General features: G+C 35.0%; 7 protein-coding genes across 7 annotated transcripts; all 7 read right to left on the bottom strand.

Moving 5' to 3' along the window:
* Window positions 1–1,943: 1,943 nt before the first annotated feature.
* LOC116145188 (probable DNA replication complex GINS protein PSF3) lies at window positions 1,944–5,147 on the bottom strand. Its single transcript, XM_031430617.1, has 7 exons — window positions 5,105–5,147; window positions 4,522–4,549; window positions 3,868–3,933; window positions 3,687–3,787; window positions 3,121–3,213; window positions 2,158–2,294; window positions 1,944–2,065 (listed from the first exon to the last, which is right to left on the bottom strand). Exons 1-7 carry the CDS (start codon window positions 5,119–5,121, stop codon window positions 1,944–1,946), a joined length of 564 nt encoding a protein of 187 aa, XP_031286477.1. The 5' UTR covers window positions 5,122–5,147.
* A 1,042-nt stretch (window positions 5,148–6,189) lies between these two features.
* On the bottom strand, window positions 6,190–7,130 carry LOC116145187 (probable LRR receptor-like serine/threonine-protein kinase At3g47570). Its single transcript, XM_031430616.1, has 3 exons — window positions 6,713–7,130; window positions 6,396–6,641; window positions 6,190–6,310 (listed from the first exon to the last, which is right to left on the bottom strand). The coding sequence occupies exons 1-3, from the start codon at window positions 7,128–7,130 to the stop codon at window positions 6,297–6,299; spliced, it is 678 nt and encodes a 225-aa protein (XP_031286476.1). The 3' UTR covers window positions 6,190–6,296.
* Window positions 7,131–7,282: 152 nt separating this feature from the next.
* Window positions 7,283–20,481, bottom strand: LOC116145186 (receptor kinase-like protein Xa21). Its single transcript, XM_031430615.1, is given in 12 exon segments — window positions 7,283–7,521; window positions 7,844–8,547; window positions 15,701–15,806; window positions 15,895–15,932; window positions 15,934–16,029; window positions 16,830–16,866; window positions 16,869–16,921; window positions 17,379–17,416; window positions 17,462–17,479; window positions 17,527–17,622; window positions 19,715–19,888; window positions 20,398–20,481. Coding segments are annotated over 12 exon segments (1,683 nt in total).
* Window positions 20,482–22,995: 2,514 nt separating this feature from the next.
* Window positions 22,996–25,548, bottom strand: LOC116145185 (probable LRR receptor-like serine/threonine-protein kinase At3g47570). Its single transcript, XM_031430614.1, has 2 exons — window positions 23,494–25,548; window positions 22,996–23,408 (listed from the first exon to the last, which is right to left on the bottom strand). The coding sequence occupies exons 1-2, from the start codon at window positions 25,283–25,285 to the stop codon at window positions 22,996–22,998; spliced, it is 2,205 nt and encodes a 734-aa protein (XP_031286474.1). The 5' UTR covers window positions 25,286–25,548.
* Window positions 25,549–27,609: 2,061 nt separating this feature from the next.
* Window positions 27,610–40,859, bottom strand: LOC116145184 (probable LRR receptor-like serine/threonine-protein kinase At3g47570). Its single transcript, XM_031430613.1, has 5 exons — window positions 40,709–40,859; window positions 39,876–40,409; window positions 38,187–39,371; window positions 37,715–38,101; window positions 27,610–27,722 (listed from the first exon to the last, which is right to left on the bottom strand). The coding sequence occupies exons 1-5, from the start codon at window positions 40,857–40,859 to the stop codon at window positions 27,610–27,612; spliced, it is 2,370 nt and encodes a 789-aa protein (XP_031286473.1).
* Window positions 40,860–50,848: 9,989 nt separating this feature from the next.
* On the bottom strand, window positions 50,849–51,867 carry LOC116145183 (receptor-like protein 9DC3). Its single transcript, XM_031430612.1, has 3 exons — window positions 51,835–51,867; window positions 50,937–51,732; window positions 50,849–50,853 (listed from the first exon to the last, which is right to left on the bottom strand). The coding sequence occupies exons 1-3, from the start codon at window positions 51,865–51,867 to the stop codon at window positions 50,849–50,851; spliced, it is 834 nt and encodes a 277-aa protein (XP_031286472.1).
* An 18-nt stretch (window positions 51,868–51,885) lies between these two features.
* Window positions 51,886–53,559, bottom strand: LOC116145182 (receptor-like protein 7). Its single transcript, XM_031430611.1, has 2 exons — window positions 52,667–53,559; window positions 51,886–52,618 (listed from the first exon to the last, which is right to left on the bottom strand). Exons 1-2 carry the CDS (start codon window positions 53,557–53,559, stop codon window positions 51,886–51,888), a joined length of 1,626 nt encoding a protein of 541 aa, XP_031286471.1.
* Between the last annotated feature and the right edge of the window lie 6,052 nt (window positions 53,560–59,611).

The following is a 59,611-nucleotide window of genomic DNA, read 5'->3' as shown; positions in this document are numbered from 1 at the left end:
GAGTGTTTATATGCACATGAGTTATTTGATGAAATGCCTAAGTGAAATCTGCCCTGTCACTGCCGTGACTTTCTAAGTAATTTTTGGGCATCTTATGGATTGAACTGGGCTGAGACCAAAACATAAAAGTTGTAGCCCTATTTCTAAGCTTTAAAATGAGACTGAAACCGTAGCAATACGAGGTGTATAACGCAAGTTATGGCCTTTTTAGTGTGACTTGTGCAGAATTACTGTTTTGAGGAAATCTTGTATTTGGCATTTCATTAGTGCATTAGTGAGCATGAGCTATCTATACACATTTGTTTACACACTTAAGAAGTAGCTTGAGACTTAGTAAAGAATTTGAGTATAAGCTACTTTAAGGGTAAAGAGAAAGAGAGATTGAGCATTAGAGAACAAAGAGAAAAGAGCATAGAGTAGGTTGTGCGATGGGGAACCCGTGAGTAATGGGTAGAGTATTCCCGCATGTATGCCGCATTGAGAGAGCGGCATGAGTATGAGATAGAGAAGTGGTGTAGCCCGTGAGAGTGCATGCGGATGAGGGCTATATCCGAGTACCCGAGAGAGAGATTATACACTCACATGGCCAAGGGTTCCGAATCCATGCATAACCGAGTCCGATCGGCTAGAATGAGTAGAGGTCACATAGAGTAGGAGCGAGTCCCGGCCGTGCCCCCAGTAAGATGGGGCTGTGACTTACTAAAGAGAGTTACTAGAAAAGAGTTCTAAGAGAAAGAGATAGAGAGAGAGAAGTACTAAAGAGAAATTGAATGAGAAGTTGTAAGGAAAGAATTAGAGAGAGAGAGTTACAGGGATAGATGAGTAGATGATTTATTTACTGAGCCTTATTTTAGTGCTCACCCCGTTATTTCCTATATTTTGCAGGATCTAGGTGAGGACACTGTCGGATGGATGTCGGCGCTCGAGGAGAAGCGGTTTCACTGTCCATTATGTTTTTGATGACTTTTGTACACATTATAATTTTGTGTAAAAATATATATGTTGGTAAAGAATATATATATATATATATTTAATAAAAAAAATTTGGGCCCAATTTCTTTATATTATTTTATATGTATTTTATTATGAGTATTTGAGTAGAAAGTGGCTATTACAGCTAAACTAGGCGTTTTGGTTTGAATTGTCTTTATCATTTTTATTGTAATTTTATTTTACTCCATCCAAGTGAAATAAGATCTGAAGAAACGTTAGAAATTCTTAAATCAAATATCCAAACTTAATAAAAAGTATCCAACAAACTTTCATCAAAGAGATTTAACTTTAAAATGAAAATGAAATAAATATAAGTTGATCAAAAGCACAATTCATCCTTGTAAGAATCAGAATCAGAATCAGATATGCCACGGAAGATTAAAAAGCATAATTCATCAGAATCAGCTACTCAGGCAATCAGCGTAAGATGAAAAAATATCTTCCGACCAAAATATATATAATCTCATCACTTAAACAATAACATAAACTGTTTAAGGTCATAGTCATCACATACAACTAATCAACTCTGCCAATCACCTAGCTGGAATATATTAGGCCCACTGACGTGAAGATCAATGCTCCACTCAAGCATCATTTTTAATTCCCAAATAAAAAAATAAATTCTAAATAACATATTTATTTAAAAAAAAAAAAAGTGTTATTTTGAAGCCTCGTAGACAAGGGCTTCAAAATTTTATAAATAACAGTATCTAGCTATTGACAAATTACTAAACCATCACAAACAGCAGTCGGCTTTCCTTCTTTCTTTACTACTTCTGCAAAATATAAACTAATATTATCAATGGACAAGGTCAAAGAAACCTATAAATTCTTAAAATCTAAACTCAAGTACTACTTTCTATGTTACATCACGCATGTATGAAACCTCCGGGCATCACACTTACACTTACAAAGTAGACTCGCATGGTGTACAACAGATTATAATTAGGTTAGGAAAAGCACCTACTCAATTGGTTTCCTCTTCCCCCAAGAACTGAGGCGCTCTGAAATCTGAGGCCACCTATCCGCCACTTTTTAAAGGTTGCCATGGAGTGTTGTGCGGCTTCATACACTACACAGGCAAAAGCATTTTGACATCATTGCTAATAAAGATGTGACATGAAAATGGAAGATATGTGGTTAAATGAGCAAAAATAATCTCACAGTTAGTGTCTTCTTTTGTTAAAACCATCAAGAATTTGGAAGCCACTGCATAAGCCATGGTGTGTGCCTTGGTAAAGTCTTTATACCTCATCCGAAATGTAGACAGGAGCATCTTTCCAATTGTTCGATCACCAATCCTATGCATGAAAACAAGAGCCAAGTAAATAAAAACTCAAGAGTGAATTTCATGTTGGGAAGTTGAAAAATGATTAGTGCAACTGCACAGTTCAAAGCAATAGCTAGCAACTAAAACTGCTTATGAATTGCTTAGTGTTAATTAATTACAGGTATACCGTCCATCCTACACAACTTTATATGTGTTAACTGTGCCCTTCCTGAATTAGATGTAATGAAAAAGCATCATTATGTTTAGAGATAAATGAACAAAGAAGTATCCACTAACCATATTACTAGGCTGATGCACTTGATACAAGCCACCAACATTTAGGATAATAAAAACATGAACATGTGATCCTGTTCATTTCTCTTTTCACTCTACTGTTTTCAACATTAACTTTCCGATGAATCCTATCTCTAACATACATATTGATCTTCTGAGACAAGGAACTGACCACATCCTTTATTCCATCCCAAGTCATGAAAATGCAAGTTTAGCTCTATACCTTCAATATGTTTCACAGTTTCAATAAGATACAGAAATTAGGAAAAACTAGAGACCAGTTCAAATTTTTTATGCAATAAATAACCAGATCAACTTTGTTCTAAAAAAGCGGTGAAACATAACATGGAAAATTTGTAATAACATCAAATCTTTAGCGCACTGCTTTCTTTTCCAAATTGACAAAGTGTCGTCTAATGACATTATGAAAACAACACCTATGAAGATAGCAATTTACTATATAAGGGACAAGAAGAATGGGAGAGATGCATTATAAAGAAAGCTATCAGAAGGCAAGAAAAACTGTACGCATGTGAAGAAGCTAGTGAGTAGCAGAAACTCACATTGGTGCTATCTTACAGCCAAATTTGTACAAATATGGACACCTAGATCTCAGATCCACATTTGCAGCATCAGTCTGGATTTCCCGCCTTGTTCTGGTATTCAATTAAAACAAAGAAGACTAGAAAAGTAAATAAATATTCACATCTTCAGATTCTCATTCACATAAATAAATATGTCATTCTTCATGCATTCATTTGAATGTAGGACAACTTTGCAAGAAATTGCGATCATAGTACTTGGTTAAAACCACCTAATTCCAGAGGGGGTTTGGTCACTCGAAAAAGCAAAAGGGGAGGGAAGGATCAAAGAAATACAATTAGAACAACAAACTCTTTCTAGACTTTTGACAAAATAATTTGACCTAGTTGGACTGGTGAACAAAAGTAACCCACATTTTAGAATACAAAATCTGATTACTTTTTAATGACCAAGGGCACATTCTACACCATTCACACATAAAGCAAAATCATGTTGAAAATTCTTCTTGCAAGTCAGTTTTTAATGATTTTCTTAGTGTTATTACCATCTTTAATTAGAAATAAGAATAACACTAGAAACGAATTACTTTTGGTTGAAACAAGCTGGAACAATTATTGATACAGCTTGCCTCAAACATAACTCCTGAGCAAGCCAAAATGGCTGCTCTACCTTCGCACCTTCTTCAACCTGAAAACAACCACCAAAAACAGAATATATTATGATACAGTCATTGAACATCAATTTCCACCAAACTCCAGTAAACTTGCACAGTCTCCAGCACTGGGATCAACTTTCACTCCATTAGCTGACTTATGGAACACAACAGGGACGAGCTGAAATCTAAGCAAAAGAAAAAAAGAAAAATCATTAAGCAATTTCAAAGTTGAATTGAAGACAACTGCCAGTATGAAGACCAAGACAATAATCTCTTCCTATACAAGAATATCATCAATGTCATAATAATTTATGAGATATTATGAGACATTAAGCAGTTTCTCTTGATTTTTCCTTCACAATTTATGAGACATTTAACAGCTGGGGAACAAAATATAAAAAATTAATTATAATAAATTCTGAATATAAATGAATTCCAGTGTAGAGAATGCAGGGGATCTGAACCATTTATGTCCATCAAAATGAACGAATCAGATTTCCCAATCGCAAGAATATAAACACATTGACTAAAACATCCAAACCAAGATTAAAAGAAGAAAATATCTAAGCTCTAAGCGAGAATTAGATCCAATTCCAACCTGAAACTCACAATTCCTCAGCAACAAGAAGAAATGTAAACTAAAATAAATTCAAAAAGATCTGAAACCCTAGAGTGAGCAAAATTTATAGCTAGAACAGACTGATATAGAAAATGAAATTCGGAAAAGTAAAAAGTTGACGACGAACTTTTAAGAAATTAAAATTACCTCAAATGTTCTCACAGAGCTTGCTTGTGTTTTGTTATACCTGGGAAAATAAAGGGCTGACGTGGGAAAGTCACGTTAAGGGTGACCTGCTCCCGTCAGGGCAACACGCACACGTCAGACCTGCAAAATAATATGGAGCTCACACGCGTCCATTCCTCTGCAGCAAGTCGTGCGAAGTCAGCTTGGAAAAAGGAAAATGGGACGTAAAGCCGGATTATATCCTGACAATCACACCAACCCATGGATTTAATGATGATTACACGCTTCAATTTGGTATAAAATGAAGAAGACCCCTCCATTAAGGGGATTCGGCCATTCTTTACAGAAAACAACTCTCTCTCTCTTGTAAAAGAAAACACTTACTTTTCATAACTCTTATGTACGTCAGTCCGCTTCGCGACCTGACCCACACTAATATCAATACAAATCAGTGGACGTAGGATTTGCTACCTTAGCATCCGAACCACTTTAAAAGTCTTCTTTGCATTTATTTCACTTCATATATCCATTATCACGTGTATTAATTCATCAAATAGTGATACCCATGTGACAATTGGTTGGTGCCGAAAACCAGCATCAACATGTTTGTTTGGCTCTCATTCTCTCAAATCTCAAGTGAATGGCGAGGGAAAATTTCAGATAAAATACAAAAAATCTTAATTTAGGGGCTTTTGTATAAATAAAAAAGAACAAGGGATCCATATACCGGTAGAAATCAATTCTCTTCGCTTCCGCCTTCTTTCTTTTCTCGTCCTTTCACCTCTCCGTAATTCTTTCCTCCCAAGTCTCAGATGTTTCAATGGAGTTATAATCTAACAAGCAACTTAAGAATTTTGTGATGTCTCCCGCACAATACGAAGTTTTTGACGTAAACTCTTCATCTTTGCGCAAAGTAACATAATTTCTCCGGCCTTTTCCTCATTATCATCTCCAATAGCAGGATTCAAAAACTGTAGACATCCCTGTTTGTTGTCATCTCTAGACTTCCGAGACCATACTTCAATTTGCAAGAATAACATTAGAAAATTCATGATCTTTTTGACAAGTAATTGAGTATTCAAATTAGATAGAAAACATTCTAATGTTCAAATGGTGACTGACAGATTGAAACTGTTTATTTCCTACGGATCTTTCTGCTAAACTGGGCCTTTTCGTGGGAATTGTTTATTGTAATTTTTAAGTCACTCCATCCGAATGAAATAAGATACGTAGAAATCTTGAAACTCTTAAATCCAACATTCAAACTCAATAAAAGTGTCCAAGAAACTTTCATCAAAGGGATTTAACTTTAAAATGAAAATAAAATACAAATAGGTTGATAAAATGTGGGTGGCCTGGCAGATAATCACAGAAACTCCATTCACTTTTCACCTCGCTCAAACTGATTGACCTCCTTGCCTGATGAGAACAGTTCTAGGCTGGAGAAGGATGTTCTTGACCTCTTGTAATTCATGAACAACATTGCTTATGTTCATTCGATCTTGTGGTATCTCCATTGAACATGCTACTCCGACCCTTACCATTGAGATGAGACATTCCTTTCTTTTAATGTTTCTTTCTTGTACCAGTATATGATTAGTAGCAGTAACCTCTTCAACCTCATTTAGAAGTACTGGATTGACAATGTCCAACACCCGGTCAGGCAAGGCCATTTTAGCAAAATTGTGAAGATTGAGGCCTTCCTCAAACATAAGGTCTGTGGGCCTTTTCCTTGTTACCATCTCTAACAACAAGATCCCATAACTGTAGACATCCCCATTTGTCGACACCTCACTTCAAAGACCATACTCTGCAATTCACAATAATATTATATTAGAAAGTATATAATCTTTTACACGTAATTAACTGTTCAAATTATCCAATCTTGTCGTTACCTGGGGCTGCATAGCCTATTGTTCCTCTTACGCCAACAAAGCTGCTTTGATTTGGATTTGAAACTTCTGGGAGAAACCTTGCTAGACCGAAATCTCCAACATGAGCTGTCATGTCATCATCTAGAAGAACATTGCTGGGCTTTAAATCACAATGGAGGATTGGCTCATGGCAACGATAATGGAGATAATCTATTGCAGATGCCACATCAATTGTAATGTTTATTCTCTTAAGAAGGGTAAGATTCTGAATTTCAGGTTGCTCATCTTCTGTTTCTAGAGCTGGGTGCAGCCACTTGTCAAGACTCCCATTTGGCATGTTTCTAGAGCTGGGTGCAGCCACTTGTCAAGACTCCCATTTGGCATGTACTCATAAACAATAGCTTTAAAGTCATTACCTTGAAAATCAATACTTGAGCAAGAAGTTATGACTTTTAAAAGATTCCTGTGACGGATATTTGTCAACGCTTTACACTCTGCCATGAAACTCTTGGAAGCTCCTCGACGTTGAAGATTTAGTACTTTGATTGCAACAATAGTTCCATCTTCATCAAGGATACCCTTGAACACAGAGCCGAAACTTCCCGCACCAATTAAGTTTGTTGAAGAAAACCCATCGGTCGCTCTGAATAGCCTTTCATACGATACATTCAAAAGTTCTTTTATCAACCTGGATCCAGATTCAGAAGGTTGTTTCACGCTTCTCTTTCTGAGCCAACCAAAAATGAATATTGACATCACGGTTAGTCCTGAAAGGCCACTTGCAATTGAGATCAATATTTTGGTTCGCGGAGAGATCCTTTCTTTCTTTGCATTCTTGCTAGTGCATTTGAGCAAATGTAATTCATCTATTCCTCCACAAAGTCTACCACTATTTCCGACAAGTGATATTAAACTTGCATTTGCAAAAACTCCTTTTGATGGCACTTCACCCTCAAAATTATTGAATCCAAAGGGAGAGTCTCTAAGAATTTTGGAATTTGACCAGACAAATTATTGAGAGAAAGATCAATGATTCGAATACCTCTTAGAGAACTCAATGATGTAGGTATAAATCCTTGGAAAGCATTGCCATCCATTGAAAGTGATTCTAGACTAAAACAAAGACTAAGTTGACTCGGAATTTCACCTGACAAATTATTATCAGACACCAAAATTGGATAGATGTTTCAGGTTATGGATGTTTGGAGGTATGTGTCCAATCAATTGGTTTTGGGATAGATCTAGTGAAATTTTATTTCAAAAACTTGCTTTGGTATGGTTCCACTAAGGTCATTTTGGGAAAGATCCAACTCTGTTAACTATTCCTAGACTAGAAGGGATGATTCCTGATAATTTGTTATCTAACAACCATAACTTAATGATTTTGGACAGGTTCCCAAAAGAAGAAGGAATTTCACTGGAGAGTTTGTTGCTGGACAGATCTAAAAATACAAGGTTCTGGAGCTTACCTAATTCTTCGGGAATTGTGCCTGAAAAGTTGTTAAAAGGCATACACAACAAAGTCGAGTTAAGAAGGCCACCTAGCCCTGATGGGATTGTTCCATACAATTTATTCCCACCAACGAATAAACGTTGCAGTTTAGTACTAGAAAGGTTACCTATTGAATGGGGCAAGGGTCCTTTGAATTGGTTTTCAGCTATGGAGAACGTCCTCAAATTGCTGCAGTTGGCCAAAGAGTCGATAAAACTCATCTCATCACCTTCCCCACTTCCTAAATTATTATTGTTCAAACTTAGCCATTGAAGGTGTTGCATGTCTCCAAAATCAACGGAAAATTTTCCTGAAAATTTATTTCTTTCCAGCTCAATATGTTGGAGTTCTGAAGCATTGGATAAAGATACCGGAATAGATCCACGAAATGAGTTGTTTGATATCTGAAAAAATTGGAGACGAGGAAGAGTAAGGCCCAAATTTGGTGGAAGACTTCCCTCAAGTTGATTCTGAGACAAAGAAAAATTAACAAGGGAGGAGAGATTGTATATAGAAGGAGGGACAACACCAAATAGGTTGTTTCCACCAATTAGAAGACTTGTTAAATTTTTTAGTTGACCCAATGTATTTGGAATATTTCCTTCAAAAGCATTTGAAGCCATAGATATCTTTTCCAGGGAGGTAAGATTCCCAAGAAATGGTGGGACACCTCCTGTCAAACTGTTAACATGCAGAGCTATGACTTTGAGGTTGAACAAGGAGACAAACTCTGGTGGAATTTCCCAACTAGCTTGTTATATCCTAAATGTAACAATGTAAGCCTGGAACAACGGGACAAGTTGGCTGGAATTTCTCTCACCAAGGAGTTATTTTGAAGTATTAAATCCTCTAATCTGAACAGGCGGCCAATTTGGAACTGACAAAAGTGGTAACTTGCATAAGCATGATGCAAAAAAGTAAAACAGAGCGAAAGCAAAGTGAGTGACTTATCATTGTGTTCATTTCTGAGAGTGAGATGTGAGCTTACTTCACCTTGTCGCTTTATATATGGTGAGTTTGTGAAACTCTAACGCCTATTCAGTGGCATTAATTATTAAAAATCTGGACTTAAAACAGGGAATTGACTAGTGTTACATAACTTTACTAAAATTTCCTTGCCGTGCATATAATGGTGAAGAAATTTGGTGTACTGGTCTATTTCGATATAATTTTGTCACCAAATGACAATGTCTTTTTCAGATTTTGTTTTCCTTCTTTGACAATTTTGAATGAGTTTTATGTCCTGTGTGATAGTTGTTGGAACCGAGTTTGATGTATCCAACACAAAAAGCTGGATATGTGAGCTAAGGTTCAATCTGATAATGTTATATGTTTGCGCACATTATATAATGGTGAAGAAATTTGACTATCGTTACATAATTATACTTTTTTATAATTTTTTAAATTCTTTCTTTCTTACAACGATCTCATGAAATATGATTTTTACTCTTAATATACCCAAGAAAGATCAAAGTCAGTTGAATTTTTGTTAACCTTTATTTATTTATTTTTTAAATGAGATGTGTGGGCCTCTTGCACTTGGTGTGCTACACACAAGAAATTAGTCATGCATATTTTTTCTTTCCTCAAGTTAACAATAATAATCAAATCTTAACTATGAAACAATATTTTCTACGTAGAGACGAGTGAGTTTTCTGTTTTTCTCTTACGTATATGAATGAAATATTTGTTATGTCCTTATATGGGTTAACGTCTATTAGAATCTATAGAGTCTATCTTAATTGATTAAACGATAATATCTTGTTAATACTATACCCAAACCTAAGGGGTAACTGCAATTAACGCATTTCATATTTCGCGGTCTTTTAAGGGGTTAGAATAATAATCCCTCCCACTTTTGACTTGATTGCAAGAGCAATGAAGTTATTATAATTTAAGTGCAGAAAATATGATTAGAAAATAGAAGATATGGTGATCTTGATGAATATCTACCAATCACTCAAATCAAATGGAATCAAAGTTGAAAGGTTGGCATTCATAACTCATAAACTAATAATATTAGTGTCAATAGGAATAAATTCAACATGGTTACATGTCTCATTGATTTTTAATCACATTTCACTTGAGAAATCGAAATTAGATATTTTTATGTATATAAAATTGAGAAATTAAAACAGAATACTCAATAAATAAGGATAAATGATATGAAATAAAATAATGATTTTGTTCAAATAAGAAATGGTGAGTGAATCGATTGGAAAATACAAAAATCAATCGGCCAAAACAACGACATATTGTTGTTGATTGGTGGACCAAACAGGGTAGAGGTGAGATGAATTTTGATCAGGAGGCTCATAGGAATGTTTTCGTGGTGATGGGGAGTGTTGTCATCACTAGAAATAGACCATATTTAGCCTGGGTTGTCAACGCCGGAAAGGGTGTTTTGGGTGATTTTGCAATATTTTAAATCTGTAGAGGCTTATATGTAATTTTTAAGGGTATTTTTGTTGAATTTCAAACCTTTGGACACCGGTTTGACCCACTAGTCAAACCAGTTCAACTGATCAACCTAAGACCCGGCCACTTTATTGGGTTTCATCCCAGGCTGGTTATTAAAACTAGTGTGTTCAAAACTGGTTAACCAATTTTGTGAACTAAATTGGTTTTTAGGTTCAAGAATTTTCCTAAACTAAAACTTAACCAATTTAGCCAAAAAACCGGTTTTAATTTAATATTTAATATATTTTTTTAATTTAATATTTTTATAATAAACCATATTTCTTATATTTTTATAATAAATCAATTAGTAAAACCGATTTCAGTTAACTGGTTTCCAACAATAAGTTTCCCCGTTGATCTGTGCGTAACGCGGTCGATCTGGCTGAAAAAGGCAGATCTAGCCGTCGACGCAGTAGATGGAGTTTTGCAGCCTCGACGGCCAGATCTAGACTTTTCCCGGCCAGATCCGTGGGTGATTTGCGGAAAGGCCAAATCTACTGCTAGATCTGGCCATCGTGGCCGCAAAACTCCATCTACGGCGTCGACGGCCAGATTTGGCCGTAATCTGTCCTTTTCTGGCCATATCAGCTGCGAATCGTCGGAAAAGGCCAGATCGGCGCGTTATGACACAGATCCGATGGGGTCTGTGTCTGTAACGCAATTTCCGACTAGATTCCGGCTGTGGTGGCCGGAATCTTGCCGCAGCTGGTGGGGGTGTTTTTTGTCATTTACAAACTTTTTATATAGGGAGTGTTTAGTTAATTAGCAAACCTGGGGGTTTTTTAGAAATTTTTAAAAAACTAAAATATCAAACTTCAAGGGCATTTTAGTCTTTTCACTGTTACAAACAGAAATCACTAACAGCACATGACGGAAGGTACCTATTTATCGTTTAAAAATCTTTTGGGTACCAACTGTTGTGTTTGGCAAACCTTGGGTATGCACAAGTCGTTTGGCCCACTTTCTTTCGACACAAATATATTTGATTTTTTTTTTTTTTTTTTTTTTTGTAACCTTACAATCTCAAATATTTCAAATAAGCCCCAAATGTGGTAGGTGACTCTAAGTGGTTTGAACCCAAGATTCATTTAGAAAACAACTTTCTTGACCACCAAACTAATCCTTTAAGGTTATAAATTGTTCTTCTTTACTTTTTATTTCTACTAAATCTTTGGCGACCTCATCGTTGCCTTTTTTTTTTTTTTTTTTTTTTTTGCCTTGGATAAATTTAAGTATCCATTTTTTTTTTTTTGGTAAAACTTAAATTATGCAATCATTTAGTTATTTTTTTTCTCTTTTTTTGTTTTGGGTGTTCTCCTGATGTATTAAAAAAAGAGAGTTTAACTGCCAAGTCTAATCAAGAGTTAAATTGAATCTCTTGAAGCAACCCTAAAACATGAACTATTAATGGAACCCATTGTGATTTTATTTATTGTTTGATTCCATCTTTCATTTAGGGTTTAAAAAAGAAGAGTTTTTTAATATATAGGTATACTAAAAGAATAAATGCCCTTATGGTAATCAACAATTTAAAGAATATATATATTTAAAAAAATTATTATTGGGACTTAGAAAGAAGATTGGTAAGGCTTAAAACACAACTCATGTAATACCAGAACTTTTATCCACGGCAAAAAGTTAAAAAATATGATAAGCATATATAGAAGCACAATTCAATAAAATCCACTTTAATGGAGAAACTATTACGTTTAACAAGATCATGTGTATTCTCAGCTTTTAGTTCAATCAAAGTGCAGTTTTGATGAGGATTTAATGCATAGCCCTTATGTAAAAGGAATAGGCTAAAAAATATAAATGAAAAAGCAAAACCTCCATGATCATTATAGCTCATTGTCAGAAGAAAGGTAGTTTCTTAAATATATTCATTCAATCTTGTGGTGACCCATTGAACATGCCACTCCAGTCCTTGCAATGGAAGACATCCCTTTCTGTTGTTGTTTACTGTTTCTTTCTTTCAGCCTATGGTTAGTAGCAATCGTCTCTTCATCAACATTTAAAAGTACTGGTCCACAATGTCATCAACCGTTAGACATGATTACCGTTGGCCTCAAATATAATACTGTGTGGTCTTTTCCTCGTTATCATCTACAATAACGGGATTCTAAGACTGTAGACATCCCTATTTGTTGACACCTCATGATGAGACCATACTCCAATTCACAAACAACATTAGAAAATACATGATCTTTTTGACAAGTAATTATTGTTCATATTAGATAGAAAGCATACTAATGTTCAATGGGACTGATTGATTACAACTGTTTATTCCTATAACTCTTTTGCTAATGTATATCCCACTTGAGGTACTTATTTACGATTTGCTGTATTAGTTAAAAGTTTACTGTTTCAGCTTCAATTGATTTTGTATGTTGAGTTGGTTGAATGGTTGCCTTGAAATTGGTTAAGTTTTGGTGAAGTTTGGAAATCCAATCTTCGCCGGGGCGAAGAAAGCTTCGCTGCGAGGAGAGCTGCACTCACGGGTAGTTTCTGCCCTGTTTCGCAGGGGCGACGGAAAGTGCTTCGCCACTGCGCACGAGCCTAAAAAAAAGTTTCATGAGTTTTCTAGAGAATTCTTCTTTTGGGCACAATGACCATTCTACCCCTAATTATAGGAAAAGTGGGGAGTAAAATGTAAGGAAATTTAGTAGAGATTGTGTTTGGATGGGGGTGTATTTGTAAAGAATCAAAGGATATAGAGGGAATTTTAGCAAAAGTGTAAGGGCAAAATGGGAAAGGATGTTTATAATATGAGCTAAAAAGAGTTAAAGTGTAAGAAACCCTTATCACATTCCACCGCCTCTCCCATTTGCCTACTTTCTTCCAATTTCTCCATCCAATCTTTCAAGATTTCTAAGGGAATTAAGAGAGCTTTTGAGTAGAGATTTCATCTAAGCACCTAAGGTAAGGATTCATGCTTTAGATGTGAGTTTTCTTATAGTTATAGTGAAGTCTTATTTGGTTGTTATTGTTCTTGTTGTTGTTTTGAGTTGTAGAGAGTAGACAAGACCACAAAGGAAAGGAAAAGTGCTAAAGAAGTCACCTTTTCACAAGTAAGTATATTCAACCAACTGTAGTTTTGATAAGTTTTTGAGTAAGATTTAGAGATTGTAGAGAGGTATGCTTGTACAAGTATGTTATGTTGTTGAGAATTGAGTTAAGATGAATATGTATTATGAGAAGTGTTTTTGATATGTGATGAGAAATGGAATTTGAGATGAATTTTGAGAGATGTTGTGTGAACCTATTTGGAAGTGCTTTCCTTGACAGAGATTATGAGTATTTGAGGGAGTTTTTCCCCATTTTGGATGATGAGAAATGGAATTTGAGATGAAGTTTGAGAGATGTTGTGTGAACCTATTTGAAAGTGCTTTTTTGACAGGGATTATGATATTTTGAGGGAGTTTTTCCCCATTTTGGATGGCTAGAGAATGAAGTATAGTAGTATTATAGTAGATTGTTTATATGCACATGAGTTATTTGATGAAATGCCTAAGTGAAATCTGCCCTGTCCCTGCCGTGACTTTCTAAGTATTTTTTGGCATCTTATGGATTGAACTGGGCTGAGACCAAAACATAAAAGTTGTAGCCCTATTTCTAAGCTTTAAAATGAACTGAAACCGTAGCAATACGAGGTGTATAACGCAAGTTATGGCCTTTTTAGTGTGACTTGTGCAGAATTACTGTTTTGAGGAAATCTTGTATTTGGCATTTCATTAGTGCATTAGGGAGCATGAGCTATCTATACACTTTGTTTACACACTTAAGAAGTAGCTGTGAGACTTAGTAAAGAATTTGAGTATAAGCTACTTTAAGGGTAAAGAGAAGAGAGATTGAGCATTAGAGAACAAGAGAAAAGAGCATAGAGTAGGTTTGTCGATGGGGAACCCGTGAGTAATGGGTAGATGTATCCCGCATGTATGCCGCATTGAGAGAGCGGCATGAGTATGAGATAGAGAATGGTGTAGCCCGTGAGAGTGCATGCGGATGAGGCTATATCCGAGTACCCGAGAGAGAGATTATACACTCACATGGCCAAGGTTCCGATCCATGCATAACCGAGTCCGATCGGCTAGAATGAGTAGAGGTCACATAGTAGGAGCGAGTCCCGGCCGTGCCCCCAGTAAGATGGGGCGGTGACTTACTAAGAGAGTTACTAGAAAAGATTCTAAGAGAAAGAGATAGAGAGAGAGAAGTACTAAAGAGAAATTGAATGAAAGTTGTAAGAAAGATTAGAGAGAGAGAGTTACAGGGATAGATGAGTAGATGATTTATTTACTGAGCCTTATTTTAGTGCTCACCCCCGTTATTTCCTATATTTTGCAGGATCTAGGTGAGACACTGTCGGATGGTGCGGCGCTCGAGGAGAACGGTTTCACTGTCCATTATGTTTTTGATGACTTTTGTACACATTATAATTTTGTGTAAAAATATATATGTTGGTAAGATATATATTATATATATTTAATAAAAAAAATTGGGCCCAATTTCTTTATATTATTTATATGTATTTTATTATGAGTATTTGAGTAGAAAGTGGCTATTACAGCTAAACTAGCTTTTTGGTTTGAATTGTCTTTACATTTTTATTGTAATTTTATTTTACTCCATCCAAGTGAAATAGATCTGAAGAAACGTTAGAAATTCTTAATCAAATATCCAAACTTAATAAAAAGTATCCAACAAACTTTCATCAAAGAGATTTAACTTTAAAATGAAATGAAATAAATATAAGTTGATCAAAAGCAAATTCATCCTGTAAAATCAGAATCAGAATCAGATATGCCACGGAAGATTAAAAGCATAATTCATCAGAATCAGCTACTCAGGCAATCAGCGTAAGATGAAAAAATATCTTCCGACCAAAATATATATAATCTACACTTAAACAATAACATAAACTGTTTGGTCATATCATCACATACAACTAATCAACTCTGCCAATCACCTAGCTGGAATATTAGGCCCACTGACGTGAAGATCAATGCTCCACTCAAGCATCATTTTTAATTCCCAATAAAAAATAAATTCAATACATATTTATTTAAAAAAAAAAAAGTGTTATTTTGAAGCCTCGTAGACAAGGGCTTCAAATTTTATAATAACAGTATCTAGCATGACAAATTACTAAACCATCACAACAGCAGTCGGCTTTCTCTTCTTTCTATACTTCTGCAAAATATAAACTAATATTATCAATGGACAAGGTCAAAGAAACCTATAAATTCTTAAAATCTAAACTCAAGTACTACTTCTATGTTACATCACGCATGTATGAAACCTCCGGCATCACACTTACACTTACAAAGTAGACTCGCATGGTGTACAACAGATTATAATTAGGTTAGGAAAGCACCTCCTCAATTGGTTTCCTCTTCCCCCAAGAACTGAGGCGCTCTGAAATCTGAGGCCACCTATCCGCCACTTTTTAAAGTTTGCCATGGAGTTTGTCGCTTCATACACTACACGCAAAAGCATTTTGACACCATTGCTAATAAAGATGTGACATAAAAGGGAAATATGTGGTTAAATGAGCAAAAATAATCTCACAGTTAGTGTCTTCTTTTGTTAAAACCATCAAGATTTGGAGCCACTGCATAAGCCATGGTGTGTGCCTTGGTAAAGTCTTTTAACCTCATCCGAAATGTAGACAGGAGCATCTTTCCAATTGTTCGATCACCAATCCTATCATGAAACAAGAGCCAAGTAAATAAAAACTCAAGAGTGAATTTCATGTTGGGAAGTTGAAAAATGATTAGTGCAACTGCACAGTTCAAAGCAATAGCTAGCAACTAAAACTGCTTATGATTTGCTTATTGTTAATTAATTAGGGTATACCGTCCATCCTACACAACTTTAATATGTTTTAACTGTGCCTTCCTGAATTAGATGTAATGAAAAAGCATCATTATTGTTAGATAAATGAACAAAGAAGTATCCCTAACCATATACTAGGCTATGCACTTGATACAAGCCACCAACATTTAGGATAATAAAAACATGAACTGTGATCCTGTTCTTTCTCTTTTCACTCTACTGTTCAACATTAACTTTCCGATGAATCCTATCTCTAACATACATATTGTCTTCTGAGACAAGGAACGACCACATCCTTTATTCCATCCCAAGTCATGAAAATGCAAGTTTAGCTCTATACCTTCAATATGTTTCACAGTTTCAATAAGATACAGAAATTAGGAAACTAGAGACCAGTTCAAATTTTATGCAAATATAACCGATCAACTTTGTTCTAAAAAAGCGGTGAAACATACATGAAAATTTGTAATAACATCAAATCTTTAGCGCACTGCTTTCTTTTCCAAATTGACAAAGTGTCGTCTAATGACATTATGAAAACAACACCTATGAAGATAGCAATTTCTATATAAGGACAAGAAGAATGGAGAGATGCATTATAAAGAAGCTATCAGAAGGCAAGAAAAACTGTACGCATGTGAAGAAGCTAGTGAGTAGCAGAAACTCACATTGGTGCTATCTTACAGCCAAATTTGTACAAATAGGACACCTAGATCTCAGATCCACATTTGCAGCATCAGTCTGGATTTCCCGCCTTGTTCTGGTATTCAATTAAAACAAAGAAGACTAGAAAGTAAATAAAATTCACATCTTCAGATCTCATTCACATAAATAATATGTCATTCTTCATGCATTCATTTGAATGTAGACACCTTTGCAAGAATTGCGATCATAGTACTTGGTTAAAACCACCTAATTCCGAGGGGGTTTGGTCACTCGAAAGCAAAAGGGGAGGGAAGATCAAAGAAATACATTAGCAACACAACTCTTTCTGACTTTTGACAAAATAATTTGACCTAGTTGGACTGGTGAACAAAAGTAACCCACATTTTAGAATACAAAATCTGATTACTTTTTAATGACCAAGGGCACATTCTACACCATTCACACATAAGCAAAATCATGTTGAAAATTCTTCTTGCAAGTCAGTTTTTAATGATTTTCTTAGTGTTTTATACCATCTTTAATTAGAAATAAGAATAACTAGAAACAATTACTTTTGGTTGAAACAAGCTGGAACAATTATTGATAACAGCTTGCCTCAAACATAACTCCTGACAAGCCAAAATGGCTGCTCTACCTTCGCACCTTCTTCAACCTGAAAACAACCACCAAAACAGAATAATTATGATACAGTCATTGAACATCAATTTCCACCAACTCCAGTAAACTTGCACAGTCTCCAGCACTGGGATAAACTTTCACTCCATTAGCTGACTTATGGAACACAACAGGGACGAGCTGAAATCTAAGCAAAAGAAAAAAAAAAACATTAAGCAATTTCAAAGTTGAATTGAAGACAACTGCCAGTATGAAGACCAAGACATAATCTCTTCCTATACAAGAATATCATCATGTCATAATAATTTATGAGATATTATGAACATTAGAGCAGTTTCTCTTGATTTTTCCTTCACAATTTATGAGACATTTAACAGCTGGAACAATATAAAAAATTAATTATAATAAATTCTGAATATATGAATTCCAGTGTAGAGAATGCAGGGGATCTGAACCTTTATGTCCATCAAAATGAACGAATCAGATTTCCCATCGCAAGAATATAAACACATTGACTAAAACATCCAAACCAAGATAAAAGAAAAAATATCTAAGCTCTAAGCGAGAATTAGATCCAATTCCAACCTGAAACTCACAATTCCTCAGCAACAAGAAGAAATGTAAACTAAAATAAATTCAAAAGATCTGAAACCCTAGAGTGAGCAAAATTTATAGCTAGAACAGCTGATATAGAAATGAAATTCGGAAAAGTAAAAAGTTGACGACGACTTTTAAGAAATTAAAATTACCTCAAATGTTCTCACAGAGCTTGCTTGTGTTTGTTATACCTGGGAAAATAAAGGGCTGACGTGGGAAAGTCACGTTAAGGGTGACCTGCTCCCGTCAGGGCAACACGCCCACTCAACCTGAAAATAATATGGAGCTCACACGCGTCCATTCCTCTGCGCAGCAGTCGTGCGAAGTCAGCTTGGAAAAGGAAAATGGGACGTAAAGCCGGATTATATCCGACAATCACACCAACCCATGGATTAATGGATTACACGCTTCAATTTGTATAAAATGAAGAAGACCCCTCCATTAAGGGGATTCGGCCATTCTTTACAGAAAAGAACTCTCTCTCTCTTGTAAAAGAAACACTACTTTTCATAACTCTTATGTACGTCAGTCCTGCTTCGGACCTGACCCCCGCCAATATCAATACAATCATGGAACGTAGGATTTGCTACCTTAGCATCCGAACCACTTTAAAGTCTTCTTTGCATTTATTTCACTTCATATATCCATTATCACCGTGTATTAATTCATCAAATAGTGATACCCATGTGACAATTGGTTGGTGCCGAAACCAGCATCAACATGTTTGTTTGGCTCTCATTCTCTCAAATCTCAAGTGAATGGCGAGGGAAATTTCAGATAAAATACAAAAAATCTTAATTTAGGGGCTTTTGTATAATAAAGAAAAGGGATCCTATACCGGTAGAAATCAATTCTCTTCGCTTCCGCCGCCTTCTTTCTTTCTCGTCCTTTCCCTCTCCGTAATTCTTTCCTCCCAAGTCTCAATGTTTTCAATGGAGTTATAATCTAACAAGCAACTTAAGAATTTTGTGATGTCCCCGCACAATACGAAGTTTTTGACGTAAACTCTTCATCTTTGCGCAAAGTAACATAATTTTCCGGCCTTTTCCTCATTATCATCTCCAATAGCGATTCAAAAACTGTAGACATCCCTGTTTGTTGTCATCTCTAGACTTCCGAGACCATACTCAATGCAAGAATAACATTAAAAATTCATGATCTTTTGACAAGTAATTGAGTATTCAAATTAGATAGAAAACTTCTAATGTTCAATGGTGACTGACAGATTGAAACTGTTTTATTTCCTACGATCTTTCTGCTAAACTGGGCCTTTTCGGGGAATTGTTTATTGTAATTTTTAAGTCACTCCATCCGAATGAATAGATACGTAGAAATCTTGAAACTCTTAAATCCAACATTCAAACTCAATAAATGTCCAAGAAACTTTCATCAAAGGATTTAACTTTAAAATGAAAATAAAATACAAATAGGTTGATAAAATGTGGGTGGCCTGGCAGATAATCACAGAAACTCCATTCCTTTTCACTCGCTCAAACTATTGACCTCCTCCTGATGACGAATTCTAGCTGGAGAAGGATGTTCTTGCCTCTTGTAATTCATGAACAACATTGCTTATTTTCATTCGATCTTGTGGTATCTCCATTGAACATGCTACTACTCCGACCCTTACCATTGAGATGAGACATTCCTTTCTTTTAATGTTTCTTTCTTGTACCAGTATATGATTAGTAGCAGTAACCTCTTCAACCTCATTAGAAGTACTGGATTGACAATGTCCAACCCCTTCAGGCAAGGCCATTTTAGCAAAATTGTGAAGATTGAGGCCTTCCTCAAACATAAGGTCTGTGGCCTTTTCCTTGTTACCATCTCTAACAACAAGATCCCATAACTGTAAATCCCCATTTGTCGCACCTCACTTCAAAGCCCATACCTGCAATTCACAATAATATTATATTAGAAAGTATATATCTTTACACGTAATTAACTTTTCAAATTCCATCTTATCTGTCGTTACCTGGGGCTGCATAGCCTATTGTTCCTCTTACGCCAACAAAGCTGCTTTGATTTGGATTTGAAACTTCTGGGAGAACCTTGCTAGACCGAAATCCCCAACATGAGCTGTCATGTCTCATCTAGAAGAACATTGCTGGGCTTTAAATCACAATGGAGGATTGGCTCATGGCAACGATAAGGAGATAATCTTTGCATGCCACATCAATTGTAATGTTTATTCTCTTAAAGGGTAAGATTCTGAATTTCAGGTTGCTCATCTTCTGTTTCTAGAGCTGGGTGCAGCCACTGTCAAACTCCCATTTGGCATGTTTCTAGAGCTGGGTGCAGCCACTTGCAAGACCCCATTTGGCATGTACTCATAAACAATAGCTTTAAAGTCATTACCTTGAAATCAATACTTGAGCAAGAAGTTATGACTTTTAAAAGATTCCTGTGACGGATATTTTTCAACGCTTTACACTCTGCCATGAAACTCTTGGAAGCTCCTCGACGTTGAAGATTTAGTACTTTGTTGCAACAATAGTTCCATCTTCATCAAGGATACCCTTGACAACAGCCAAACTTCCCGCACCATTAGTTTGTTGAAGAAAACCCATCGGTCGCTCTGAATACCTTTCATATCGATACATTCAAAGTTCTTTTATCAACCTGGATCCAGATTCAGAAGGTTGTTTCACCGCTTCTCTTTCTGAGCCAACCAAATGAATATTGACATCACGTTAGTCCTGAAAGGCCACTTGCAATTGAGATCAATATTTTGGTTCGCGGAGAGATCCTTTCTTTCTTTGCATTCTTGCTAGTGCATTGAGCAAATGTAATTCATCTATTCCTCCACAAAGTCTACCACTATTTCCGACATGATTTAACTTGCTTTTGCAAAAACCTTTTGATGGCACTTCACCCTCAAAATTATTGAATCCAAAGGGAGTCTCTAAAATTTGGGAATTTGACCAGACAAATTATGAGAGAAAGATCAATGATTCGAATACCCTTAGAGAACTCAATGATTAGGTATAAATCCTTGGAAAGCTGCCATCCATTGAATGATTCATACTAAAACAAAGACTAAGTTGACTCGGAATTTCACCTGACAAATTATTATCAGACACCAAAATTGGATAGATGTTTCAGGTTATGTGTTTGGAGGTATGTGTCCATCAATTGTTTTTGGATAGATCTAGTGAATTTTATTTCAAAAACTTGCTTTGGTATGGTTCCCTAAGGTCATTTGGGAAAGATCCAACTCTGTTAACTATTCCTAGACTAAAGGATGATTCCTGATAATTTGTTATCTAACAACCATAACTTAATGATTTGGACAGGTTCCCAAAAGAAGAAGGAATTTCACTGAGAGTTTGTGCTGACAGATCTAAAATTCAAGGTTCTGGAGCTTACCTAATTCTTCGGGAATTGTGCCTGAAAAGTTGTTAAAAGGCATACACAAAAAGTCGAGTTAAGAAGGCACCTAGCCCTGATGGGATTGTTCCATACAATTTATTCCCACCAACGAATAAACGTTGCAGTTTAGTACTAGAAAGGTTACCATTGAAGGGGCAGGGTCCTTTGAATTGGTTTTCAGCTATGGAGCAGTCCTCAAATTGCTGCAGTTGGCCAAAGAGTCGATAAAACCATCTCATCACCTTCCCCACTTCCTAAATTATTATTGTTCAACTTAGCCATTGAAGGTTTTGCATGTCTCCAAATCAACGAAAATTTTCCTGAAAATTTATTTCTTTCCCGCTCCTGGACGAGCTGAAATCAAGCAAAAGGAAAAAAGAGAAATCATTAGCAATTTCAAAGTTGAATTAAAGACTATTGATGGTATGAAGACATGGGATCTGAACCGTACATGTATTTCCATCAAAATAAGCGAATCAGATTTTGCAATTGCAAAATATAAACACATTGAGTGAAACATCCAACCCAAGATCTAAGCTCTAAGCGAGAATTAGATCCAATTCCAACCTGGAACTCACTATTCCGAAGCAACAACAAGAAAAGCAAACTAAAATAAATTCTAAAAGATATGAAACCGTAGAGTGAGCAAAATTTATAACTAGAACAGATGGATACAGAAAATGAAATTCAGAAAAGTAAAAAGTTGGCGATGAACTTTTAAGAAATTAAAATTACCTCAAATGTTCTCACAGAGCTTGCTTGTGTTTGTTTGGCTCTCATTCTCTCAAGTCTCAAGTGAATGGCGAGGGCAAATTTCAGATAAAATACAAAAAATCTTAATTTAGGGGCTTTTGTATAAATAAAAAAGAAAAGGGGGTTTAATAAAATTACTCACCGATATGTATACCAGTAGAAATCAATTCTCTCCTCTCATCTCTCTCTAATTCTCTCCTCTCAAGTCTCAGAAGTTTCAATGGAGTTCTAATCTAACAAGCAGCTTAAGAATTTTGTGATGTCTCCCGCACAATACGAAGTTTTTGACGTAAATTCTTCATCTTTTCGCAAAGTTATGAAGATTAAGGCCTCCCTTAAAAATAATTTCTCTGGCCTTTTCCTCGTTATCATCTCCAATAACAGGATTCAAAAACTGTAGACATCCCTGTTTGTTGACACCTCTAGACTTCCAAGACCATAGTCCAATTTGCAAGAATAACATTAGAAAATACATGATCTTTTTGACAATTTATTGGGTATTCAAATTAGATAGAAAACATTCTAACGTTCAAATGGTGATTGACAGATTGAAACTGTTTATTGCCTAATGACCTTTCAGCTAAACTTGGCGTTTTGGTGGGAATTGCCTTTGTCCTGTTTATTGCAATTTTTAAGTCACTCCATCCAAATGAAATAAGATATGTAGAAATCTTGAAATTCTTAAATCAAACATTCAAACTCAATAAAAGTATCCAACAAACTCCCATAAAAGGGATTTAACTTTTAAAAACAAATAAAATACAAATAGGTTGATAAAATGTGGGTGGCCTGGCAGATAATCACAGAAACTCCGTTCACTTTTCACCTCGCTCAAACTGATTGACCTCCTTGCCTGATGAGAACAGTTCTAGGCCGGAGAAGGATGTTCTTGACCTCTTGTAATTCATGAACAACATTGGTTATGTTCATTCGACCTTGTGGTATCTCCATTGAACATGCCACTCCGACCCTCACCATTGAGATGAGGCATTCCTTTCTTTTAATGTTTCTTTCTTGTACCAGTATACGATTAGTAGCAGCAACCTCTTCAACCTCATTTAGAAGTACTGGATCGACAATGTCCATCACCCAGTCAGGCAAGGCCATTTTAGCAAAATTGTGAAGATTGAGGCCTCCCTCAAACATAAGGTCTGTGGGCCTTTTCCTTGTTACCATCTCTAACAACAAGATCCCATAACTGTAGACATCCCCATCTGTCGACACCTCACTTCCAAGACCATACTCTGCAATTCACAATAATATTATATTAGGAAGTATATGATCTTTGACAAGTAATTAATTGTTCAAATTATCCAATCTTGTGGTTACCTGGGGCTGCATAGCCTATTGTTCCTCTTACGCCAACAGAGCTGCTTTGGTTTGGATTTGAGACTTCTGGGAGAAACTTTGCTAGACCGAAATCCCCAACATGAGCTGTCATGTCGTCATCTAGAAGAACATTGCTAGGCTTCAAATCGCAATGGAGGATTGGCTCATGGCAACGATAATGGAGATAATCTATTGCAGATGCCACATCAATTGCAATGTTTATTCTCTGAAGAAGGGTAAGATTCTGAATTTCAGGTTGCTCTTCTTCTGTTTCTGGACCTGGGTGTAACCACTTGTCAAGACTTCCATTTGGCATGTACTCGTAAACAATAGCTTTAAAGTCATTGCCCTGAAAATCAATACTTGAGCAAGAAGTTATGACTTTTACAAGATTCCTATGACGGATATTTCTCAACGCTCTACACTCTGCCATGAAACTCTTGGAAGCTCCTCGACGTTGAAGATTTAGTACTTTGATTGCAACAATAGTTCCCCCTTCGTCAAGGATACCCTTAAACACAGAGCCGAAACTTCCCACACCAATCAAGTTTGTTGAAGAAAACCCATCGGTCGCTTTGAGTAGCCTATCATATGATACATTCAGAAGTGCTTTTATCAACCTGGATCCAGAATCGGAAGGTTGTTTTCCTCTTCTCTGTCTGAGCCAACAAAAAATGAATAATGACATCATGGTTAGTCCTGAAAGGACACTTGCAATTGAGATCAATATTTTGGTTCGTGGAGAGATCCTCTCTTTCTTTGCGTTCTTGCTTGTGCATTTGAGCAAATGTAATTCAGCTATTCCTCCACAAAGTCTACCACTATTTCCGACAAGTGATATTGCACTTGCATTTGCAAAAACTCCTTTTGATGGCACTTCACCCTCAAAATTATTGAAGGACAAGTTTAAATTCTCCAAAGTGAGAGTCTCTAAGAATTTTGGGATTTGGCCAGACAAATTGTTGCGAGAAAGATCAATGATTCGAATACCTCTTAGAGAACTCAATGATGTGGGTATAAATCCTTGGAAAGCATTGCCATCCATTAAAAGTGATTCTAGACTAGAACAAAGACTAAGTTGACTCGGAATTTTACCTAACAAATTATTGTCAGACACATCAAAACTAGATAGAAGTTTCAGGTTACCGATGTTTGGAGGTATGTGTCCAATCAATTTGTTTTGGGATAGATCTAGTGAAATTGATAGATATGTTATTTCAAAAACTTGTTTGGGTATGGTTCCACTAAGGTCATTTCGGGAAAGAAGCAAAATTTTCAATTGTTTCAAATTTCCTAGACTACTAGGTATGACTCCTGATAATTTGTTATATGACAACCATAACCCATTGATTTCCGACAGGTTCCCCAAAGAAGAAGGAATTTCGCCGGAGAGTTTGTTGATTAACAGATCTAAATATTTAAGGTTCTGGAGCTTGCCTAATTCTTCGGGAATTGTGCCCGAAAATTTGTTAAAAGGCATACTCAACCAAGCTAAGTTAAGAAGGTCGCCTATCCCTGATGGGATTGTTCCATACAAATTATTCCCACCAACAAATAAAAGTTGCAGTTTAGTACTAGAAAGGTTAGCTATTGAATGCGGCAAGGTTCCTCTGAATTGGTTTTGACTTATGTCGAGCGACCTCAAATTGCTGCAGTTGGCCAAAGAGTCGATAAAACTCATCTGATCACCTTCCCCACTTGCTAAATTATTAAATCCGACAAAAAGAAGTTCAAGATTTTGCATTTGTCCAAAATCAACGGAAAATTTTCCTGAAAATTCATTGGCTTGCATCTCAATATGTTGGAGTTTTGAAGCGTTGGATAAAGATACTGGAATAGGTCCACCAAATGAGGTATTTGTGATTTGAATAATTTGGAGACGAGGAAGAGTAAAACCTAAATTTGCTGGAAGACTTCCCTCAAGTTGATTGTAAGACAAGGAAAAACTAACAAGGGAGGAGAGGTTGTATATAGAAGGAGGAACAACACCAGATAGGTTGTTACTACCAAGTCCAAGAAATGTTAAATTTTTCAGTTGACCCAATGAGTCTGGAATATTTCCTCCAAAAGGATTACCAGCCATAGATAGCACTTCCAGGGAGGTAAGATTCCCAAGAAATGGTGGGATGCCTCCTGTCAAACTGTTATAGTACAGACGCATGAATTTAAGGTTGAACAAAGAGACAAACTCCGGTGGAATTTTCCCAACCAACTTGTTATATCCTAAAGATAATTCTGTGAGCCTGGAACAACAGGACAAGTTGGCTGGAATTTCTCCCACCAAAGAGTTATTTTGAAGTTGTAAAACTTCTAACCTGAATAGATGGCCAACTTCAGGAGGGATTTCACCTTGGATACTGTTGTTTGTGAGATCGAACTTCCGTAGGAAGCTGAGGTTGCCAATGTATGGTGACAAGGACCCCAAGAAACCTCCAGAACGTAGGCTTAGGACGGTGACTCTTTTATGCCTGCGACCACAGGTAATCCCCTCCCACTCGCAGAAGTGGCGAGAATCATTCCACAAGTTTAGAACCCCTTGAGGATCATGAATAATCTTTGACTTGAAGGCTTGCAAAGAAACACGATCTGTCTCCTGTTGAGCCAATTTGGAACTGACAAAAGTGGTAACTTGCATAAGCATGATGCAAAAAAGTAAAACAGAGCGAAAGCAAAGTGAGTGACTAATTATTGTGTTCATTTCTGAGAGTAAGATGTGAGCTTGCTTCACCTTGTCGCATTATATATGGTGAGTTTGTGAAACTCTAACACCTATTCAGTGGCATTAATTGTTACAAATCTTGACTTAAAACAGGGAACTGACTAGTGTTACACAACTTTACTAAAGATTTCCTTGCAGTGCATACGATGGTGAAGAAATTTCCAAATGACAATGTCTTTTTCAGATTTTGTTTTCTTATGCCCTGTGTGATAGTTGTTGGAACCGAATTTGATGGATCCAACACAAAAAGCTGGATATGTGAGCTAAGGTTCAATGTGATTTATATGTTTGAGCACATTATATAATGGTGAAGAAATTTGACTATCGTTACATAATTATATTTTTTATAATTTTTTAAATTTTTTCTTACAACAATCCCATGAAATATGATTTTTACTCTTAATATACCGTAAAAAAATCAAAATCAGTTGAATTTTTGTTAACCATTATTAATTTATTTTTTAAAAGAGATGTGTAGGCCTCCTGCACTTGGTGTGCGACACACAAGAAATTAGTCAATGCATATTTTTTCTTTCCTCAAGTTAAAGTGGAGTCAAGTCTCTTACAGTGTTAGTTAAGGTAGAAAATGTATCCAGAATTGTGACTTTCATGTTAAGAAACGGTGAACGTGATCCACAATTATTCTCTTTTTCATTATTTATTTATTTATTAAAAGAGATGTGTGGGCCTCCTGCACTTGGTGTGCTACACACCAGAAATTAGTCGAGGCATATTTTTTTCTTTCCTCAAGTTAAAGTGGAGCTCTTACCGTGTTAGTTAAGGTAGAAAATGCATCCAGAACTGTGACTTTCATGTAAAAAAATGGTGAACGTGATCCACATTTATTCTCTTTTTCATTTATTTTCAAAAGGTGTAAATTATCTTCCACCATGAACCAAAGAAAGTTGCAACAACTTTTTCCAAGAAATTTCCAATGAAAATGAATTAAAAATTAAGAGCACATGGGATGTAGAGATCAACCTTTCAAGTGGTAATAGGGTCCTCGTTTTATGTGACTCGTGTTTAGTAATCTCATTGCTAAACTGGCATTTATTATTATTTTTTTTTTTCCTTTTGAGCAAACTTTAGAAAGTGAAGTTTATATTTTAATAAGATTCTTAAATGAAGCTCTGTTTATTGTAATTTTACAGTAACGCCTATCAAGTCAGGTAAGTTCAAAAGAAGAATAAAAAAAATTAAATTGAAGTGACATCACTTTAAAATCATACAAGGAAATCCTATCATTGTATTCTTCCACTTAACAATTTTTAGTGGGATAAAACCCTTTTATGACGTCTTGAAACAAGTCCAAAGAGGCAATAAAGGAGGAAACCATAGGGTGCTGACTTCAATAACCAAATTAATTAGTAAAACCATTGTCGCAATTTGCCAAGACTTCAAACTCTCTTCCACAATGAATCATAGAAAGTTGAAACAGCCATCTCCAACAACAGGATCCCATAACTGTAGACATCCCCATATGTTGATACCTCATTTCCCAGACCATACTCTGAAACCCAACACGAATAACATTAGAAAGTATATAATCTTTTGAAAGGTAAATTACCTGTTAAAATTTTGTAGATGGCATGAGTTAATATTAATGTAGCAGAAGATCAAAAGTCTTGCGGTTCCCTGCAACTACATAACAGAGTTTAGGACACTTTGAGGATTATGAATAATCTTTGTCTTACATTTGATGTAGGACAGAATTCTAATCTTTGTCCTACATTATTCTTTGTTATTAGATTTTCTAATTTTAATTATGATTTTACATTGGGGAGGTTTAATTATTTTAGGATTTTGGTTAAATTAGGGAGGTTTATTTCAGTTTATTTTAGTTTCTTATTTCATAATTCCTTGTTCTATTTATTTCTTGTTCTATTAACACTAAGATTAATTTAGTATAAATAGACTTGCTCTCCTACAAACAATAACAATAGCTTACAAATAAAATTTCTTAATGGTTATTTGGTGAATTGTTTTATCGTGAATTTGATATTTTATATGGATTCAAGAAGCCTTCTTGTGGATTCATGAGTTCTATTCATGGATTCGAGCTACTACTCTATAGTGTATCTAGTGTCTATCCTATTCTATTGCATCACAAAGGGAATGACATTTCATTATAATCAGTTTTGAAATCATTCCTGCTCCACTCTCAAGCGCACTAGCTTGACCCATCGCCGACAGGGTCAAGTTAGTAAGCCTCTTGATTTGATTTCGAAACTCACTGGAACCGTCTGGTTTTCGTCCATTTCTGAATTGGCAACACTGAGTGACAAATCATTGTATTCATTTCTGAAAATTAAAAGACAATTGTTTGATATTGCCTTTCTGGATTCTTTATTGGCGTTTCTATTTGGTTGTCATACTCCACTCTCAAGCGCACTAGCTTGACCCATCGCCCACTAGGTCAAGTTAGTGCCCCTCTTGATTTGATTTTGAAACTCGGATTAAATTATAAAACATATATAAAATAACTATAGAATCCTCCAGGGATTCGTCTTCCATTTTTTGGTAATTTCATCAACTTAATTGAAAGCCAACAGTTACTCTATTTCATGTCATGGCTGTTTGTTTTCACACGTTTTGCTTGCTTTAGTCTAATTTTATTAATTTAATTTAATTATTGATATTTGAAAAGAAATTAACAATTAACTAAAAACAATTACATTTATTCATTTATAAATTGTTAATTATTCATTTGAAAAGTTAATTAAACATTTAAACTTAAACAAAATAAAAAAAAAAAAAATCAAAAAGCGGGTTAACCCGGCCCAACCCGATAGGTTAGGGTTGGCGGTCCGGGTTGAGCCAGCCAATTCCCAAACATTAGCAGGCCTAACCTGACCCGCCAATGTTACCGAACAGGTCAAGACCGACCCACCATTATCAGCAACCCGTCGCGGGCCGAGTAGGGTCGGGCCGGACGGGTTGCTTTTCCACCTCTATAGCTTGACCCGTCGCCCACTGGGTCAAGCTAGGGCGTCTCTTGATTTGATTTTGAAACTCAAATGAAATTATAAAACATATATAAAATAATTATAGAATCCTCCCAGGGATTTGTCTTCCATTTTGTATTAATTTCATCAAACTTAATTCAAAGCGAACAGTTACTCTATTTCATGTCATGGCTGTTTGTTTTCCACACGTTTCGCTTGCTTTAGTCTAAGTGGACGTTCTGCAAAAGCTTCAAACAAGTTAAGCTTTGTTCAGAAAATGTTTATGCCTCAATTCATTTTTCAAAATACTCAAGTCCTCTGTGCTGCACAGAAGGAATTGGTCAATTCCGTAGTTTTTTTGTCAAATTTAAGTGAAGTCTAGCCTCATTCCTCTTGATTTTCTAGTAAAGAACTGATGAGCATGAGTATACAACATTAAATTTCTACAAATAATCATAGAATGGTGCAGAAGTCAATATCATGAATAATCTTTGACTTGAAGGCCTGCATCGTAGCAAGATCTGTCTCGTTTTGAGCCAATTCTCTAGTTATCAAACTGGAAGAACTGGCAATAGCTGTAACTTGCGTCATAGTGATGCAAAAAAAGAAAAGCGAACTGAAAGCAAAGAGAATGAAGTAGCCAATTCCTTTAGCTTTCTTTTAACTTTTCCATTCGTCGGGTTCTATTAATACACTTTACGTGAAGCGAGTATTGTAAGTGTTTGTGAAACTCGATTCATTTTAGTGGTATTAACGCTAGTCTGGACTCCCAAACGACTTTGATTCACTGTACATAGACTTTTATGATTTTTATCGTTCAGTTTGGTGTCTGAATATTTGAATGATAATATTGTTTTCTGATTCTCCAGTTCAAGAAATTTCATAGAATGGTGATCATAATTTTACATAATTTCTTTTTTTTTTTTTTACTTGAAGTCCACTAAACAAATTTCCGCAATGATTCATAGAAAGTTGCATAGGTGAATATCAAACAGTTTTAAAAAAGAAATAATTACTTATATGACCCGACATCTATCAAGTGGCAAAAGAGAAAAACGGATTTATTAAAGATACCTTAGTGGTGTCTAATGCTGAAGAAAATATGACCCGATATCTATCAAGTGGGCTTTAGCCATCTAAAATATAGTCGATTTGTTTTCTAGTCTTTAAAATCATTGGAAAATTTTAGACCAATAATTCATTTTAAATGTTATCAAGATCAAGAGCTAACAAAGTCTAAAACTAAACTCATGGATCAATGAATTATAGCCATATCACTGTTAAATTTGGTTATTTGTATTCAAATTTGTTGGAGTTTTTATCATTTGTGTGAAGAGTGACTTATTAATATGACAACTTTTATCAATATCCTGACCGGTAATTTAAGGAAAACTATGAGTATTTTAATTATAAATTTACGTTATAAATTGAATCAAATGATAGAGAGCATTTAATTATTTGATTTGAACTATTAACTAATATTTATTGGATAATTAAATACAAAAAGGTTGAAAGAAATAATTGAGAAATTTTACGATTTTCAAATCTCTAGTGGACTTGAGTCAATTCTACCCTATTAGTAACACAAACATCGATCAGTCAATTCTTCCCCATAAGTCACACAAACGTGTCATTAATTTGATTATCATGAATATAACTGAAGAGCATAATAATTTCTTCTTTTTCTTTAATTCTATTTGTGATTTTCCTCAAGGAGTAGAAAGTTGCATGAATTTTTTGCAAGAAATTTCCAATGAAACCTACAAATTTAGTTCATATTCAACTATTCATTGCATACATATAAAAGTACACCAGGATAGGGCTGCAAACGAACCGAACAGTTCACGAACGTTCGTTGTTCGTTCGATTACTGTTCGATAATGTTCGCGAACAGTTCGATATTCGTTCGATAATATGTTCGATCGAGTTCGAACAAGGATTATTCGTTCGATTATGTTCGCGAACACTGTACGTTCGATTACTGTTCGATAATGTTCGCGAACAGTTCGATATTCGTTCGATAATATGTTCGATTGAGTTCGAACAGGGGTTGTTCGTTCGATTATGTTCGCGAACACTATACGTTCGACTAATCCATCCGTTCGCAAACAATCGTTCGATTGTTCGTTCGTTTATGTTCGAAAAACATGTTATGCATCATCATAATTAAATTTTTTTTTTCATTTTTATATTATGTTTGATTTAGTTTGGATGAATTTTTTTTTAATTGTAATCAATAATAAAATATTATGATACTTTTGTTTTTCTTATATATATAATATGTTTGGATTTTTTTTTTCCAAATGTCATCAATAATTAAATATATAAGTATATAACATTTTAATTAAAAAGTAATAAATTATTATGATAACTAGCATGACAAATTTAATAACGTAATAGATTGTATAATCAAGTGATATATAATATAGTAAATCCAATAACATAATAGCTTCATATTTTTCAAATATAATCAAATTAATTAAATATAAAGAAACATTTCAATTAATAATAAAAAATATAGTATGGTAAATTGATAAACATAACATATTGTATAATCAAGCGATGTATAATATAACAAATTTAATAATATAATAGCTTAATTAAACCTAAATTAATCACACATTTGTATGATCATACATTACAATAAACCCTCATACCGTTATGAATTATAGGTGTTAATACAAAAATATATATATATATATATATATATATATATATATATATATATATATATAATATATATATATATATATATTATTATATATAATATTATATATATATATAATATTATATAATATATATATATATAAACAGTAATGATGACATATGTATTGATCATATTACAATAGACTTTCATTCCACTATAAATTTATGAGTGTTGATACCAAATATATATGTAAACATTTAAAATATATGATAATTTATTTAATGATAATAAAATATGATAACCTATAATTTTGATAATTTCATAACATATTTAACCTATGATAATATATGTATGATAATAATTCTTTATATACACAATTAAATTATATATAACAAATTAATCACACATATATGTTGATCATATATTATAATAGACCTTCATTTCACTATGAATTTATGGGTGTGATACAAAATGTATATGTAGACAGTAATAATAAATATATTTATATAACAAATTAATCACACATATGTATTGATCAATATTACAATAGATTTTCATTTCACTAAATTTATGCGCGTTGATACAAATAATATGTAAACATTTAAAATATTATGATAATTTATGTAGATAATAATATATATGTAAACAAATCTTTTTGTTTGTGTCATGTTTGATATGGAACTAAATTGTTTTGAACGATTTAGTATTCTGTTTAATTTATTTTGAAGTTTTATTATTTATGATGGTTAGTTATTTTATACTGAGTTTTTATTGATTTGTTTAAAATATAAATATAGATAGAGAGTTGGTTTATTTTCAAATGTTGAATTAAATGGATATGAATTATAAATTGTTGCATATTGTTTTTTAGAGCATCAATTGGAAAGTGGTGTATATTTTTATTCGAACAGGTATTCAAACGAGTTATTCGAATATGTATTTACAAGTTATCGAACGAGTTATTCGAAAGGTATTTACAAATTATCGAACGAGTTAGTCGAACAAATTAGTCGAACGAACACGAACGAGTTACGAACGAGACGAACGAGCTTTTTGTTAATCGAACGAACACGAACACACATCCTGTATTCGTCAACACGAACACGAACAATCGAACATGCTATCGAACGATTTTCGAATGGGCCTGTTCGTTCATATTCAGTTCGATTGCAGGCCTACATCGGGAATGCAAACAATCAGCAGACCCCATAACTTTGAAAATCAATTTCCAAAAAGTCTCCTCTTATTCGTAATGGGCCAGTTTGGCCATCTTTAATTCAGTCAATTGTGATTCTTTACAGTTTATTTCCACTAATCTTTGGTAACTCATCGTCACCTTTTTTTTTTTTTTTTTTTTTTTTGGTTTGCCTGGTTAAATTTAAGTATCTTTTTTATTTTTGGGTAAAACTTGAATAATGCATTCATTTAGTTATTTCCTTGTCGTGTATATGATGGTGAAGAAATTTGGTGTAATTGGACGTTAAAAATGCTTCAATCTGCTTTTGATTTGACTCTTGCTGAGAAAATTTTATCCTTCAATTCAATTTTAAAAATTCCAAGGGCCTCCTCCAGTTATTGTGCTACACAAGAAATTAATGCATGATCTTTTCTTTTCTCAATTTGAAGTGGAGTCAAGCCCTTACCGTCTTAGTTAAGGTAAAAGAAGTATCCAGTACTAAGTGGAGTTAAGTTCTTACCGTCTTAATTAAGTGGAGTCAAGTCCATCATCTCCCATATGACAATAAAAAAAGAGTGCCTTCTTCCACTTAATAATTTTTAGTGGGAACGTCTTGAAACAAGTCCAAAGAGGTAATGAACGAGACTCCATGGGTGTTGACTTCAATAACCAAATTAATTAGTAAAACATTGTCGCAATTAGCCAAGACTTCAAATCTCTTCCACAACGATATTAGAAAGTTGCAACATCCATCTCTAACAACAGGATCCCATATAACTGTAGACATCCCCATTTATTGACATCTCACTTCCAAGACCATACTCATAAACCCAACAACAATAACATTAGAAATTATAATAATCTTTTGAAAAGTAAATACTGTTCAATTTTTTAGTAAGCATGAGTTAATATTAATGTAGCAGAATATCAAAAGTCTTGCAATTCCCTGCAGCTGCATAACACGAGTTCAGGACACCTTGAGGATCATGAAATCTTTGTTCTACATCTGATGTAGGACAGAATTCTAATCTTTGTCCTACATTATTTTTTGTTATTAGATTTTCCAATATTAATGATGTTTTTATTTGGGAGTTTAATTATTTTAGGATTTTGGTTAAATTAGGAAGGTTTATTTTAGTTTCTTATTTAATAATTCCTTATCTCTTGTTCTATTAACACTAGGTAAATAGTATAAATAGATTTGTTATCCTACAAACAATAATAATGGCTTATCAATAAAATTTCTTAATGGTTTCTTGGTGAACTGTTTTGTCGTAGATTTGACATTTCTTGTGGATTCAAAAAATCTCCTTATACATTCAGGAGTTTTATTATTGGATCGAGCTACTATGCTAAAAAGTGTATCTAGTGTCTATCCTATTCTGTTGCATCACAAACAGAATGGCATTTCATTATAATCAATTCTGAAATCATTCCTAGTCCACTCTCAAACGCACTAGCTGACCCATCGCCGACTCGGTCAAGTTAGTGTGCCTCTTGATTTGATTTTCAAACTCAAATGAAATTTAAAACTATATAAAATAAATATAGAATCTTCCTGGGGATTGGTCTTCCATTTTTTGTTAATTTCATCAACTTAATTGAAAGCAGTTTGTCTGTTTCATGCCATGGCTGTTTGTTTTCCACACGTTTCGCTTGTTTAGTCTATATGGACATTCTGCAAAAGCTTCAAACAAGTTAAGCTTTGTTCAGAAAATGTTATGCCACAATTCAATTTTCAAAATACTCAAGTCCTTTGTGTTGCACATAAGAAATTGGTCAATTCCATAGTTCTTTTGTCAAATTTAAGTGGAGTCTAGCCTCATTCCTCTCTGTTTTCTGGTAAAGAACTGATGATCATGAGTACATAACATTAAATTTCTACCAATAATCATAGAATGTTGCAAAAGTCAATATCTTCCACTGAAAATAAGAAAGTTGCAAAATCAATTTCCCTGGAAATTTCTGAGTACTGTGGTTCATTATGATGCTTGGAGAAGTTGAACCCTCCATAGTCAACGTATTATTCACTCTGGCAAGAAGTTGAAACCAGAAACAAAGTTGCAAAAAAATTTATAGGAAACTTCAAATGAAATAATACAAATTAAGCACATTTTTCAAACGAAAAATAAATTGGCATCGTGATTCAATTGGTGTTTGACGCTGGCTCTTTAGAAGCAGGACCGAAGCCGTAGAGGAAGCGGGAGTTTCTCACCCCATCTTGCATGCTTTGGGCCCATTTTCGGCCCAGAATTATTATTATGGGTCCTCTTTAGAGGATTGGACCTAGTTGGAATACAAATTTATTTATACCCAGACATTAGTGTTATTAATTATTTGATTAAATAGACTACATTATACAATATTATTTTAAATCTTTAATTATTTAATTATTGTTATTACTTAAATTATTGGTACAGTGTTTTTGACTGGAGCTTATGAAAGAAAAGATTGAGTAGAGTTTATAAGAGTAGAGCTTTTGGAAAATTTTGTTAATTGTTTCTTAGGAAATGTAAAAAAGCTATCTTATGTTAATTTACCAAGAAGGCTTTAATTTTCTAGAATAAATCAAGTAATTTATAATAAAGTATGAAAATTTTGAAATTTCAGCACTTTAAATAAGCCACAAAAAGCTTATAAAATTAGAGTTTCTCCTTATAAGTTGGAAAATAGTTTATTTAAAATCCTATAAACACTTTTGAAATACAATCAAACAGTCTTTAAAATAATAGTTACTTATATGACGCTATTTAAGAGTCAAATTAAAAACAACCCATCTCTAATTGTCTTTGCAATTAAGACCTTTGATACAAGATTTGGATGATTTTGCCTTTCTGCTTCAATTCACTTCTTTCTTCCTCCTCTTTTCTTCTTTCTCTTCTATCTTCTCCTTAATGTTTAGATTTATGTTTTTCGTTTTTTGTAATAGTCAGGGTACTATTATGTTCATATGTGTTTATATAAGTGAGATATTGCATATTTAGGGGAAAAAGAAAAAAAAAAAAATCCACTTTCTATATTTAAATAAAAAATCTGATTTTAAGAAAAATTGTAGAAACTCGAGTTGCTTGAGTCTGGTGGCTCGAATCTAGTCACTCGAGTGGGGTATAAGATATTAAACTTGCTTGAGAGAGACTATTTGATATTTTATATGAGTAATTAGACATTTTGCATATAGATTATATGCAAAATTTCAAATGACCCATGTATCAAAAACTTGTTTGAGTGAGTTTAGTATCATTAATTCTTATGCCCCACTTGAGTGACTGGACTCGAGTTTATTCAAATTTGCTCGGATTTTTTTCATCAATTTTTTTGGAAAAGTGATTTTTTAACTCAATTTGAATTAACACGGTTCTTTTTTCATACACTAAACATATTTTCGACATTTCATGTACATTTTTAACTTTAAATTCTTAAAAAAATCAACCAAAAAACCAAAAATTCTATTTTCAATCTTGAATCAAAATCTTTTTTTTTTTTTTTTTTTTTTTCATTTCATGGAAACAATGATATACATGAGTGCGAAGAAAGAGGGGTAGAAGTGTTCAAAAATATTAGAGGTCTTGCTTAAAAAGCCATTTAGAAGTTGGATATTTAGAAGTTAGATTGAAACACTAAAATGAGCAAAATTAATAGCTAGAGCAGATAGATATAGAAAATGTATTCAAGAAAGTAAAAGTTGATGACGAACTGAGAATTTCAATTAAAGATATAATTTGAAATTTAAAAAAAAAAAAAAATTACCTCAATTGTTCTCACAGATCTTGCTTGTGTTTGTTTGGCTCTCCACTGGATGGAGAGGCAAAGTATGAGCTAAAATGGGAGGGAAAATTAAAATTATGAAATATAGAGATTATATATTATGCGGTGGGTGCACTATAAGTTTTGGTGTTATAGAATTTAAGGAAATTTTAGGGTCTTTTTATAGATTAAAAGAATAAGGGGTTTACTGTTATTACTCACCTTATTTCTTCATTCTTTGTCACCTCTTTATAATTATTCATCTCAATCCTTGGACAAGGGACAAATCAGAATTAATTTTTGAGAGGGTAACAAATGTGTAAAATTGTTATTTATTTAATTAATTAGTAAAAAATATTCTCTTTAGAAAACATTGTGTGATATTAACCAATTATATATAATGTATTTATACATGTAACCAAATATTTTGAAAATATGGAATGCTATGCATTTGATCTCTTATGTTTGAAATAAATCACCAATATATATATATTTGTTTTTGAGCATTGGGACTTAAAGCAATTGTTTGAGAATAACTTTATGACGAATTATCTTTTTAAGTTTTTTGAGAGCGTTAAGGTGTTATATCAATAAATTTGAGATACATGGATAGTTTACGGATAAATAATGAGATATGAACTTATATATAAAATATTAATAATTGGAATTTAATTGATACATATATATTCATGAAAGGGAAATTTTCTTAAACTAGAAACCTAGAAGAAAAATCTCACAAAGTTGATTGAAACAAAGAGAGTACATTAATATAAGTTAATAAAATATATAGCTCAGAAGAACTTGATAATGGTTATATCATCTACCTCCTTATTGTCCATCGATAAACACTGCTGATGATATTCATTTCATACCCCTACAATTAAAAAAAAAAAGAAAAATACCGAATTATAAAAGAAAAGTGCAAAAATGGTGGGAGATTTTACCTCATTATCAAAAAGAGAGGTAATTTAAATCTTTTTCCATCTTACCTTCTTGCCTGTTGAGCTTTAGAAGGATGTTCTTGGCTGATTTTAGTTCATTCACAACATCTCTTATATTCATTCGATCTTGTGGAGATTCCATTGAACATGCCACTCCAATCCTTACCATGATATTGAAACATTCCTTTTTGATGTTGTTTCTTGTTTCCCTCAACCTATGCCTTGTACCAGACACCTCTTCTTCATCATTTAGAAGCAGAGGATCCACAATGTCCATCACCCGGTCAGGCAAGGCTATTCTGACAAAATTGTGAAGATTAAAGTCTCCTTCAAATATAGGGTCTGTGGGTTTTTTACTTGTTACCATCTCCAACAACAAGATCCCATAACTATAGACATCCCCATTTGTCGACAACTCACTTCCTAGACCAAACTCTGCTATTCACAATAATATTATATTAGGAAGTATATGACCTTTGACACGTAATTAACTTTTTAAATTAAAAAATTTGGTGGTTACCTGGGGCTGCATACCCTATTGTTCCTCTTACTTCAACAGAACTGCTTTTATTTGGATTTGAGACTTCTGGGAGAAACTTTGCTAGACCGAAATCCCCAACATGAGCTGTCATGTTATCGTCTAGAAGAACATTGCCTGGCTTTAGATCGCAATGGAGGATTGGCTCATGGCAATGATGATGAAGATAATCTATCGCAGAGGCCACATCAATTGCAATGTTTATTCTCTGAAGAAGAGTGAGATTCTGAATTTCAGGTTGCTCTTCTTCTGTTTTTGGTGTAAAATGCAACCACTTCTCAAGACTCCCATTTGGCATGTACTCATAAACAAGAGCTTTAAAGTCATTGCCTTGAAAATCAATGCTTGAGCAAGAAGTTATGACTTTGACAAGATTTCTATGACGGATATTTCTCAATGCTTTACACTCTGCTAAGAAACTCTTGGAAGCTCCTTGACGTTGAAGATTAAGTACTTTAACTGCAACAATGGTTCCGTCTTGATTAAAGATTCCCTTATACACTGAACCAAAACTGCCCACACCAATCAATTGTGTTGAAGAAAACCCATCAGTTGCTTTAAGAAGCTTTTCATAAGACAAATTCAAAAGTTCTCTTATCAACGTAGATTCAGATTCAGAAGGTTGTTTTCCTCTTCTCTTTTTGAGCCAACAAAAAATGAAAAATGACATCATGACCAAACCTGAAAAGATGCTTACGGTTGAGATTAATATTTTCGACAGTTGAGAGATCTTTTCCTTCTTTGACTCATTGTTGATGCATTTCGGGAGATGTAGTTCAGCTATACCCCCACAAAGTCGATTACTATTTCCGACAATTGATATTGCACTTGCATTTGCAAAAATTCCTTTCGTTGGTACTTCGCCTTCTAAATTATTGAAGGACAAGTTTAGATTCTCCAAAGCGAGAGTTGCCAAGAATTTTGGAATTTGACCAGACAAATTGTTACGAGAAAGATCAATGTCTCGAATTCCTCTAAGAGAACTCAATGATGAGGGTATAAATCCTTGAAAGAAATTGCCCTCGATATAAAGATATTCAAGACTAGAACAAAGACTGAGTTGACTTGGAATTTCACCAGATAAATTATTGTCAGACACATCAAAAGCTGATAGAACTTTCAGGTTACCAATGTTTGGAGGTATAGTTCCAATCAATTGGTTTCGGGCTACATTCAGTGAAATTGATAGATGTGTTATTTCAGATATTTGTTTGGGTATGGTTCCACTAATTTCATTTTGGGAAAGATCCAAATATGATAATTGTTTCAATTTTCCTATACTGAAAGGGATGACTCCAGATAATTTGTTATTATTCAACCAAAGGACCTCAAGTTTTGACAGGTTCCCTAGAAACGAAGGAATTTCGCCTGAGAGTTTGTTGTTAGACAGGATAAAAAATCGAAGGTTGTGAAGCTTACCTAGTTCTTCCGGAATTGTGCCTGAAAATTGGTTCTCGGAAATCTGGAAAGAATACAAGTTAACCTGGTTGCTTATCCCCAAAGGAACGTTTCCATACTAATTATTACCAAAAATATCAAAAGTTCGGAGTGTAGTACTAGAGAAATTGGCTATGGAATGAGGCAAGGGTCCTCTGAATTGGTTTTCATATATGATGATACCCCTCAAATGGCTACAGTTGACCAAAGAACTTATAAAACTCATCTCATCACCTTCCCCACTTCCTAACTTATTAGTGGCCACATTCAGCAATGCAAAATGTTGCAGGCCTCCAAAGTCAACTGACAGTTTTCCAGAAAAATCATTGCTGTTCAATTGAAAATGCTCCAGTTCTGAAGCATTGGATAAAGATACTGGAATAGATCCACTAAATAAGTTATGGGAGACTTGAAAATATTTGAGACGAGGAAAAGCAAGACCTAAATTTGGTGGAAGACTTCCATGGAGTTGATTGAGAACCAAAGAAAAATTAACAAGAAAGGAAAGATTGTATATAGAAGAAGGAACCGCACCAGATAGGTTGTTTTCACCAAGTCCAAGACTTGTTAAATTTTTCAGTCGACCCAATGAATCTGGAATGTTTCCTCCAAAAGCATTGACAGCTAAATTCAACTTTTCCAGGGAGGTAAGATTCCCAAGAAAATGTGGGATGCCTCCTGTCAAATTGTTATGAAATACATTTAATGATTTGATGTTCCTCAAGGAGACAAACTCCGGTGGCAATTTCCCTACAAGATTGTTTCCTCCTAGATACAAGAATGTAAGCCTTGAGCAATGGGACAAGTTGGCCGGAATTTCTCCTACCAAGGAGTTATTGAGCAGTTGTAAATCTTTTAACCTGAACAAACGACCAACATCGGGAGGGATTTCACCTTGGAGACTATTGTTTGAGACATCGAACTTCTGTAGGAAGCTGAGGTTGCCAATGGATGGTGACAACGACCCAGACAAACCTCTTGAACGTAGTTCTAAGAAGGTGACTCTTCTATGCTAATCCCCTCCCAATCGCAGAAGTGTCGAGAATCATTCCAGGAGTTAAGGACACCTTGAGGATCATGAATAATCTTTGACTTGAAGGCCTGCAAGGCAACACGATCTGTCTCGTTTTCAGCCAATTCAGAATTGACAAAAGTCGTAAACTGTATCACCGTGATGCAAAAGAGAAAAACGGATTGAAACTGTATCAATGTATTCATTTCTCAAAGGAAGATGGCTACTGATCTTTGATCTTGCCTTCTAGTGTTTTTTTATTAGCTAACTTCACCTCTGTCTCATAAATGGTGTGCTACCGAGCCAATTCAGAATTGACAAAAGTCTGTAAAATGATTTGACTTCCGCGACATAAACTTTATTAAAGATGTCATAGTGGCGTCTCATGCGGAAGAAAATATGACCCTACATCTAACAAGTGGGCATTAGTTATCTAATTTATAGCTATTAAAGATATTGTCAAGATCAATAGCTAACAAAGTCATAACACTAAACTCATGGATCAAATTTGTTGGAGTCAATTCTTCCCTATACAAGTCACGCAAAAGTATCATTTGTTTTTTCTATTTATCCTTTGTCTTTAATTCTATTTGTGATTTTTCCACAAGGAGGCTTTAGCCATCTAAAATTATTGCAAAAATTTAGACCAATAATTCATTTTATATGTTGTCAAAATCAAGAGCTAACAAAGTCTCAACACTAAACTCATGGAGTCAATTCTTCTCTATAAGTCACGCAAACGTATCGTTTGATAATTTCTCCTTTGTCTTTAATTTTATTTGTGATTTTTCCACAAGGAGTAGAAAGTTGCATCGATTTTTTTCAAGAAATTTCCAATAAAACCTACAAATTTAGTTCATATTCATTGCATACATATAAAAGAACAGCTGGAATGAAAACTAGTTGGCAGACCCACAACTTTGAAAATTCCAATTTCCACAAAGTCTCTTATTCTGAAATGGGTTAGTTTTCCTCTCCCCGTGGGCCCGCATTAATTTAGTCAATTTCTTTCAACACTAATATATTTGTTTGTTTTTGATATTACCAAATTGTCCTTCTTTACTATTTATTTCTACTAAATCTTTATTTCTACTAAATCTTTGCTAACCACATGGTCCCCTTTTTTTTCTTGTTTCCTTGGTTAAATTTAAGTATCCATTTTTTTTTTTTTTTTTGGTACAACTTGAAATATGCATTCATTTAGTTATTTTTTTCTCCTGCCTATTAAAAAAAATAGAGGTTAACAATTGTTTAACTTGCAAGTTTAAACAAGAGTTAAATTGAATCTACTCATGTAATACTTATACCTTTTCCACGGCAAAGAAGTTAAAAATACGGTAAGCATATATAGAAGCACAAATCCATAAAATATCCACCTTAATGGAGAAACATATTACATATAACAAGGATCAATTGTTGTATTCTCAGCTTTTAGTTCAATCATAGTGCAGTTTTGATGAGGATATTAATTTCATAGCCCTGCGATTAGTAAAGGGAATAGGCTAAAAATAATATAAATGAAAGAACAAAAACTCCATGACCATTTTAGCTCAATGTCAAGAAGAGAGGTAGTTTCTTAAGTATATTCATTCGATCTTTTGATGACTCCATTGAACATGCCACTCCACTCCTTGCAATAGAAATGAGACATTTTTCTGATGTTACTTATTGTTTCCTTCAGCCTATGGTTAGTAGCAGTCGACAATCGTCTCTTCATCAACATTTAGAAGTACGGATCCACAATGTGCATCACCCAGTTAGACAAGGCTACTTTAGCAAAGATAGAACGATTAACGCCTCCCTCAAACATAATATATGTGTGCCATTTCCTCATTATCACCTCCAATAACAAAATTCCAAAACTGTAGACATCCCCATTTGTTGACACCTCATGACTTCTGAGACCAATCTCCAATTCCCAAGAATAACATAAGAAAACACTTGATCTTTTTGACAAGTAATTAAGTGTTCATATTAGATAGAAAACATTATAATGTTCAAATGATGACTGACTGATTACAACTGTTTATTGCCTAATAACTCTATTGCTAAACTGGGCGTTTTTTTATTGGAATTGTCTTTGTCCTGTTTATTGTAATTTTATGTCACTCCATCAGAATGTGGGTGGCCTGGCAGATTATCCCAGAAAACTGTCTTATTTCACCTTGCTCAAACTGCTTGATGAAGATATTAATTTCTTAGTCTTGCGATTAAAAATGGCAACAACAAAAGAAAATTAGAAGAATAATTCAAGAATTACAAGGAAGTTTTTCTCCTTATCAACAAAAGAGAGAGTTTAAATCTTACCTCCTCACCTGTGAGGACAATTCTAGGCTAGAGAAGGATGTTCTTCACCTCTTGTAATTCACGAACAACATTGGTTATGTTCATTCGTTCTTGTGGTATCTCCATTGAACATGTCACTTCGATCCTTACCATCGAAATTGTGAAGATTAAGACCTCCCTCAAACCTAAGGTCTGTTGGCCTCTTTCTTGTTATCACCTCCAACAACAGGATTCGAAAACTGTACACATCCCTATTTGTTGACACCTCACTTCCGAGACCATACTCCGCAATTCACAATAATTATATTAATATTTACTTTAAATATGATATGAAGAAAGAAAATAAATAAAAATAAGAAAGTGAGCATTTTAAGAATAGGAGCTATAAATGCGACTGGGAATGGTGATATAAAAAGAAAATTTACGCGAAAATGGAATATCTTAGAGGAACTTTAGCACTAAGAGAAGGGAAAAGGGAAAAGGGAAAAAGGTTGAGGACGATATTGCTACGGAAGGTCAAAAAGCGCAATTCATCCTTGTCAGAATCAGAATCAGATAATCAGGCAATCACCGTAAGATGAAAAAATATCTTCCGACCAAAATATATAATCTCATTACTTAAACAATAACATTAACTGTTTAAGTCCATAGTCATCACATGCAACAAATCAGTTCTGCCAATCACCTAGCTAGAATATATTAGGCCCACTGACGTGAAGATCAATGCTCCACTCAAGCATCATTTTTAATTCCCAAATAAAAAAAAAAATTCTAAATAACATATTTATTTTAAAAAAAAGTGTTATTTTGAAGCCACGTAGACAAGGGCTTCAAAATTTTATAAATAGCAGTATCTAGCTATTGACAAATTACTAAACCATCACAAACAGCAGTAGGCTTTCCTTATTTCTTTACTACTCTGCAACATATAAACTAATATTATCAATGGAAAAGGTCAAAGAAACCTATAAATTCTTAAAATCTTAACTCAAGTACTACTTTCTATGTTACATCACGCATGTATGAAACCTCCTGGCATCATACTTACACTTACAAAGTAGACTCACATGGTGTACAACAAATTATAATTAGGTTAGGAAAAGCACCTACTCAATTGGTTTCCTCTTCCTCCCAAGAACTGAGGCCCTCTGAAATTTAGGGCCACCTATCCACCACTTTTTAAAGGCTACCATGGAGTTTCGTGCGACTATTTACACTACAAAGGCAAAAGCATTTTATCATTATTGCTAATATAGATAATAGATGTGACATGAAAATGGAAGATATGTGGTTAAATGAGCAAAAATAATCTCACAGTTAGTTTCTTGTTTCATCAAAACCGTCAAGAATTTGGAAGCCGCTGCATACGCTACGGTGTGTGCCTTGGTAAAGATATCCTTATACCTCATCTGAAATGTAGACACACCAGCCCTATCCATGAAAACAAGAGCTAAGTAGATAAAAACTCAAAGTGAATTTCATGTTGGGAAGTTGAAATATGATTACCGCAACTGCACAGTTCAAAGCAGTAGCTAGCAACTAGTACTGCTTATGAGTTGTTTAGTGTTAATTAATTACAAGTATGGCATCCATCCTACTTGTAATTAATGTTAACTGTGCCCTTCCTAAATTAGATGTAATGAAGAAGCATCATTATGTTAGAGATAAAGGAACAAAGAAGTATCCACTAACCACATTACTAGGCTGATGCATTTGATGCAAGTTTCCAACATTTAGGATAATAAAAACATGAACAGGTGATGGTGTTCATTTCTCTTTTCACTCTATTGTTTTCAACATTAACTTTCTGATGAATCCGATCTCTAACATACATATTGATCTTCTGAGACAAGGAACTGACCACATCCTTAATTCCATCCCGAGACATGAAAATTTAGCTCTATACCTTCAATATGCTTCTCAGTTTCAATAAGATGCAGAAACTAGGAAAAACTAGAGACTAGTTCAAATTGTTTATGCAATAAAGAACCAGATCAGCTCTGTTCTAAAAAAGCAGTGAAACATAATGATGAGCATCAAACAAAGCTGGTGTACCACAGGAAGGGTGGTGGTAGAAAGTAGGGGAATATTAGGCAGTTGGGATTTGTTATGGGGGAATATTTAGGGAATATCTGTGGAACTGGTGGCAGGATATGAGGGGATGAGGGAGAATTCAGTTAGAACATACAGGTGAGAAAACAGAATAAAAAGGGGAGAAGAGAAAAGGGGAAGAACGGGAATTTGAGAGTGAAATTGCAGGGAGATTACTGACCCTCGAAGTCAGTCTGTTACTTATCATTTTTCTGGTGTATTTGCATTGTCTTTATGAGTTAATTGTTGTTTGTTGTTGAGCTTTGCTAGGAAAGGACTGTTAGCTTTATTGATAAGGCTGTATGCTTTTAGGGTGATTAATATAACAGATTCTTTTCGTTAAATATTGATTTTGGCGTGGAGTGTGGATTGTTGTTGGTAGTTTTGTCCAGATTGCAGGTCAGATCCTAACAANCTCGAAGTCAGTATTTGGGAGGTGGCTGACCCTCGAAGTCAGTCTTTTGATTTCTTTTTGATTGTATTCTGCATTATTGTTTCTGAGTTGTTTCTGAGTTGTTTGCCTACTAAATACTGAGGATAGGACTGTGGGAACTTAAGTTTGTCTGAGTGTAATGCTTCATTGGAATTAATACACAGGGTCCTTTTACTGTTTTGGTGAATTTAACGTGTGAGTTCAGATTATTTGTTGGTAGTTTAGTTGATTTGCAGGTCTGGTCCTATCAAGATCCAAGCTTCTGTTTGGCATGTACTTGTAAATCAACATATTTCCTTTCCTCTGAGTGCCAATCCCCAAGACCGTACCAGATTTACATGTTGCAGCCTCATCACGGTAAGCTCGACTTGATTCTTGAACTCTCCAAGTCCTTGATGAGAAGTTTTGGAAACTCTCTTTACTGCTATCTCCTGTCCTATTGGAAATTTCCCCTGAAATATATACATAGTGATCACTAGCTTCATTCTTGAACTCCTGAAGTCCTTGACGGATTTTGAACTCAAACGGTTTCTACTATTACCTTTTAAACAGATCCATATCCACCCTCGCTGAGCTTTTTGTCACTTGAGAAGTTATTTGTAGCTTCCTTAATAGTGTAAACGTGAATATTTACAGATTGTTTGCATTTTTGTTAAGATTTCTGGCAGCTGATGCTTTTGTTTTCAGTTTAGACAGCAGTCTTTTCATACTACTTATAACCCCTGAAATCAATGTAATGAAATGCAAAATTAGGAAATAGTTAGGCAATCATTCAATTTCATTGTGATTATATAATTAGATTCAAATTACCTCCCGGCTAGAGTAATATTCTTTTCAAAAAACACATTAAGATCCCCAGTAGCAGCATAAATGTTGCTAATGTAACCAGAATAATCATCAGAAGCCGCTGTTTGTTTCTGCCGATCATCACCTTCCTTTTGGGCTATGAAAGTTGTTTCATTGTTATGTTAATTAGTATGTGTCACCAAGTTACTCAATTTCTCTTACAGTCAAAATTTTGGATTAATTGTTGAGACAATTATTGAAGATTAGAAGTAATCAAAAGTTCTATACCAGCTGAGGGAAACTCCCAGTTTTCGTGGTTGCCTAGTGGAAATACACTGTAACCAAGTAGCCCTTTCACTTTTGCAAATGAAACCTTAGCTTTTACAGCCTCCACACCATCAAAATTGATCCAGTTTGTTCCACCAGTGAAGAGATTCACTGCATAAGTGTCATTGGACACTGAAGCAGCTCTGTAGCCATAACTGCGAATNCTCAAGGGGAGAATCCAAGGTAAGGAATGGATTGTGTTGATTGATAGTGGGGCTTCCCACAATTTCATTAGCTCGAAAGTGGTTGAACAATTGGGGATACCAGTGGAAAGGACTCAGTCCTTTGGGGTCAGAGTGGGTGATGGATATAGTGTGAGATGTGAAGGGGAATGTAAGGATGTGTGTCTGGAGTTACCGACGGTGACAATCGTGCAAAACTTTTTTCCATTTGAGATGAGTAGCGCGAACGTAGTCCTAGGTATTGCATGGCTTGAGACATTGGGTGAGACTGTTACAGACTGGAGAAAACAAACTATGAAATTCACAATAGGACCCCGGGCAGTATGTTTGTATGGTGATCCCTCTTTTAGCAAGACCATGGTATGACTCAAGGCGATGATTAAGGCATTACAAAGTGAAGGACAGGGCTGTTTGATCGAGTTCGGGCAGCTGCAGACTCAGTGTGAAAATATGGGGGCTATTGATGACAGACTGCTGAAGGTATTGGGACAGTATAGTCAAGTCTTCGAGCCACTCTCCGGGTTACCACCAACCAGGTCAAAGGACCATGCCATTCAGCTAGTTCCCGGAACACAGCCACCAAACCTCAGACCCTACCGATACCCTTATTATCAGAAAAATGAGATCGAGCATATCGTCAAAGAAATGTTGGCATCGGGAATTATAAAACCAAGCATTAGCCCGTTTTCCAGCCCTGTTTTATTAGTGAAAAAGAAAGACGGAGGCTGGCGATTTTGTGTAGATTATCGGGCCGTTAACAAGGTGACAGTTCCGAATAAATTTCCAATCCCCGCTATCGACGAACTGTTTGATGAGTTAGACGGGGCAACTGTATTTTCAAAACTCGACTTAAAGTCAGGTTATCATCAAATCAGAGTGAAACCCGAAGACATACCAAAGACTGCTTTTCGGACACACGAGGGGCACTATGAGTTTCTCATAATGCCTTTCGGCCTTACCAACGCACCAGCAATGTTTCAAGCAGTTATGAATGATGTATTCAGGCCATATTTGAGAAAATTTTTACTGGTGTTTTTCGATGATATACTGATTTACAGTAAGCAGATGGATGAGCACGCAGTGCATTTAGGTATTATTTTGCAGGTGTTATTGGAGAATCAGCTGGTGGTTAATCAAAAGAAGTGTCAATTCGGGCAACTTCAGCTGGAATATTTAGGGCATGTTGTGTCAGCCAAGGGTGTGGCAGTTGATCCCACCAAAATTGAAAGCATCACTAAATGGCCAGAACCAAAGGACATCAGGGCACTTAGGGGATTTCTGGGATTGACAGGCTACTACCGCCGTTTCGTTCGCGATTATGGTAAGATCGCTCTTCCACTCACTGCCCTTTTAAAAAAAGATTCTTTTGCATGGAATCTAGTAACTCAACGGGCTTTCGAAGAGTTAAAGCGAATCATGACCAGCGTCCCTGTCCTCAGGATGCCTAATTTCACTCAAGAGTTTGTCATCGAGACAGATGCTTCGGGAAGCGGACTGGGGGCAATATTGATGCAAGAGGGGCGACCGATTGCATTTCTCAGTAAAGGCTTGTCTATCAATTCCAAACTTAAGTCAGCCTATGAGCGGGAATTAATGGCGGTTGTATTGGCAATGCAAAAATGGCGGCATTATCTCCTGGGCCGACGTTTTGTTTTCAGGACAGATAAACGGAGTTTACATTTCCTAACTGACCAGAAACTGCTAAGTGAAAGTCAGCAAAAGTGGGTTATCAAACTCTTAGGACTGCACTTCATCATTCAATATAAACCGGGACCACAAAACAAAGTAACAGACGCCCTTTCCAGGATGTCAGAGACAGTTGAGTATCATGCTGTTTCGATGGGGTGTTTTTCGGGCCTTGACAGTTTTGAGGATGTCGTACAACAAGATGTCAAGTTACGGCAGATTATCCAACAGCTCTTGATTGACCCAAACAGTCACCCTCGTTTTAGACTGGTGGGACGCCATTTGATGTATCACAACAGATTGGTTTTACCAAAATCAGGGCCTCACATTGATCAGATACTGCAAGAATTCCATACTTCACCGATTGGAGGTCATTCTGGTTTTTTTAAGACATACAAGCGAATTTCAAATGTGGTGTTTTAGGACGGAATGAAGAACGACATCAAGGCCTTTGTAGCTGCTTGTAGCATATGCCAACAGAATAAATATGATGCTCTGAGTCCAGCAGGGTTACTCTAACCTTTACCTATTCCTCACCAGGTCTGGGATGATATTTCAATTGATTTCATTATGGGGCTACCCAAAGCGCATGGGGTTGATACTATTCTAGTCGTGGTTGACCGGCTCACCAAGTATAGCCACTTTCTCACTCTTAAACACCCATATACAGCCAAGACAGTAGCAGACCTGTTTGTACAAGAGGTGATCAGGTTGCATGGATTTCCAAGAACCATTGTATCCGATCGAGATAGGGTTTTCATGAGTAATTTTTGGGCTGANACGTTTGGGAAAGTGAGGTGGCAACTTGCTGATGTGTCAAAGGAGGTGGCAATGCCATGTCAGCTGCCACGTCATGAAGTAAGAGGATTGTGTAAAAACATTGTGTAAGGGTAGCATTACTGATCTGAGATTACGTATTTATAAACAAATCATGAGTGTAAGAACCACTTTAGCACTTTATTCCAATTTCCAATAGCACCTTTATTCCAAAATTTCATAGGGGTGCCAAAATTTCAGGTATTCTGATGAGCATCAAACAAAGCTGGTGTACCACAAGAAGGGTGGTGGTAGAAGGTAAGGGAATATTAGGCAGTTGGGATTTGTTATGGGGGAATATTTAGGGAATATCTGTGGAACAGGTGGTAGGATATGAGGGGATGGGGGAGAATTCAGTTAGAACATACAGGTGACAAAACAGAATAAAAAGGGGAGAAGAGAAAAGGGGAGGGAACTGGAATTGTAGAGTGAAATTGCAGGGAGGCTACTGACCCTCGAAGTCAGTGTTTGGGGAGGTGGCTAACCCTCGAAGTCAGTCTACTACTTATCATTTTTCTGGTGTATTTACATTGTCTTTCTGAGTTAATTGTTGTTTGTTGTTGAGCTTTGCTAGGAAAGGACTGTTAGCTTTATTGATAAGGCTGTATGCTTTTAGGGTGATTAATATAACAGATTCTTTTCGTTAAATATTGATTTTGGCGTGGAGTGTGGATTGTTGTTGGTAGTTTTGTCCAGACTGCAGGTCAGATCCTATCATATTCCCAGTGCAGAAAAGCTTTCACAACCAAAGAGATTCTGGAGTCTTGCATTACATAGTATCACCATTTGGTTTAGCGGATCCTAGAAATGCATTTGAAAAACAAGGGGGAATATCAGTTCCTGTAATCTCATGTAAAACAGAATTGGAATTGCTAAATTCATTATCAACACCATTGCATGTCCCCTGATGAAAGAGTAATTTGAGTTGCCGTAACAAAAAGAAATCTATTTTACTCGAAAATTTTTAATCCTTGAATATATTTAGACTGTTCTTTCTTTACCCTTAAGTCCTTACTGTCAACACATTAGCGAGACTGAAAGTGAAGAAGTCTAAAGCAAATTTTTAATTTTGTTGTTCACAACCTTAACCTAATCATGGAGGTTAACCACAAGCATCTTTCTTCTACATGATTTGTTCCCCTACATGATGCTCTTCGAATTCAACACTTGTATGCTTAAACTATGTGTTAGAGACACTCTATGGTAATCATGCTTGGTCAACCCATCACATGGATTACCATGAATTCTCATAACCAATACACTGGATGTTAACTATATTACATTACATGGAGGAATTTTAATCCTTCATTGTTCAACATCAGAACTTTAAAATTTTCAACTCTTAAATTCAAGTTTTAAGATACTTTCTGGGTTGTACTTACTATCTGTATAACTTATGTGGTTTATATTAATGTAGATGCCCAATGAAACAAATATATAATTAGAAGGAATATAAGAAATTCAATTTTCTGAATGAAGAGAAACGAGAAATAGCTTAAAAAATGCAGTAACTATCAAGGTTAAATCAAAATTGAAACTACCAAGGCCTTTTAAAAAATTAATGCTACGCTTGTTTATAGTTGATTGCTTACACTGACAGAAAACATGGAATATAAAAAAGAAAAAGGTACAGCACATGTATAGTCAACACTCTTAACAAAGCTGAAAGCACTAACCTCTTCTTCCCTCACCTTTCTTGTTCGACCTTCTCCCCTTTTGACGGTGTTCTCCCTCGACTATACTTACAATCCAATGAGGCTTTCCTGTTGAAAATACAAGATATCCCATGATCAATCCAAAAACCATTCCACATCCATAGCCTATCAACACCACTTTCCAACCGAATCCAATTGAAGACTCTGCATCATCTTCTAATTTTGTAGGTGGTTGTAGTGTCTCATCACTTTTGCATTCTTTTGACAATGGAAATCCACACAATCCCAAGTTTCCCACATATGAAGTACTTCCAAAGGTATCAAAGTGGGGTGCTCGTGGAATGGGCCCCGTGAGTTGGTTTTGAGACAAGTCTAGCACTCCAAGAAAATTTAAATTTGCTAACTGCCATAGAATTTTTCCAACAAGCTTGTTGGAAGAGAGGTCTAACGATTCAAGAGCATTCAAATTTCCAAGTGACGGTGGGATACAACCTATTAATTTGTTTAAAGAAAGATTGAGATGTAGAAGGGAATGAAGCTCTCCAATTACTTCTGGAATCTCTCTATGGAAGTTATTATTTGAAAAATCAATTGTAGTGAAAGTACTGATAATTTTCACTAGTTCAAACTGAAGCCCTTTCATTGTCACTGTAATGGAATCTTGACAATAACTTTCACGCATATACTGCAACTTTCTCTTTGCTTCTCCAACATCCTTCATGGCATTTAGATTTTCGAAATAGTTGGCTGGCAATGGACCACCAAATTTGTTGTTTGAGAGGTCAAATACTTTCAACTTTGGAAAATAGTGCTTTGTCTTCGAGCAACCCCATACAGAACCATAAAATTGATTTGAATGAAGGACAAGAACTTGCAACTCAGGAAGAGTTTCTAGTCAATATGGGAAGGTATCATTTACCTTGTTGTTACCAATATCTAGAACTTGAAGCATCGTACAATTGACCAGAGATCATGGGATTGGCCCTTCCAATTCATTCTCGTTGATGTTAAGGGTCTTCAAAGGACTGCCCTTTGCAAATTTTCCAGGAATGGTGCCATAGAGTTTATTTTTCTGTAAATCCAACACACGAAGATTGCTAAAGTTTCCCATGCATGTTGGAATTTTACCACTCAAACTATTACTAGAAAGATCTAGAATTCCTATGGTACTCATATTGCAGATCATATCAGGTATCTCTCCAGTCAATTTGTTGTTTGACAACAATAATATTGTCAAGAAAGGTGGTGGAATCGGAATTGGTCCGTGGAGCAAGTTGAACCGAAGGTCTAGAACCTCAAGATTCTTCCAAGGAAGCTGGTCTATGCCGGTTAGGTTGTTGTGGGAAAGATTTAGAAAGGACAAAGTATCCATTCCAACGTCCCCCATCCAATTAGGTATCTGACCACTGATTTTATTGTCAGAAAGGTCGAGGTACTGTAATTGGTTTAGAGTTCTTAACATAATTGGGAATTCACTCAAGTTGCAACCAGATAAGTACAACCACTGAAATTGTGGAAAGGATGAGTTGGCTTTGAATGTAGTGTTTATTGACAGACTATTATGAGAAAGATCAAGAGACTGAAGGTTTTTAAGCTTTGAGAACAAGTGAAGCTCCACAATTCTACTTAAATTGTTTGAAGAAAGATCAAGATTGGTTAAATTCACAATTTCAAAGATTGAACTTGGAATAGAGCCATTTAGTCTATTATCATCCAAATAAATGGTCTACAATAATGGTAGAGTGAATAACCCAGATGGCATTGGACCAGTGAGCTGATTACTTGACAACTCTAAACAAGAAAGTTGCCTTAAGTTGACAAAAACATCTGGAAATTCACCAATCAAATTATTATACGACAGACTCAAATAAGCAAGTTGTGTAAGGTTGCCAAGTGACGCAGGAACTGACCCAGCGAGAGTGCAGTTTCTGAGATACAATTCCCTCAAGGAAAAGAGATTGCTGATTGAATCAAGTAATTGTTCCGACAAGCTCATGTCAGAGACATCCAAAAGCTTGAGTGGGCTGCTCCAATTAACTTTGGAAAAATTACCTGTCAAGTTGAAGTTACCACATAACCGAAGGATCTTCAGATTTGGAAGGCGGAAGATGCTTTCTGGCACATTCCCTTGTAGTTGACACCTTGAGAGACCTAGAGAAGTTAGAGACAAAGATAGATTCGTCAATGAACTAGGTACGATGGCAGACATGTCCACATTGTCAAGAGCAAGGTCTGTTAACACAGCCAGATTTTGAGGTAGCCTTTCCAAAACAACTCTTTCAATTAGCAAACTATTATTTTTATTCTTTGGGTAGTTATAATTCCATGAGAGGTCAAGTGAAACCAATTTAGACAAATGGGAGATTTCAGATGGAATTTGACCACTAAAGTTTGAGGCAGAGAGATTAAGATGTGTCAAACTGGTCAACTGACCAAAATCAGAAGAAATTTGGGAGAGATTAAAATCATTGTGAGCTAGATTGAGTCTTTTTAATTGAGGAGGAAGAAATAGGGTAATGTTGGAAGGGATGTTGCCAGAAAGCCAACTACAGCTAAAGTCCAGGCCAATCACATGACCTATCACCAAATTACATGTAACACCATCCCATGAGCAACAATCATAATCCTCTTTCCAAGATATCATTTTTGGATAAGAAGGAACATGTTGATGATTACAATACCGTGAGGAATCACTTTTGAAGGAAAAGAGTTGCTTGAAGTGGAGCAATGCAGAACTCTGGTGATGAGAGCAGGGTGTTGCAGAAGTATGAGAATAAAAGAGGAATAGTTGGAGGAAGAGAAGTTGATAAGGCCATGCTAGACAACCCATTTTTGTTTATGATGAATCACAAGAAACGATATGATTATAAATAGAAGAGAATTGGAAAGTAAAGTAAAGTTTGCATATGTAGGGAGACTTGAATTTGTGGTTAATGCATGTCAAAAAGTAAAGTCTTCCATGTGAAAAACACAAGATAGGGTTGACGCAGAAAAGCAAGCATTATTCTTTTCACCATTATACTAAGAGTTGCAACTTTTGAAAATAAATGATTTAGGGTTTCCTGTTGAGAACACTAAATATCTTATTGATTGTTTTCATTTGAGTCTTGGTCCTTGCTTTGAATATTCCAGAAAATGTAATTGAAAACTTTCTTTTATCTTGTGGCGGTCAACCAACACTATCTTTCTAATAAAACTGAGAAATATGATATAAGAGTTGATGAATGATGAAGTTATATATCTGATAAACAAATGGTGTTATGTTTTGAAGATGGCAAATTAAATTACTCATGCCATGATTCATGACTTAATGTTGTTATAATCTGGCTATATTATTGAACACAAGTTACCTGCATTGAAGAAACAGGGCAGGGCCGAAGAGCCAGAGGCCCCATGAATTACTATTCTGAATAAATATCACAAATTAATTCCAACATTTGTGAAACTGAAATTCAACAAAATAGAAGAGAAATGGAGGGTCACTATTGTAGAAATTAATTGAAGTCTTGGTCACGCATAGATGTCTTGTAGATTACAAATGTTATTTTCCAAGAGGTGTCGAGGAAACTAAATATGGAATCTTATCATTGGCTAGACTTAATTGATGCTAATTGAGATATCTTTTGTAGGCTACTAATGAAATTTACTGTAAATTAGTATTATACCAAACTTCATTGACCCAAAAGTAATTATAAGTGGGGTTCTTTGATTTCACAAAGTTGCAGTGGAGGTTCCAATGTCGACTAGACTAAACTCTGGCTAATTATGTAAGGAGACTTGAACTGTGGCTAACGAGTCAAAAAGTAAATGCTTTTCTCAGTCTCATATAGTGTGGACTACTTCATGAATTATTGATCAATCTTGGTCTTCACTAGCTAAATATGATTCCAGGAAGGAGGGCAGGGCTGAAGAGCCAGAGGCCCCGTAAAGTACTATTCTGAATAAATATCACAACTTACAACACTTGTGAAGCTGAAATTCAACAAAATAAAAGAGAAATGGAGGGTCACTACTATAGAAATCAATTGAAGTCTTGGTCACCCATAGATGTCTTGTAGATTACAAATGTTATTGTCCAAGAGGTGCCAAGGAAATTAAATATGGAATCTTATCATTGACTAGACTTAATTAAGGCTAATTGAGATATCTTTTGCAGGCTAGTAATGAAATTTACCGTGAATTGGTATCTTACCAAACTTCATTGACCCAAAAGGAATTATAAGCAGGGTTCTCCAATTTCACAAAGTTGTAGTGGAGGTTCCAGTGTTGACTACACTAAACTTTGGCTAACTATTTAAGGAGACTTGAACCGTGGCTAACGCGTGTCAACAAGTAAATGCTTTTCTAAGTCTCATACAGTGTAGACTACCTCATGAATTATTGATCAATCTTGGTCTTCGCTATATATGATTCCAAGAAATATTATTCAGGACTCAGAACAATCCTATACCAACCAAACAAGGCCTTTTTTCTATTTCTGTATCACCAAAAAGACAAGGAAAAAAAAAAAAAAACTAATATCTACATTAACTGAATGAATGAAAATTAATTTTACTTAAAAAGTAGATTTAACTATGCTGATGGATGTTTACCAAAGTGCAAAATATTTTAATTTTATTACTTGATTTTGTTGATTTACTTGTAATTAGAAGGAGAAATATGATTAAAGTCTTGGTCTACTAGCTTGGAAACAAAAATGTCTCTGTTATTGATTTAGCATATTCATTCTCTGTTGGAGTCATCTTCTTCTTGTATACTAGAATGCAAACTATATATTTACTATCCTGGATAAGGTTTTTTTCGCTTGTTCTTGGGCCCTTGAAGTGAGGAACGGGGCAACAAGACTTCTCAGTTTAATTATAAGTCTTGGTCTAAGTGGGATATGTAAAAAAGAATGTTGCCGTGCTTGAAGTCGCTTTCTTCCTTAAAATTTTATTCTTCCTATTGTATGGTCAATATTGAGATACTCTAATTTGAGCAGTAAGCACACGCGGAAGCAAAACCCAATGAGCACAGATGTTGCAAAGGAATTTAGATGATTAAGATGAAAATGTTGATATATGTATGGTTATTGCTATTTCTTGAAATTCAGCGAACATTCCTCATCTTATAGATCTTTTCTATACTTCCCGTTCATTCTATCTCTTGAGTCCAGATCATATTCCGGTGACTGTAAATGCTTCTTAAAATTTCAAGTTAATCTGCTGAACATGATCTGATTATAACTTATAAATTCTAAGCCATGTTATAGTAACAAGCGCAATAGAGGGATGTTACGGCCCCTACATTGCCAAACAAGCATTCTATCACAGGAGAATAATTTCTTTATTTGCATATGCAAGAAAAGAACTCTGTCATAAGAGTTTTCTAATCTAACAGAAATATCTAAATTTTCACTTCTATAACTAAAATTTTTAAATTTTAGAGAGTGTCATAGGAATTGTTACCCATAATTATCACCTGCACGAAAGAAAGCGTAGGGCTTAAGAGCCAAAGGCCTCGTAAATTACTATTCTGAATAAATATCACAACTTACAATAATGTGAAGTGAAATTCAACAAAATGAAGAGAAATGGAGGGTCACTACTGTAGAAATCATTTGAAGTCTTGGTCCCCCATAGATGTCTTGTAGATTACAATTATTTTTCCAGAGGTGCCGAGGAATTAAATATGGAATCTTATCATTGACTAGACTTAATTGAGGCTAATTGAGATATCTTTTGTAATAAATGAAATTTACCGTAAATAGTATCTTACCAAACTTCCTTGACCCAAAAGGATTAAAGCAAGGTTCTCCAATTTCACAAAGTTGCAGTGGAGGTTCCAATGTTGACTAGCTAAACTTTGGCTAACATTTAAGGAGACTTGAACCGTGGCTAACGCGTGTCAACAATAAATGTTTTTTTCTAAGTCTCATACAGTGTGGACTACTTCATGAATTATTGATCATCTGGTCTTTGCTATATATGATTCCAGAAATATCATTCAGGACTCAGAACAATCATATACCAACCAACAAAGCCTTTTTTCTATTTCTGAATCACCCAAAAGACAAGGAAAAAAAAAAAAAACTAATATCTACATTAACTGAATGAATGAAAATTAATTTTACTTAAAAAGTAGATTTGAACTATGCTGATGGATGTTACCAAAGTGCAAAATATTTAATTTTATTGCTTGATTTTTGTTGATTTACTTGTAATTAGAAGGAGAAATATGATTAAAGTCTTGGTCTACTAGCTTGGAAACAAAAATGTCTCTGTTATTGATTTAGCATTTCATTCTCTGTTGGAGTCATCGTCTTCTTGTATACGAGAGGCAAACTTATAGTTTACATATATGGAGTTATAGCTTGTTATGGGCCCTTGCATGAGGAACCTGGCAACAAGACTTCTCAATTTAACTATAAGTCTTGGTCTAACTGGGAGTAGAAAAAGAATGTTGTAGTGCTTGAAGTCACTTTCTTACTTAAATTTTTCTTCTTCCTATTGTATGGTCAATATTGAGATACTCTAATTTGAGCAGTATCAACACACTGAAGCAAAAACCCAATAATCAAGAGTTTGCAAAAGAATTTAGAGATTATGAAATTGTTGATATATGTGTATGGTTATTGTTATTTCTTGAAATTCAGTGGACATTCCTCGTCTTAAGATCTTTTCTATATTTCCCGTTTCTATCTATTTTCTGAGTGCAGATCATATTCTTGTGACTGCAAATGCTCTTTAAAATTCAAGTTATTCTGCTGAACATGAATTTTATATTAACTTATAATTCTAAGTCATGTTAATAGTAACAAAGGCAATAGATGATGTTATGCCCCCTGCATTGCCAAAAACAAAGCATTTGGCAAAGAGAATGAGATTCTTCTTTTTATTTGCATATCCAAGGGATTATGTGAGAAATTTTTCTAATCTAACGAAATATCTAAATTTTCAGCTTCTATACACTGAAATTTAAAAATTTTAGAGAGTGTTAGGAATTGTTACTCATAATTATTCAACCAAAAGTAGCATAACGATCCACTTGAACCTTCTAATTTCTCTTCCCCCTATATCTGATTCCCCGAGGTATAAATCCCACAAGCTAGTTTGTACGAAAGGTTCAATACGGAAAAAATGATAAACATGCATCAAATCTAACTAAAGTCGAACTAAATAAAAGCATATAGCTTCATCAGACTAATAAAAATATTTCTCAGAATCCATGTTATATCAAAACAAGCAACCAATAGAAGGAACTAATGCACTAATTATGTCTGTGTTGGTATACTAATTACCAACCTCCAAATTGTTGACCTTTATGTACTCCCATATACGTCTGAAAACCTCTGATTGGAGAATCTCCCTCTCACCACACCCAAAAAAAAATACTAGGGCCTCAGATATGATAACAGAAGGACCAGGTTCACTGCTGGGCAGCCCAAGGGGGTAGGCAGGTCCCAAAAAATAGGGCCACAAAAGGCCAAATTTAGCCCCAAGCATACCATGTCACTTTTATACCAAATCCTTACTTGTAGACTCAAGAGTGTTGGAGTTGTTGCCACTCCAGTATTAATGAGCTTTTTTCATGAAGAATCACTAAAAGATTTCTTTAAGTTTTAAATTCATTATTCGGTTTAGGCTTAGAATAGAAATCTTGTAACATTAGGTTTTATTTTTTCTCTTGTAATGAGTGATAGCAAATAATAGAACAAATTACGTTCATTGTAAATGAGAGAAGTGAGCAGTATTTGCAATAATATTGACTCAACTGGATATAGTCTGTCATTTTGGGACAACCAAGGAAAAATCGTGCATATTTCTTCTTTCTCTTTACTTTTTGTGGTTTTTGTGTTTCAATTATTTTGGTTTTCCTTATCATTTATTGGTTGAAAGAGAATGAAATGTTTTAGTTGCAACTTGTTCATCTTAAACACATCAGTACAGTCAGTCTCAAACCAAGCTTAGTTTCATGATTGAAAATGAAAACTAATTTCCTTTTGTTACTGGGGACTTGAGACCGTGTATCCTATATAAGCCCGAGCTGCTTCCGAATCATTCAATGGTAAGAGATTACACTCCTAAATTTCGCAAGTCAAGGCTTAGTCCCCGGCAAGCTGGCGGCCAACAAGGGCCCTCAAGTTTGTTTAGCCCACCTTGGCCACCTCTTCTTCTAACTTAACTTTGGGTACTTCAATGAAGCATTAAACTGCAACATTACACATTATCAAGTATTTGCTAGAATACCTTAGTAGTAAGGTTAACGTTACAATATTTTTGATTATTATTATATAGCACATTTTAATTAATGCAACTAAACTATCGTTTGGTGGTAATTAACACCTCTTACAGAGCTTCTTCATACCAAATATGTTATTGTAATGTTCTTGGACAATATTTTATTCAATATAACTAAACATCATTCACAGTAATTAAAACATCTCACAAGCTGCTTATACGTTAACGTTACTGTTATGGTATTGTGAAAAAAGATTCAAACTGTTTCATATCCGTAGCATTACTGTATTATTACATGGCTTTTCAATAATTGTGTTTATTCAATTTCATTTCTTTAAAAACCAAACAAAGTTTCAATTTTATTTAAAAAAAAAACTTTTCTTTAGTGGTTCAATTGAGTCGGCGGAGGCTGCAGCGGAGCGCTTCACTTGAACCAAAGAGTGAAAACTGGAGGGGCAGTTGAAGGAACAGGCAGTG

The sequence above is a fragment of the Pistacia vera genome, unplaced genomic scaffold (genome assembly GCF_008641045.1).
Source record: "Pistacia vera cultivar Batoury unplaced genomic scaffold, PisVer_v2 Contig460, whole genome shotgun sequence".
Classification (NCBI taxonomy): domain Eukaryota; kingdom Viridiplantae; phylum Streptophyta; class Magnoliopsida; order Sapindales; family Anacardiaceae; genus Pistacia; species Pistacia vera.
The sequence above is the reverse complement of the archived record's forward strand: the minus strand, read 5'-3'. Positions and strand labels throughout refer to the sequence as shown.

Bases quoted from the DNA above. Each gene is read 5' to 3' on its own strand.
- LOC116145184 (XM_031430613.1), bottom strand. From the start codon at position 40,859: ATGAATACATTGATACAGTTTCAATCCGTTTTTCTCTTTTGCATCACG. The intron at 40,410-40,708 runs GTGTCCTTAACT...TCTTGTATCTAG, and splicing joins GATTATTCATGATCCTCAAG to GAGGAAACAATCTTGTAGGG. The intron at 39,372-39,875 runs GTGATGAGATGA...CACTGAATGTAG, and splicing joins TAAGTTAGGAAGTGGGGAAG to CCCGAAACCAATTGATTGGA.
- LOC116145183 (XM_031430612.1), bottom strand. From the start codon at position 51,867: ATGCTTCAAGTTCTAGATATTGGTAACAACAAG. The intron at 51,733-51,834 runs GTAAATGATACC...GGTTGCTCGAAG, and splicing joins TAGATATTGGTAACAACAAG to ACAAAGCACTATTTTCCAAA.
- LOC116145185 (XM_031430614.1), bottom strand. From the start codon at position 25,285: ATGCAAGCCAATGAATTTTCAGGAAAATTTTCCGTTGATTTTGGACAA. The intron at 23,409-23,493 runs GTAACCACAAGA...TGTGAATTGCAG, and splicing joins AATAGGCTATGCAGCCCCAG to AGTATGGTCTTGGAAGTGAG.
- LOC116145182 (XM_031430611.1), bottom strand. From the start codon at position 53,559: ATGATATCTTGGAAAGAGGATTATGATTGTTGCTCATGGGATGGTGTT. The intron at 52,619-52,666 runs GTTATTCACTCT...GGATGATAATAG, and splicing joins ACTGGTCCAATGCCATCTGG to ACTAAATGGCTCTATTCCAA.
- LOC116145188 (XM_031430617.1), bottom strand. The intron at 3,214-3,686 runs GTAATTCGTTTC...ATTGAATACCAG, and splicing joins CCAGCTTGTTTCAACCAAAA to AACAAGGCGGGAAATCCAGA. The intron at 2,295-3,120 runs GTGAGTTTCTGC...TTTCATGCATAG, and splicing joins GGCTGTAAGATAGCACCAAT to GATTGGTGATCGAACAATTG.
- LOC116145187 (XM_031430616.1), bottom strand. From the start codon at position 7,130: ATGTCAATATTCATTTTTGGTTGGCTCAGAAAGAGAAGCGTGAAACAA. The intron at 6,642-6,712 runs CATGCCAAATGG...AACCTGAAATTC, and splicing joins GCTGCACCCAGCTCTAGAAA to AGAATCTTACCCTTCTTAAG.